This window comes from Somniosus microcephalus, unplaced genomic scaffold (genome assembly GCF_052327205.1).
Source record: "Somniosus microcephalus isolate GS21.2 unplaced genomic scaffold, FLI_Smic_1.0 scaffold308, whole genome shotgun sequence".
Classification (NCBI taxonomy): domain Eukaryota; kingdom Metazoa; phylum Chordata; class Chondrichthyes; order Squaliformes; family Somniosidae; genus Somniosus; species Somniosus microcephalus.
This window is the reverse complement of record NW_028225495.1, coordinates 191,604-263,289: the sequence shown is the minus strand read 5'-3', so window position 1 is coordinate 263,289 and position 71,686 is coordinate 191,604. Positions and strand designations below refer to the sequence as shown.

The 71,686-nt window shown below is 46.9% G+C and overlaps 2 protein-coding genes across 3 annotated transcripts; one reads left to right on the top strand and one right to left on the bottom strand.

The window, feature by feature from the left end:
* Positions 1–19,953: 19,953 nt before the first annotated feature.
* LOC147081899 (G protein-coupled receptor 68-like) lies at positions 19,954–21,067 on the top strand. The gene has a single exon (XM_085980595.1). It carries the CDS (start codon positions 20,057–20,059, stop codon positions 21,020–21,022), a length of 966 nt encoding a protein of 321 aa, XP_085836721.1. The 5' UTR covers positions 19,954–20,056; the 3' UTR covers positions 21,023–21,067.
* A 2,286-nt stretch (positions 21,068–23,353) lies between these two features.
* On the bottom strand, positions 23,354–70,096 carry LOC147081898 (D-glutamate cyclase, mitochondrial-like). 2 transcript variants are annotated; one of them, XM_085980600.1, is made up of 10 exons: positions 69,788–70,096; positions 59,355–59,505; positions 53,378–53,500; positions 52,764–52,970; positions 51,158–51,418; positions 49,415–49,514; positions 47,348–47,496; positions 43,972–44,091; positions 34,654–34,805; positions 23,354–23,760 (listed from the first exon to the last, which is right to left on the bottom strand). In XM_085980600.1, exons 1-10 carry the CDS (start codon positions 70,079–70,081, stop codon positions 23,602–23,604), a joined length of 1,716 nt encoding a protein of 571 aa, XP_085836726.1. In that variant the 5' UTR covers positions 70,082–70,096; the 3' UTR covers positions 23,354–23,601. The 2 variants fall into 2 exon arrangements, with proteins under 2 accessions (XP_085836726.1, XP_085836727.1); XM_085980601.1 differs by lacking the exon at positions 34,654–34,805.
* Between the last annotated feature and the right edge of the window lie 1,590 nt (positions 70,097–71,686).

The following is a 71,686-nucleotide window of genomic DNA, read 5'->3' as shown; positions in this document are numbered from 1 at the left end:
CCACGCTACCCTGCTGTACAAAAGAAAAGCAGAGTAAGGAACTGAGACAGAGACTTCAACTGTTAAAGCTGAAACAGAAATCATACTATGACAAGTCATCCAAAACTCTAAAACCATTGACAAGGGATGATGTTGTCAGGATTGAGGATCCAGATGCATGGAACAGGAAAGCTACAGTTCTTGAGGAAGTACGACCAAGGTCATACACTGTTAGAACTGAGGAAGGACAGATTCTCAGGAGGAACCGCCGTTCCCTCCTAAAAACACAAGAAACTATCCAACAGCAAATCGATGACAATGCCGCAACTGAATCTTGTCATTCACCACCAGAACAATCTCATGAAAACACATCAGACTTACCTGTGTTAAGAAGATCCACACGTGAAGTAAAAAAGCCTGATAGACTTATTCTTTGAGTATAAAGTAAAGCTTTGAAAATGTTTATGTTTATAGAGCACTAGCAAAAGTGTTACTGATATCATCTTTATCGTTTTCCTTGAAAGTTAATTGAAGTTGATTGATATGATTTTGTTTAACCTCAAAGAAAGGGGGATGTAATGATCAATAACATGTCATTCTAGAATAGTACACTAGGTGGAGCTATAGAGCTGTAGAGATGTATACTGCTGTGTGTTTAGTTGAATGTGTTTAAGATTAGGCTACCCAGAAGGCAGTAGTCAAGATGGAACCCTGCACACGGAAGCACAGATGGCTGCCTCTACAGGATGCTGTACAAGTCCACATGGTATGAATAAATGTCTAGCTCTAAGCTAGCTGTTCATAATGCAAACGTCTAGTTATTAATGAACATAACACTCGGCAGAGAGATAATCACAGCAATCAAAGGTATGAATGGTGTCCGAACAGGTTAGTCAGGAAAACATTACATCAAAGAACAATGAGGTGGGGTCACAAGGGGTCAAATGTTGCAGATGCTGGGGTCTGTATGAAAAACAAAAAACAGACAAAAAAACATTTTTTTTTTTGGCTGGAAATCACAGCAGGTCCGGCCGCATCTGTGTAGAGAGAACAAGGATTATAACCTGGTGTTGTGTGACTTCTTACATTTGTCCACCCCAGTCCAACACCGGCATCTCCACACCATGTAAATTATGAGCATTAATTACATAAACTAGACTTTTAATCCTGGAATATTGAAGTTTAAGGGTTTATTTGATTGAGGTTTTTAGGATTTTGAAAGGAATTGATTGGGTGGATAGAGAATTTTTTCCCGCTGTCGGAAGGGTCTAGGACAAGGGGACATTATCTTAAAGTCAGAGCCAGGCCATTCATGAGAGAAGTTAGGAAACACTTCTTCACGCAACTGTAGTCCCAGTGCCAGTGGAGAAGAGGGTTAAGAGCCCCAGCATTAATTGACGGGGCGGGAGGCGGGGAAGTGCCAGTCTGATAGGGAATGTGAGATGGCGGGGGGGTTTTGGAAGAGTATCAGGTTGAACTTGGTTGGAAGGGGAGAAGAACGACAGGTTGAATTGAGGAGGAAAAGAAAGAGGAATAGCAGCATGAAGAGGGAGTGTTGGAGGAGGGGAGAGTCTCTGTGAAGAGGAGTTGGACATGCGACAGTGCACTGGATCCAGCCAGTGTAGGTTGTCCATGAACTGGGGCAGCGGGGGCTGGTTTTAGGAGCTACGTGTTGAGGTAATTTTTGGGGACGTGATGGCCTGTCTCGGTATTCTGTCTCTTTGACTGTGTCTCTGGGACTCTGTCTCTGTTGAAAATCCAAACACTACTTTAAAAAAAAAACAAAGTCTATTAATTGTGAAATATGAAAGTGCTTCAACTAAACTAATAGTGGGCTGTTGGTGGGGGGGAAGGAGTGGCGGGGGGTGGTGGTGTGTGGGGGTGACAGTGCTGGTAGCGAGGGAGGGGAAGAGTCAGGTTTTCCTTGAAGATGGATGGCCCCAGCTGGAGTATTGTGTCCAATATTCTGGGAACTACACTTTAGGAAAGACGTGAAGGCTTTGGAGAGGGTGCAGAAGAGATTTACAAGAATGGTTCCAGGGATGAGGGAAATACAGTTACGTGGATAGACTGGAGATGCTGGGGTTATTCTCCTTGGAGCAGAGGTGGTGAAGAGGAGAGGTGTTTAAAATCATGAAGGGTTTAGATAGAGTAGATAGAGAGAAACTGTTCCCAATGACTGAAGGGTCGATAACCAGAGGGCACAGATTTAAGGTGATTGGCAAAAGAACCTGAGGCGAAATGAGGAAAAACTTTTTTACGAGTGGTTAGGATTTGCCTGATAGGATGGTGGAGACAGATTCAATAGCAGCCTTCAAATGGGAATTGGATAAATACTTGAAGGAGAAAACATTTGACATGATGGGCCAAGTGGCCTCCTTCTGTGCTGTAACATATGACCTATGAGTCTGGGGGTCACCCTGGTCTAAAGGGCTGAATGCTTAAGTGTTAAGAGGAATTTCCATGTACTGGCACCACAAATGGAACTTCGGATCATGAAGATTGCAGAACACACACAGGATGCCTGTGTGGGTTTAGACGCAAATCTCTTTTAGCTTCTCTGATAAGATACAGATATCGATTGCTTTGAGTTTCATGTGGGTTTTCTAGTGATGCTGCTTATTTTCCATTAGCACTTTGAAATGCTTGTGATAACGATGCATTGCCAACCAGAGTGGATAGACCACACCCATGTAAAGCCAACTGCAACCTATAGAAAGCAGTTGGCAATCTTCAAGATGCACAATTCAATCGAGACGGACATTGTCCTGCGACTGTTCCAGCTGCCTGTAGGAAACAGACATACATTGGTGGGTATCTGTTTTATACATATTTATTTATATATTTTGAGAATCCAGGGTAAGAAATCAAGTGTAGGGCACAAAAGGACAGAGTGAAGACAAAGAAAGTGGATCATTAATGGCTGAGTGACTTTAAAAATGTTTTTCTGTAGAAGTTTGTAAACTATAAGGTGGCAATTTTAACCTAATGCCTCCCATCAGGAAACTGGCGTGATGGAGTGAAGCTCTGGTTTTACACTGTGCCCGAATTTACTTTTGATTGAAGTCAATAAAACTGGCAGGCACAGGGTTTTAGGGAAGGAATTCAAGAGTGTGGGGCTTAACAAATGAAGGCATGGCTACCAATGGTGTTGTGAGTGCTTAAGAGGTCAGAGTCGGAGGAACGGAGAGTTCTTGTGGGAGTTGGGGGGGGGGGGCTGAGTTGTAGGGTTGGAGGAAGATACTGAGATAGAGAGGGGTGAGACCAGGAAGAGATTTAAATACATTGTTCAGGAAAGGTTGTAAGGACAATCCTAGTAACTACAGGCCGGTCAGTTTAACATCAGTGGTGGGTAAAGTTTTAGAAACAATAATCAAGGAAAAAATTAGCAGGCACTTGGAGAGGTTTAAGCTAATTAAGGAGAGCCAACAGAGATTTGTAAAAGGCAGACCGTGTTTAAATAATCTAATTGAATTTTTTGATGAAGTAACAGAGAGGATTGATGAAGGGAATGCAATGGATGTTGTCTACATGGATTTTCGGAAGGCGTTTGACAAAGTACCACATAGAAGGTTGGTTAACAAAACTGAGGTTCATGGAATAGGTGGGTCAGTGGCTGATTGGGTAAGGAATTGGCTTAAGGACAGAAAACAGCGAGTTGTGGTAAATGGCTGTTTTTCGGACTGGAGGATGGTAGACAGTGGTGTTCCTCAAGGGTCAGTGCTGGAGCCACTGCTTTTTTTGATATATATAAATGACCTGGATATTGGAATACAGAGTAGAATTTCTAAATTTGCCGATGACACCAAACTTGGGGGTGTGGAAAACAGTGAGGATGATACCAATCAACTGCAACAGGATATAGAAAGGCTAGCAGAATGGGCAGACAAGTGGCAGATGGAATTTAATACAGAGAAGTGTGAGGTGATGCAATTTGGCAGAAGGAATAAAGAGAGGCAATATACACTTAATGGCACAGTTTTAAAGAGTGTGCAGGGACAGAGGGACCTGGGAGTTAATGTGCATAGGTCCCTGAAGGTGGCAGGACATATTGAGAGAGTGGTTAGCAAAGCATATGGGATCTTGGGCTTCATAAATAGAGGTACTGAGTACAAAAGTAGAGAAGTTAAGCTGAACCCTTATAAAGCGCTGGTTAGGCCACAACTGGAGTATTGTGTCCAGTTCTGGTCACCACACTTTAGGAAGGATGCGAAGGCCCTTGAGAGGGTGCAGAGGAGATTTACCAGAATGGTTCCGGGGATGGAGGATCTTAGCTACAAGGACAGGTTGGAGAAGCTGGATTTGTTTTCATTAGAGCAAAGGAGGTTGAGGGGTGATTTGATAGAGGCGTACAAGATTATGACGGGTTTGGATAGGCTGGATGGGGAAAGGCTACTCCCACTAGTTGATGGTACAAGGACTAGGGGACACAGATTTAAGGTTTTGGGCAAGAGATACGGGGGGAAAAGCTTTTTTACGCCGCGAGTGGTGAGGACCTGGAACTCGCTGACGACGGAAGTGGTGGAAGCGGAGACACTCAATGTTTTCAAGGGGAGACTGGATAGGCACTTGAGAGAAATAAACTTGCAGGGCTACGGGGATAGAGCGGGGGAATGGGACTGACTGGATTGCTCTACAGAGAGCCGGCACGGACTCGATGGGCCGAATGGCCTCCTTCTGTGCCGATATGACTCTATGGCCTAGAAATTCAGTATCGCCACGTTTGGGGCGTTACAGTCGAGCGTGCGCTAAATTTAGCACCCGGCACAGCTTAACGCCACCTTCACCGAAATTGAGTTGCATCGCCCCAAGAGGTTGCTGCTGCGCTAAAGCAGACGGTGCACAACTATCCTAAGGCGCTAAGCCGGCGAGCCGAGGCACTACCACCGAGGGCGGGCGCAGCGCAGGTGCGGCGAGTTAGCGATTGCAGGCAGACACGCTGGCGCCGGTCACCTCTTAAAGGGGGAGGGTCGATTTGGCTTGCAGCCACGCCCTGCACATTGGAGCCCTGATTCTAGGCCTGGACAGACCTGCTGCGACATCATAACGCCCACGACCATGGAGAAGGCCAGGGAGCGAGCACAGCGCTTCAGTGAGGGGACCCTGAAGGTTCTGGTTGGCGCAGTGGAGTGCCGGCGACCTATCCTCTTTCCTGACAGTGGCAGGAGGCCGCTGCCCAGCGAATATAGAAAAGCTTGGAGGGAAGGTGGCACACAGAGTGACCTCCAGCAGCATGGTCCCTAGGACACCAACGCAATGCAGGAAGAAGTTCAACGACCTCACTCGGGTTGTCAGGGTGAGTATCCTTTCCAGTATCCTCTTCATCCCTGCATGTGCACCTCACTTTATGGCCAAAGGGTCCTGAAAGCCCCAATGCCCAGCCCTCATCCAACACCTGTGGGACTCTCATGAAAATCACATGCACATTCACCACTTTACACACTGTCAGGGCTATTCGACCATGGGAGGCAGTGCAGGCAAGATCAAGGCTTGACACTGTCAGGGCTATTCCACCATGGGAGGCAGTGCAGGCAAGATCAGGGCTTGACACTGTCAGGGCTATTCCACCATGGGAGGCAGTGCAGGCAAGATCAGGGCTTGACACTGTCAGGGCTATTCGACCATGGGAGGCAGTGCAGGCACGATCAGGGCTTGACACTGTACTCAGAGCCCGTCCTTTCTCTTGCAGGGCAAGCTGGCCCACAATAGGAGACAGCAGCAACGGACCGGGGGAGGCCGTCCTGAACTTAAAGACCTCAGCGATATGGAGCAGCGAGTGGAGCGGATTATGGCAGGCCGGCTGATTGGCCCCATCGCCACTGGAGATGCTGACCCCGTTCTGGACAGCAATGGTAAGGTCATCACCTTTTCGACCTCTCTCTTTCCACTTGTGCCTCACACCAGCATCCTTTGCCACTATCGAACCAATGCAGTGCATTGCAGCACTCATGCCTCCCTCGCTGCCGCCCTGTCCTCACACTAAAGCAACTCTTGTACCTGCCTGCTTTCAGATGCTGATTCGCCAGGTGAGGAGGCGGGCCCTCAAGCTGGCACTGTGAGTGAATCGGAAGGCGAGGAGAAGGAAGAGGAAGCCGGAACATCAGTGCCACCCTCAGCCGAGGCAACCCATGGCCATGATGGGGACACGTCTTCCCTGGAGGGGAGCAGGGGGGAAGGGTCTGAGGAGGGTGAAGCTCTGGGGCCCAGCGGGCTGCAGCAACGCGGGGTGGGTAGGGAAGCTCGGCGGCCTTCTCCCCGGAGGGTGAGTGTGGCCTCCAGTCCTGCTACAGTGAGCGCAGAGGAGGTGCGGCTCCTTGGTGAAATGGGTGCCCAGGTGGAGCGCAGGCACACTGAGCTCATGGCTGCAGTGGCAAGGATGCCTGACTCCATAGAGTCACTGGCAAGGAGTGTACAGGATTTCAGGGCAGCAGAGGCCAGGAGTCTGCTGGACTTTGGTGCAGCACAGGCAAGGAGTCTGCAGGACTTCGGTGCAGCACAGGCGGCTTCCAGCCAAGTGCTTAGTCGTGCCATGCAGCCACTGGCTGGTCTGATGCAGACACAGATCAGGGCCACACGAGCACTAACTGCTGCCACCCTCGCTGGATCGGCCAGGGTTCGCCCGGGCCCTCGCCGCGCCGCAGCAGGCCAGCAGTCTGTGCTTCAGTAGATTGCTGCGCATGCTTCAGGGCTGGCCCGTGCGAGTGCCAGTGTGTCATCCGACCAGGGAGTGCCTGTGCTCTGTTAGATTGGCAGCATTCCTGCTGCCAACACTGTCACTCCTCCACTGCAGCTGCCACCACCCATAGGACAGACTCCTGCCGCCCAAGCAGAGCTGGAGCAGTCAGTAGCCGGGCCCTCCAGGCCCAGAGCTGGCCCAGGCTGTCCCCCAAGGGCATCTGCCGACTCACTATCTGACCCTCAGCAGCCTTCCCCCAGCCTTGCTGCAGCCACTGGGGTCCCATTGTGGAGGAGCTGCAGGGCGGGAAGGGGCCAATCTCGCAAGCGAGGCAGATCACCCTCGCAGGCCAAAAAGTAGGAGGTATGGCAAAATGTTTTTTTTTGTGAAGGCCGAGGATCATGGTCATTTTTGTTTAACTCTTTTGTTCATTGTCTCCAGGTTGTGAGAGCCAGTTATGTGTCTGACTGTTTTTTTGGGAGTTTCTCTGTATTTGTTTGTCACGTGGGAAGGGCACAGAGTTTGTTAAACAAATAATTGTCTTTATTCAGATTGTGCATGTCTGCACTTTGAACTATTTTTGTTGCCTTGATCGGCTCAGGGTTTGCAGAGCGGCTCCATTCATGTTCTTTCAATGGCACAAGCCATTCCCTGAGAGGGGGCCTAGAACCGACTTGCAATAAGCCGCTGACGGACGGCCCTTGCACTTTGTGCCTCCCTCCCATCGTGGTGCTCCTCCTCCTCCTCCTCCTCTGGTGGTCCTCCAATGTCTGCTGGCAGTGGCTGAGTCCTGAGGATAGCCAGGTTGTGCAGCATGCAACACACTACAACGAAATGGGAGACTCGCTCAGACGAGTACTGTAGGGCTCCCCCGGAATGGTCCAGACAGCGGAACCGTTGCTTTAGCACACCGATCGTGTGCTCAATGATGTTCCTGGTCACTTGATGGCTGTCATTGTATCGCTCTTCAGCTGGGGTGGTGGGCGCACGGAGCGGGGTCATCAGCCAGGTGCACAAAGGATAGCCCTTGTCCCCGAGAAGCCAGCCTCCTGGGTGAGTCGGGGCTTCGAAAATGTCTGCCACAGAAGTCTGGCGCAGGATGAAGGTATCGTGGCTGCTGCCTGGAAAGCGGGCATTGACAGCTAGTATGAGCTGCCTGTGGTCACACACCTGCAATGATCAATAACATGTCATTCTATAGTGGACACTAGGTGGAGCCATAGAGCTGTGTAGCGCTGTATATAAGACTACACTACCCAGCTGTATATATATTAAGACTACATTACCCATGAGGCACTAGGCTAACCACAAGGCAGCAGTCAAGATGGAAGCCTCTACAGGTACTGTACCTAGTCCATATGTGCTCAATAAAGTAACTAGCAAAAGCTAGCTGTGTTCATAATAAGAATGTCTATTTATTAATGAACATAAGATGGTACCAGGATGGTGAAGATCTGCAGAAAATTGTGAAAAGCGACATGGAGAATTTGAAGCCACCAGAGCGTTTGAAACTCACAGGAAACATCGAATACAATTGGCAGACTCTTAAACAACAATTCGAACTCTACATTGCAGCCATCGGATTCGGTACGAAGCCAAACGCAAGGAAGAAAGCGTTGCTGCTTACGGTTGCAGGTCCACAGGCGATAGAGGTATTTAATACATTTGTATTTAATCCAGAGGAGAACAGAGAAAAATTAGAAGACGTGCTAAAAAAATTTGATGCACATTGCTCTCCCAAAAAGAATGAGACCTATGAAAGATACATGTTCTGTTCAAGGACACAGCAGCAAAATGAGACATTTGATAGCTTTATAACGGATCTGAAACTGAAAGCACAGACATGTAATTTCTCTGAGCTGAAATCATCCATGATTCGTGTCCAGATTGTGTTTGGTATTCATGATAAAAAAGTCAGGGAACGTCTGTTGAGAGAAACTGAACTAAATTTGGAAAATGCGGTGAAAATATGCCAAGCCAGCGAGCTAGCTCGAAAGCACGTGAAGACTTTCAGTGAAATCAATAATGATGCGATTGTAATGAGTGATAATGCTGCTGTCGGTGCTGTGTCCTGCAAGGGGAAGAAACGTGGGCAGAACAGAAATGAAAAGCAATCGGAGGATGAAATTTTTAATTGTAAACGCTGTGGTTACAAACACCAGTTAAGACAATGCCCAGCATTTGGAAAAATGTGCACAAAGTGTAATGGAAAGAATCACTTTGCCAAACAATGCTTTTCAAAAGTAAAAACTAAGAAAGGGCAATGAGTTAATGTAATTGGGGACACTGATTTAAGTGAGACATTCTTTGTAGGAATGGTGTCATGTGACAATATCAAAAAGGATACAGAAAATGTGCAGCCATCAGAAATGGACAATGCTGAACATAAAGTTAATGCAGTAAAAGAGGACAAATGGATGATCCCACTGCAGGTAAATGGAGCATGAGTTACCTTGAAACTAGACACTGGGGCAAAAGCAAACTTAATCAGTATGAGTGACATTAACAATATGAAAGAAAAGCCCAAAATACAGAAAAAGTCAGTACTACTGAAGGACTATAATGGACAGAAAATAGATAGCTTAGGTGTATGCAGACTTAAAGTGACAGTCAAAGACAAAGTGCATCATCTCATGTTTTCTGTTGTGGCTGAAAGACTTGATTCACTACTGGGTGACAAAGCTTGTGAAGACTTCGAACTGGTCAAGAGAGTCTACCGTATAAACTGTGCCATAAGCAGACCAGATGGCTCAGTGGATTCTGTAGTGAATAATTTCCAGGATGTGTTCAAAGGATTTGGAGTTCTACCATTCACTTACAAGATCCAGCTAAAGGAGGATGCTCAGCCAGTGGTACATGCTCCACGAAGAGTTCCAGCACCCCTGCATGACCGGCTCAAGAATGAACTGGACAGAATGACCACACTAGGAGTCATCAGGAAAGTCGAAGAGCCAACAGACTGGGTTAACTCCATGGTATGTGTAAAGAAAAAGAACAATGATCTAAGAATATGCATGGATCCAAAGGACTTAAATGCAAACATAAAACGGGAACACTACCAGATTCCCAAGCGAGAAGAAATCACCAGTGAAATGTCAGGTGCCAGATACTTTACAAAGCTCGATGCCTCACAAGGATTTTGGCTACTAAAACTGGATGAAGAGAGCACCAAATACTGTACCTTCAACACACCATTTGGCAGGTATTGTTTCCTCAGAATGCCTTTCGGGATAATATCTGCATCTGAAATCTTTCATAGAGCGATGGAACACATAATTGAAGGTCTGGAAGGAGTTCGGGTCTATGTTGAAGACATCATCATCTGGGGCTCCACACTGAAAGAACACAATGAGAGACTGACTAAAGTGCTACAGAGCATACGCCGGAATGGACTGAAGCTCAACAAAGCCAAGTGTCAGTTTGGCGTCCAGGAAGTCACTTTCCTAGGAGATAATCTATCTGGTAAAGGAATAGAGCCAGATATGGAAAAAGTAAACGCCATACTCAAAATGCCCCGACCCACTGACAAAAAAGGTGTGCTACGCATCATGGGGATGATAAACTTCATTGGAAAGTTCATTCCTAACTTGTCAGCCAAGACAGCCTGTCTGCGAGACCTGCTACATAAAACAAATGAGTTCGCATGGACAGAAAGACATGAACAAGAGTGGCATTTGATAAGGTGCCACACAAAAGATTATTGCTTAAGATAAAAAATCACGGGATTGGGGGTAATATTCTGGCAAGGATAGAGGATTGGCTATCTAACAGACGGCAGAGAGTTGGGATAAATGGTTCATTCTCAGACTGGCAATCAGTAACTAGTGGTGTTCCGCAGGGGTCAGTGCTGGGTCCCCAACTCTTTACAATCTATATTAACGATTTGGAGGAGGGGACCGAGTGTAACATATCAAAGTTTGCAGATGATACTAAGATGGGAGGGAAAGTAGTGAGTGAGGAGGACATAAAAAACCTGCAAGGGGACATAGACAGGCTAAGTAAGTGGGCAGAGATTTGGCAGATGGAATACAATACTGGAAAGTGTGAGGTTATGCACTTTGGCAGGAAAAATCGTAGAGCAAGTTATTATCTTAATGGCAAGAAACTGGAAAGTACTGAAGTACAAAGGGATCTGGGGGTCCTGGTGCACGAAACTCAAAAGGTTAGTATGCAGGTGCAGCAACTGATTAAGAAGGCCAATGGAATGTTGGCTTTCATTGCTAGGGGGATAGAATAAAAAATAGGGAGGTATTGCTTCAGTTGTACAAGGTATTGGTGAGACCGCACCTGGAATACTGCGTACAGTTTTGGTGTCCATACTTAAGAAAGGGCATACTTGCTCTCGAGTCAGTACAAAGAAGGTTCACTCGGTTAATCCCGGGGATGAGGGGATGGACATATGAGGAGAGGTTGAGTAGATTGGGACTCTACTCATTGGAGTTCAGAAGAATGAGAGGCGATCTTATTGAAACATATAAGATTGTGAAGGGGTTGGATCGGGTGGATGCGGGGAAGATGTTCCCGATGATGGGTGAAACTAGAACTAGGGGGCATAGTCTTAGAATAAGGGGCTGCTCTTTCAAAACTGAGATGAGGAGGAGCTACTTCACTCAGAGGGTGGTAGGTCCATGGAATATGCTGCCCCAAAAAGCTGTAGAAGCTACATCATTACATACTTTTAAAACAGAAATAGACAGTTTCCTAGAAGTAAAGGGAATTAAGGGTTACGGGGAGCGGGCAGGAATTTGGACATGAGTCTAGGTTCGGATCGGTCATGGCCCTGTGGGCAGCGGAGCGGGCCCAGGGGCCGTGTAGCCTGATCCTGCTCCTATTTCGTGTGTCTAATTCTGTTAGATTCAGGAGATGGTTCTGTGATAGTGGATTGGCGGTTAGGATCAGATCAGCCATGATCTTATTGAATGGCGGAGCAGGCTCGAGGGGCCGATTGGCCTACTCCTGCTCCTATTTCTTATGTTCTTATGTAAACATCAAAACAGTGCTGATAACCACACCTGTACTCACCTTCTTTGACCCAACAAAAAGAATCAAAGTGTCAACGGATGCATCAAAAGATGGCCTAGGTGTGGTCTTGCTACAAGCAGAGGGTGAAGATTGGAAGCCTGTTGCCTATGCCTCCAGGTCTATGACTGATACTGAGTGTCGATACGCCCAGATTGAAAAGGAATGTCTAGGCTTGGTAGTTGGACTAGAAAAGTTTCATGGCTACATATATGGACTTCCCACCTTCACAGTTGAGACAGACCACAGCCCTCTGGTTGCCACCATAAAAAAAAACCTGAATGAGATATCTCCAAGGATTCAAAGACTCATGATGAAGCTGCAAAGATATGACTTTGAACTGATCTACACACCAGGCAAATACATAGTGTTAGCAGATGCACTATCCCGAGCACCCACAATGAGTCATGTGAGCTCTACTGAGGAAGACGTGGATGTTCATGTGAGTATGGTCACTGCTGCGCTGCCTGTGTCAGACACAAAATCAAAGCAAATAACAGAAGAAACAGTAAAAGATACAGTATTACAAACAGTAATAGAGAACATTCATCATGGTTGGCCAAAAGGTTCCTGTCCAAAATACTTTCACATAAGGTCAGAATTGAGTGTCGCAAGTGGACTATTACTAAAACAGAACAGAATAGTCATTCCACAGGCTCTACGTCAAGACATGCTCAAAAGGATTCATGAGGGACACCTCGGAATTGAAAAATGCAAAAGGAGAGCAAGAGACACTGTTTATTGGCCTGGCATAAATAAGGACATTGAGAACATGATAGGCAAATGTGAGACATGTCAGAAACACCAAAACAAACAAGCAAAGGAACCAATGATAGTAGCTGACATACCAACAGCACCATGGCAAAAGGTTGGTATGGACCCTTTTCATTTAAATAGTAAAGATTATCTAATAGTGATTGACTACTATTCTAACTATCCTGAGATGGCGCTGCTCTCAAGCACCACAGCAAGCAGTATCATAATGCATGTGAAACCATCTTCGCCAGACATGGAATTCACAGGATTGCCGTTAGCGACAATGGTCCGTGCTTCAACTGTAAGGAGTGGCAACAGTTTGCAGCACAGTATGACTTTCAGCACATCACATCCAGTCCTTTGTATGCTCAGTCAAATGGTAAGGCAGAGAAAGGTGTTCAAGTTCTCAAGCAGCTACTGAAGAAAGCGACAGAAAGCAAGTCTGATCCTTATCTCGCCCTGCTGAGCTATCGAGCCTCACCTTTAGACTGTGGTTCTTCACCTGCTGAACTACTAATGGGTCGCAAGTTGCGCACCATGCTACCCTGCTGTGCAAAAGAACAGCAAAGTGAGGAACTGAGACAGAGACTTCAACTGTTAAAGCTGAAACAGAAATCATACTATGACAAGTCATCCAAAACTCTAAAACCATTGACAAGGGATGATGTTGTCAGGATTGAGGATCCAGATGCATGGAACAGGAAAGCTACAGTTCTTGAGGAAGTAGGACCAAGGTCATACACTGTTAGAACTGAGGAAGGACAGATTCTCAGGAGGAACCACCGTTCCCTCCTAAAAACACAGGAGACTATTCAAGGCCAGGTTGATGACAATGCCGCAACTGCATCTTGTCATTCACCGCCAGAACAATCTCATGAAGACACATCAGACTTACCCGTGTTGAGAAGATCCACACGTGAAGTAAAAAAGCCGGATAGACTTAATCTTTGAGTACAATGTAAAGCTTTGAAAATGTGTTGACTGTTTTGAAAATGTTTATGTTTATAGAGCACTAACAAAAGTGTTACTGATATTATCTTTATTGTTTTCTTGAAAGTTGATTGATATTGATTTTGTTAAACCTCAAAGAAAGGGGGATGTAATGATCAATAACATGTCATTCTATAGTGGACACTAGGTGGAGCCGTAGAGCTGTGTAGAGCTGTATATAAGACTACACTACCCAGCTGTATATATATTAAGACTACATTACCCATGAGGCACTAGGCTACCCACAAGGCAGCAGTCAAGATGGAAGCCTCTACAGATACTGTACCTAGTCCACATGTGCTCAATAAAGTAACTGGCAAAAGCTAGCTGTGTTCATAATAAGAATGTCTATTAATTAATGAACATAAGAACACCAACTGCACGTTCAACGAATGGTACCCCTTCCAGTTGCGGTAATCATCGGCATTCTCTAGAGGCGCCTGCAAAGCCACATGCGTGCAGTCAATGGCGCCCTGGACCATGGGGAAGCCCGCTATTCTTGCAAATCCCATTGCATGCTCTTGCTGCTTCTCCAGGGTCATGGGGAAGGAAATGTACTGACGTCTCCTTTTGAAGAGGGCATTCGTGACCTGGCAGATGCAGCAATGCACCGCGAACTGGGAGACATTGGCAATGTCCCCAGTAGTGGATTGGAAGGAGCCGGTGTCATATAAGTTCAGAGCCACTGTCACCTTCACTGCCACCGACAGAGACGTCCTGCTCCTCAGCTGAGGCTGCAGATCTCTCTGAAGCAGGTGGCAGATCTCAGTGACCACCTCCCTTCTGAATCGAAGCCTCCGAATGCACTGCTCCTCAGACATGTTGAGGTAGGAGAAGTGCTGGCGGTATAACCTGGGAGGGTAAGGCCTCCTTTGCTGACGCCTGTTGGCCCTCCTCCGCCTGGCCATGATTGGCACTCTCTCTCAGCGTCTCTGAGCCCTTTCAATGCAATGGAGAAACCCAACGTTTCCACCCATTGCAGCCTCATTATAAGTGGCCACTCAAGGCTATGGCACTGAAAAATCAATCCAACTGCAAAGCTCTGGGCTGAAGCCAGAAGTACCTGTGCGAGCGCTGAGTCAAAGCAGAAAGCTCTCTCCCATTGTCTCTCTGCAAATCTCTCTCTCTCACACACACAGGAGTGGTCCAAAATGGCTACCACAAAGAATGCAGGAAGAGTCCCCTTTAAATAGCGCCCCCCCAGCCCCACAGCGACTGGGAACCGTTCCACTCAACCAGTCGCTGTGAGCGCCAGGCAGAAAGAAGGGGGGCGCCACTGAAGTTCCGGTTCGGGGCGCACCAAGGGCGTTGCACCATGAAATGACATCAGGATCTCGTGCGCAGCTGAGCGGGCGTTGCGGTTTTGCGCCGCCGTTAATTCTTCACTCAAGTTCCCGAGAGGCGCAGATCGCGCCGCACCCGGGCGCTAGCCGTTTCGCGCCCCACTTATCGCCCTCTTAAGGCGCTAGCGGCTGGCGCTACCAACTGAATTTCTAGGCCTATGACTATAAGGATGAGAATTTTAAATTGGAGATATTGGGGAACCGGCTGGGGAGGGCAACGTAGCTTGGCAAGGACAGGGGTGATGGGTGGATGGGGCGCGGTGCGGGAGAGGGTACAGGCAGCAGGGCTTTGGATGAGCTGAAGCTGTAACAACACACCAGAAGTACGGCACTATGCAGAACAAAGCAGTTCGCTTCATCTGGCACCTCCTCCACTAGCCTATACATCCACAACTGGCGAACCGTGGCTGCAGTATGTACTATCTACAAGATGCACTGCAGCAACTCACCAAGGCTTCTTCGACAGCACCTCCCAAACCCGTGATCTCTACCACCTAGAAGGAAAAGGGCAGCAGGTGCATGGGAACACCACCACCTCCAAGTTCCCCTCCAAGTCACACACCATCCTGACTTGGAAGTATATCACCGTTCCTTCATCATCGCTGGGTCAAAATCCTGGATCTCCCTCCCTAACAGCACTGTGGGAGTACCTTCACCACACGGACTGCAGCGGTTCAAGGCGGCGACTCACCACCACCTTCTCAAGGGCAATTAGTGATGGGCAATAAATGTTGGCCCTGCCAGCGACGCCCACATCCCGCGAATGAATATAAAAAAAGAAACCAAGACTCGTCGCTCCATCACCTGAACCTCAAATCTGGATCTCCTCATAGAAATATAGAAGATACATAGAAACATAGAAGATAGGAGCAGGAGTAGGCCATTCGGCCCCTCGAGCCTGCTCCGCCATTCAATGAGATCATGGCTGATCATCCAAATTGAGTACCCTGTCCCTGCTTTCTCGCCATATCCCTTGATCCCTTTAGCCTTAAGAAATATATCTAACTCCTTCTTGAATATATTTAATGAATTGGCCTCAACTGACTTGTGTGGTAGAGAATTCCACAGGTTCACCACTCTCTGGGTGAAGAAATTCCTCCTCATCTCAGTCCTAAATGGCTTACCCCTTATCCTTAGACTGTGACCCCTGGTTCTGGACTCCCCCGCCATCGGGAACATCCTTCCTGCATCTAGTCTGTCTAGTCCTGTTAGAATTTTATAAGTTTCAATGAGATCCCCTCTCATTCTTCTAAACTCCAGTGAATATAAGCCCAATCGACCCAATCTCTCCTCATACGTCATTCCTGCCATCCCAGGTATCAGCCTGGTGAATCTTCGCTGCACTCTCTCCATGGCAAAAACATCCTTCCTCAGATAAGGTGATCAGAACTGCACACAATACTCAAGGTGTGGTCTCAGCAAAGCCCTGTACAACTGCAGCAAGACATCCTTGCTCCTGTACGCGAATCCTCTCGCTATTAAGGCTAACATACCATTTGCCTTCTTAATCGCCTGCTGCACCTGCATGCTTACCTTCAGCGACTGGTGCACAAGGACACCCAGGTCTTGTTGCACTTCCCCTTTTCCCAATCTATTGCCGTTCAGATAATAATCTGTCTTCCTGTTTTTGCCACCGAAGTGGATAACCTCGCATTTATCCACATTATACTGCATTTGCCATGCATCTGCCCAATCACCCAACCTGTCCAAATCATACTGGAGTTTCTCTGCATCCTCCTCACAGCACACATGCCCACCCAGCTTTGTGTTGTCTGCAATCTTGGAGATATTACATCTAGTTCCCTCGTCTAGATCATTTATGTTTCTGCTTCCCTCAGCCATCCCCTCTCCTATAGTTTACAAACTTCTTAAAAAAACATGTCCTGAATTCACTCAACCATTAATTTTTCACTTACATTGTCTTCTCTCTGCCCAGTTGTGGCCTAAACTACGGACTTCGATTGTTTACCCTGGCTGGTGAGACCACACCTGGACTGCAGCGGTTCAAGAAGGCGGCTCACCGCTGTTATGTTCATTTTATAAATAGACATTCTTATTATGAACACAGCTAGCTTTTGCTAGACACTTTTATTGAGCACATGTGGACTTGTACAGCATCTTGTAGAGACTTCCATCTTGACTGCTGCCTTGTGGGTAGCCTAGCCTCATGGGTAATGTAGTCTTAATATATATACAGCTGGGTAGTGTAGTCTAATACATACAGCTATATACAGCTCTACGGCTCCACCTAGTGTCCACTATAGAATGACATGCTATTGATCACTACATCCCCCTTTCTTTGAGGTTTAACAAAATCAATATCAATCAACTTTCAAGAAAACAATAAAGATAATATCAGTAACACTTTTGTTAGTGCTCTATAAACATAAACATTTTCAAAACAGTCAACACATTTTCAAAGCTTTACATTGTACTCAAAGATTAAGTCTATCAGGCTTTTTTACTTCACGTGTGGATCTTCTCAACACGGGTAAGTCTGATGTGTCTTCATGAGATTGTTCTGGCGGTGAATGACAAGATGCAGTTGCGGCATTGTCATCAATCTGCTCTTGTATAGATCGAGGTCTCCTTGCGATCTTTGCTTGGAGAGGGTTTCAGTGTTTCCTTCACTCTTCATGCCATAACTCTCAATGTAGTCAATGCACTCTCGAAAAACTGCTGGCAGCTGGATCCCATCATACAGCATAGTCCTCTCAGCAGCCTCGGCTAATGGGACACCAAAGATTGGCCTGAGGGAAGAAGGAGTATCCACCGGAACTGCTTTCTGCTCTGGTGCAGGCTTCTTCTTTTTCTTTTTCTCTTTCCACTGCTTAACAATATCTGCTGCGGTTATATCTTTGGACTTTTTCTCCTTGTGTTTTTTCTCTTTGTGCTTTTCTTCCTTTGGCTTCTCTTTGACCTTAAAGTCTTTTACTTTCTTCTTGGAGAAACTAGGCTTTTTGAAGACATGGATACCCTTTGGCCTTTTCATCCTTGATGGGCTCTCTGCTTCATCACCTGAGTCATCTGGTCTGCCTATGGCACAGTTTATACGGTAGACTCTCTTGACCAGTTCTAAGTCTTCACAAGCTTTGTCACCTAGTATCGAATCAAGTCTTTCAGCCACAACAGAAAACATGAGATGATGCACTTTGTCTTTGACTGTCACTTTAAGTCTGCATACACCTAAGCTATCTATTTTCTGTCCATTATAGCTCTTCAGTAGTACTGACTTATTCTGTATTTTGGGCTTTTCTTTCATATTTTTTATGTCACTCATACTGATTAAGTTTGCTTTTGCCCCAGTGTCCAGTTTCAATGTAACTAATGCTCCATTTATCTGCAGTGGGATCATCCATTTGTCCACTTTTACTGCATTGACTTTATGTTCAGCATTGTCCATTTCTGAGGGCTGCACATTTTCTGTATCTTTTTTGATATCGTCACATGACACCATTCCTACAAAAAATGTCTCACTTAAATCAGTGTCCTCAATCACATTAACTTGTTGCCCTTTCGTTGTTTTTACTTTTGAAAAGCATTGTTTGGCAAAGTGATTCTTTCCATTACACTTTGTGCACATTTTTCCAAACGCTGGGCATTGTCTTAACTGGTGTTTGTAACCACAGAGTTTACAATTAAAAATTTCATCCTCCGATTGCTTTTCATTTCTGTTCTGCCCATGTTTCTTCCCCTTATAGGACACAGCACCGACAGCAGCATTATCACTCGTTACAATCACATCATTATTGATTTCACTGAAAGTCTTTGCGTGCTTTCGAGCTAGCTCGCTGGCTTGGCATATTTTCACCGCATTTTCCAAATTTAGTTCGGTTTCTCTCAACAGACGTTCCCTGACTTTTTTATCATGAATACCAAATACAATCTGGTCACGAATCATGGATGCTTTGAGCTCAGAGAAATTACATGTCTGTGCTTTCAGTTTCAGATCAGTTATAAAGCTATCAAAAGTCTCATTTTGCTGCTGTGTCCGAGAACAGAAGATGTATCTTTCATAGGTCTCATTCTTTTTGGGAGAGCAATGTGCATCAAATTTTTTTAGCACATCTTCTAATTTTTCTCTGTTCTCCACTGGATTAAATACAAATGTATTAAATACCTCTATCGCCTGTGGGCCTGCAACCGTAAGCAGCAATGCTATCTTCCTTGCGTCTGGCTTCATACCGAATCCGGTGGCTGCAATGTAGAGTTCGAATTGTTGTTTAAAAATCCGCCAATTGTATCACAGATTCACAGAAGCCCCACAGTGCAGATAGAGGCCATTTCGGCCCATCGAGCCTGCACCGACACATATCCCACCCGATCCCCGTAACCCCTACACATATCCCACCCTATCCCTGTAACCCCACGTATTTAATCCCCCTAACACTAAGGGTCAATTTATCATAGCCAATCAACCTAACCTGCACATCTTTGGACTGTGGGAGGAAACCGGAGCACCCGGAGAAAACCCACGCAAACACGGGGAGAATGTGCAAACTCCACACAGACAGTCGTAGTCGATATTTCCCTCGAGATTCAAACGCTCTGGTGGCTTCAAATTCTCCATGTTGCTTTTCACAATTTTCAGCAGATCTTCACCACCCTGGTACCGTGTTATGTTCATTTATAAATAGATATTCTTATTATGAACACAGCTAGCTTTTGCTAGACACTTTTATTGAGCACATGTGGACTTGTACAGCATCTTGTAGAGGCTTCCATCTTGACTGCTGCCTTGTGGGTAGCCTAGCCTCATGGGTAATGTAGTCCTAATATAATATATAGCTGGGTAGTGTAGTCTTATACATACAGCTATATACAGCTCTACGGCTCCACCTAGTGTCCACTATAGAATGACATGCTATTGATCACTACAACCGCCACCTTCTCGAGGGCAATTAGGGATGGGCAATAAATGCTGGCCTTGCCAGCGACGCCCACATTTGAGAATGAATATTGAAAAAAATCACCATAGCTGGAGAGGTTAGGAGAATTTTTAGCACAGAAGGTTGTTTTTAAATGCCTTAGCAGAAACATAAATATTTGAAAAAGAAATATTGAAATGGTATGAGGAAAGGGCAGGCGAATAGGACAGATTGGATGGATCATTCAGTGGGCTTTCAGTGGCACGATGGGCCAAATGGCCTCCTTCTGTGCTGTAATGTTCGATAATTATATTGTTTCATAACTTCTCTGTTTTTCCTCTAGAGAGACATGTTTCAGTGAAGAAGAATTAAACAGAAAAGTATCATAAAATTTATTAGACGAGAAAGTCCCAGTATTGTGTTGAATGATGACCAACTGTTCTATCGACCACGGTATCCACCAGACCCTGTTTCCCACGGTCTACATCTTGGTCTTCATCGTCGGCCTCCCGACTAATCTCCTGTCCCTGTATCACAGCTACCTGCAGATCAGGCAGGGGAACGAGCTGGGAGTCTACCTCTGCAACCTGACCATCTCAGACCTATTGTACCTCATCTCCTTGCCCTTGTGGGTTCAGTATATGCTGCAACACGATGACTGGATCTTATCCCGGGGACTCTGCAAGTTCAGCGGCCTGCTCCTCTACCAGAATATCTACATCAGCATCGGCTTCCTCTGCTTTATCTCCATCAATCGCTTCCTCGCCGTGGCCTACCCTGTGAACTTTAAATCCCTGCACACCATGAAGACTGCAGTGCTCATCAGTGTTATCATCTGGCTCAAGGAGGCAGTCATCTGCACTTTCTTCATAGGCTCCAAGGTTCTCAGTAAAGACAAGGAGAATGACACCTTGTGTTTCGAACATTATCCTCTGCGCCCATTAGACAGGGATTTAAATATTTACAGGCTCTCTGTTGGGTTCTTCCTCCCGTTTATATTATTAGTCTTCTCTTACTACAAAGTGTTGACGGTTGTCCACAAGGTCCGTGGGCTTAACGAAAATCAGAAATTAAGAGTAAAAAAATTGGTGTCTGGGACAATCATCATTTTGCTGGTTTGCTTCGCACCCTATCACATTTTCCTGATGATTCGGACCATATTCGAGCACAGCTGTGAGTTCGCTCAAGATATTTTTGACGTTTACCATTTTGGGCTTCTGCTAACGAGTTTAAACTGCGTGGCCGACCCCATCTTGTACTGCTTTATATCTCAGAGTTCACAGAGCTGGCTAGCCAGATTCCTGGATCCTGTTAGAAATCTCTTTCACTGCCAGAAGAGACGAGAAATTGAGACCGTGGAGATGAAGACCAAATCACCAGTTATGATTTAAAGTAACCTTACATGTTGAGGACACCGCAAAAGCTTTGAAAACAATGATGGCCTCATCTTACAGTGTGTTGTAAACAAGCAAGTGCTCCTTTTATTTTTAGGTATAGAATAGAGCTCTGAATTAGAGCTTTGGGTAAGAGCTAGCATTTTCAGTAAGATTTATAATTGGATTTCGGGTAAGAAGTAAAATTGCTGTAGTTTTCTGGTAAATATTGTGATTGGATTACAACTATCAGTAAGAAATGGACTTAGATTAGGGATTCTGGTGAAGACTGGGATTGGATTAGACCTCCAAAGAAAGACTTGCATTTATATAGCACCTTTCACGACCACGGGACATCCCAAAGCACTTTACAGCCAATGAAGTACTTTCTGAAGTGTAGTCAGTGTTGTAATGTAGAAAACATGGCAGTCAATTTGCACACAACAAGCTCCCACAAACAGCAATGTGATAATCTGTTTTAGTGATTTTGGGATAAATATTGGCCACAACACCAGGGTTAACGCCCTTCCTCTTCTTCGAAATAGCAGCCATGGGATCTTTTACGTCCACCCGAGAGAACAGACGGGACCTCGGTTTTAACATCTCATCCGAAAGACGGCGCCTCCGACAGTGCAGCGCTCCCTCAGTACTGCACTGGGAGTGCCAGCCTAGATTATGGGCTCAAGTCTCTGGTGTGGGGCTTGAACCCACAACCTTCTGATTCAGAGACGAGAGTGCTGCCACCAACTGAGCCACAGCTGACACGCAAGGAAGAATTGAGGTTGGATTATAATTTTTGGTATAGATTTGGGTTGGATTTGAGTTTCAGGATGAGAACTGGGATTGGATTAGAGCTTTTGGTAAAGTTTTGGGATTGGATTAGAGTTTTTGGTAAAGATTGATTGATACAGATTAGAATTTTTGATGAGAACTTGAATTGGATTACAGCTTCAGATAAGAATTGAGGCTAGATAAGAATATGGTTGTATTAGAGCATCTGGTTTCTAATTGTAACACTTTTACATTATAGATCTTTTAATTTAAATTGGCTAGGTCATTGAATCATAGAATGGTTACAGCACAGAAGGAAGCCATTCGGCCTGTCGAGCCCATGCCGGCTCTCTACAAGAGCACTTCATCTAGTCCCACTCCCCCGCCCTTTCCCCGTAGCCCTGCAAATTTTTTTCCTTCAGGTACTTATCCAATTCCCTTTTGAAAGCCACGATTGAATCTGCCTCCACCACCCTCTCAGGCAGTGCATTCCAGATCCTAACCACTCACTGCGTAAAAAAGTATTCCTCATGTCGCCTTTGGTTCTTCTGCCAATCACCTTAAATCTGTGTTCTCGGCCCTTCCGCCAGAGTTTTTTTTACATGTAAATCACAGCTGGTGTCTCTTAGATGTTCTTTGTCTTTTTTCTTTGTGTGTGTGTGTGTAGGTGGGAAGTAGAGTCAACCCATACTTCTCTCCGAATTCTCTACGTAGTTAAATGCAAAAGAAATTCTTTCCTCGCTATGAACTTTGGATACTCCAGCAGCTTCTGATCTAAAGTCAACCAAATTACAAATGCTCTGAAGGTCATTTCTTATTTTTTTTATTCATTCTCAGGATTTGGGTGTCACTGGCAAGGTCCAGCATTTATTGCCCATCCCTAGTTGCCCCTTGAGAAGGTGGTGGTGAGCCGCCTTCTTGAACCGCTGCAGTCCGTGTGGTGAAGGTACTCCTACAGTGCTGTTAGGGAGGGAGTTCCAGGATTTTGACCCAGTGACGATGAAGGAACGGCCGATATATTTCCAAGTCGGGATGGTGTGTGACTTGGAGGGGAACTTGGAGGTGATGGTGTTCCCATGGACTTGTGGGTTCCCATCAGACAAGTATCAAACAATGCAAGCTTGTAGATGTAGTTGTTAAACCTAACAGTGGAGCCATCAAGAAAACAACTTTGGCCGAGAATTTCCTCGGAGGTGCTCCTGTTCCACTTTGTAACTTCACAGGAAGAGTGGAGGAAACCTCACTTTCGTGTGTAAACGGGATTTCCACCACATGTCCATGGAAGTTATGGCAGTAGAACGGGAGCAGTGCCAAGGAAATTCACAGCCTTTGTTTGATAAAACTTGCCTAGGTGCATATGGTTTCAGCACTAGGAGCTCCCTAAATCAACATCTCCCACTATTGTATCCAAGTCCTAAAATATTCTAGTCACAACAATATTTCCTAGGCTTTTCCTTTATCTATCCAATCTTCTTCTTTAAATTTGTCAGACTTCTGAGGCAAAATGAAACCCTGAACAGTACTGGGCACAATTATCTAAAGAACAGTTTCGAAATGACTGACACAAACACTGGAATAAACTGTTTTGTGGGGAAGAAAAAAACATTTGTTGTATTAATTCTTGAAGTGAAACAGAAGCACAACACAGCCATAAAAAATTACATAAATCAAAAATAAATGCAACACTGCATTATAACATACCTGTCGTGCAAATATCATTACATTGATTAGTTAGTGTAAACCTAACGAGAACTTTCTCAGTTAAAAGGTTGGCAAGAATGATTGTAATTCTATATTAAAGGTTCCCTTATTGCTCACATTGTGACCTAGTTCGATAGGGCCTGTCCTAGGGTGATCTCCAACAGCTGTTTGATCATAGTTGAGTGCGTGTCATGAAACAGCAAGCCGTCCACTTCCATTCCCAGATTCCCGGTTTTTCCGCTTCGTATTCCATGTTCCACCAGCAACTCCAGCAGCTTTTCTTCCTAAGGACAGATGAAAAGATTGACTACAGAACTGAGAGGTTATAAGCATCAGGAAAGATTGAACAGGCTGGGGCTCTTTTATCTGGAAAAGAGAAGACTGAGAGGTGAGCTGATAGAAGTCTTTAAGATTATGAAGGGATTTGATAGGGTAGAGGCAGAGAAGGTGTTTCCACTTGTGGGGGAGACCAGAACTAGAGGCCATAAATATATGCCAGACACTAATAAATCCAATAGGGAATTCAGGAGAAACTTCTTTACCCAGAGAGTGGTGAGAACGTGAAACTCGCTCCCACAAGGAGGAGTTGAGCCAAATAGTATAGATGCATTTAAGGAAATGGTAGATAAGCACATGAGAGAGAAAGGAATAGAAAGTTATGCTGATGAAGAGGGGTGGGAGGAGGGTCGTGTGGCGCACAAACGCCAGCATAGACCAGTTGGGCTGAATGGACGGTTTCTGTGCTGTAAACTCGATTTAACTCGGTGTAACATTCAGTGTAACAAAAGGATGGAGCATTGAGTTAGCAAGAATGTATTCCTATGTCACGTGTGCTGCTGGGTCTGTGCAACACGGTGGTAGGACGTGGCTTCACCCCTACAATTAAACAAAAGATGTCTTCCTGATATTACCCAGAGCAACTGAGGAGAAACTACTTCATTGAGGGAAGAGATGAATAAAAGAAATCAAAAGGGTCAGTTAACCTATACTGTTCCTCCTAACACCAAAAGCTAGTGGACAGGTACAAAAAATACCAAGGGGGCTGGAATACAAAAAGTAAAAGTTACGTTACAGTTATACAAAGCTCTGGTTAGCCCCCATCTGGAGTAACTGCGTTCAGTTCCGGGCACCGCTCCTCAGGAAGGATATATTGGCCTTGGGGGAGGTGCAGCTCAGATTCACCAGAATGATACCTGGGCTACAAGGGTCAAATTATGAGGGCAGCTTGCACAGACTGGGCTTGTATTCCCTCGAGTATAGAAGGCTAAGGGGTGATCTAACTGAGGTGGTTAAAATGATTAAAGGTGCTGATAGGTTAGATGGAGAGAAATTATTTCCTCTGGTGGGGGGAGTCCAGAACAAGGGGGCATAAACCTTAAAATTAGAGCCAGGCCGTTCAGGGGCGATGTCAGGAAACACTTCTTCACACAAAGGGGTAGTAGTAATCTGGAGCTCTCTACCCTAAAAAGCTGTTGAGGCTAGGGGGTCAATTGAAAATTTCAAAACTAAGATTGATAGATTTTTGTTAGGCAAGGGTATTAAGGGATACGGAACCAAGGCGGGGAAATGGAGTTAAGATACAGATCAGCCGTGATCTAATTGAATGGCGGTGCAGGCTCGAGGGGCTGAATGGCCTCCTCCTGTTCCTATGTTCTATGTGTTCTTTGAGCCAGTTGCCTACCCAACAACAGCTACTGCACTTCAAACTAATTTATTGGACGTAAAGCACTTTGGGACACTTCTGAGAGACAGGATAAGGCGCTAAGTAAATGCAAGTCTTTCCTTCTTGACGAGAGATAGTGAAACAGGCCAATTACAGCGACAACTTGCATTTATATAGCGCCTTTAATGTAGGAAAACGTCCCAAGGTGCGTTGCGGAAACGCAATCAGACAAAAAAATTGACACCAAGTCAAAGGAGGAGATATTAGGGCAGGTGACCAAAAGATGGGTCAAAGGAGTAAGCTTTACCCACCTTGCTGGAGAGCAGGGCGTGATGTAGGAAACCTAATGTCGAGGAGGAAACAAAATGCACAGGAAACGACTGACACGATTCGTCCATTTCCAAAACAAAGTGAGTTTTTTTTAAGGGCTAAAAGGCTAGCACTGCAGCCTAGGACATCATCGAGGTGGTAATAGATTAGAAAACACAACCAATCAAGAAGTATTGGTTTGAAAGAAAAAGAAAAAGAGACTGTGGCGACATGCCACCATTGGACATAATCCGCTCACGGCGGCACGGACAGTTTACGCAGGCGCACTGCCGGCAGCAGCCGCCCCCAGCCGTGTGCCCTTTCCTCCGGCAGCTTGTTTCCCATAGGGACAGGCTGCCGGGAGCACTTCCTGTCTGGGGAGTATTTAAGTGGTTGCGCGGGCTTTTTAAGCACTTGTTTTTGCCATGATGTAAATTAAAGCAGTTGTGTTCCATCAACTCTGGTCTCGACTCCCATGTTTGCCGCGGTATCTCAACACTGGTGACCCCGACGCTCAGGACGAATCCTAAGCTAGCATGGCGGATACAAACGCAGTCACGGTTAAACTACCGGACTTTTGGGAGAACCTGGCCGAGGCCTGGTTCATTCAAGCCGAGTCCAGATTCCGGCTGAGAAGCATTACAGTCGATGCCACGAAGTACGACTACCTCGTCGCCTCTCTCACCTGCGCCACAGTCCCTAAGGTTCGGGCAGCGCTGCAGGATCCACCAGAGGAAGGCAAGTACGAACATCTGAAGGCTGCGCTCCTTAAAAAATTTCAGGCGTCCTCCTACCAGCGCAACTGCCAACTCCTCGACCTTCCAGGCCTTGGTGACGCTTCACCATCAGACCTGCTTTCCCACATGCTGTCCCTCTCGGACGACAAAAAACCCGGCGCCCTCTTTCGCACGCTTTTCATTTGGCAGCTCCCCGCCAGCATCCACCCGCTCATTGTGGAGTCTGGCTCCATGGACCTGAATGAGATAGCTGAAAAGGCCGACCGGCTGCTCTCCGCGCAGACCGCCCGCGACGTCGCGCCCGACCTCACGGCAACGACCACGCGGTCCCCCCGGCTCACTAGGCCCGACCGCCCTTCCACTCCGGGTCACTGCTACTACCACACCCGTTTTGGCACTAGGGCCCAACGCTGCACGCCACCGTGCACTTTCAAACCCCTCCCCGCACCGGCCCCCACGATGGCCGCGGGGCAAAAGGGGCCCCTACTGTACGTCATCGACGACAGCACCAACCGCCGATTCCTGTGCGACACAGGAGCCCAGCACAGCATCACCCCCGCCTCCGCCCTCGAAATCCAACGCGGTGCACGGGGTGTTACGCTGGCTGCAGCCAATGGCTCTGACATCCGCACATACGGCACCCGCATGGTCACGCTCGACCTCGCAGGCCGCCGCTACCACTGGGAGTTCCTCACAGCCAAGGTCCTCTGTCCACTCATCGGTGCCGACTTCCTACGCGCCCACGGCCTCCTTGTCGACATTCCGAGGCACCGCCTCGTCGACATCAACACTATGGCCCCCATACCTGGCGCAGTCACCCCGGCCCGTTCGGCCGGCCTGACGACCTACTGCCTCGCCAGAGCCACGGACGACTACTCGGCACTACTAGTCGAGTTTCCCGCCCTCACTAACCCGACCTTTTCGGCCAAAGCCGCCAAACACGGTGTGGAGCACTATATCCCCACCACCGGCCCCCCCGGTCGCTGCCCACGCCCGCAGACTCGACCCGGCCAAGCTGGAAATCGCGCGGGCCGAGTTCACCACCATGGAGCAACTCGGCATCATCCGCCGCTCCAGCAGCCCTTGGGCCTTGCCCCTCCACATCGCCCCCAATCCCGGCGGAGGCTGGCGCCCCTGCGGGGACTACCGCCGCCTCAACGATGCCACCACCCCCAACCGATACCCGGTGCCGCACATCCAGGACTTCTCGGCCCGATTGGCCGGACGAACCGTCTTCTCCAAGGTCGACCTGGTGCGCGGTTACCACCAAGTCCCCGTACACCCCGCGGACATCCCCAAAACGGCCGTCATCACCCCATTCGGCCTGTTCGAGTACCTGAGGAAGCCCTTCGGCCTCAAGAATGCAGCCCAGGCTTTTCAGCACCTTATGGACTCAGTCCTCCGGGACCTGAACTTTCTATTCGTCTATCTAGACGACATTCTCGTGGCCAGCTCCTCCAAACAGGAACACCTCGAACACCTTTGCATCCTGTTCGGGCGCTTAGCCCAACACGGGCTTATCCTCAGCCCGGCGAAGTGCCAATTCGGCCTAGCCGAGATCGATTTTCTCGGCCACCACATCACTCCTGTTGGGGCCGTCCCCCTGCCCAACAAGGTGCAGGCCGTCCAGCAATTCCCCCGCCCTAAAACCATCAAGGGCCTCCAGGAGTTCCTCGGGATGGTGAACTTTTACAACAGGTTCATCCCCAGAGCTGCAGCCCTCATGAAGCCCCTATACGATTCCCTCCAAGGTAAATCCGGCAAGATGGCCGTAGCCTGGACCGCTGACACGTCAGGCGCCTCCGACGCCACCAAAAACGCGCTCGCCGACGCCACCTTGCTCGCGCACCCGAGGGCTGATGCCCGGGTCGCGCTCACCACCGACGCCTCCGACCATGCGGTCGGAGCCGTGTTCGAGCAGTGGGTCTATGGCGTGTGGCAGCCACTTGCCTTCTACAGCCGCCAACTGCGCCCCCCGGAGGTCAAATACTCTACTTTCGACCGCAAGCTCCTCGCGCTCCACCTGTCGGTCCGCCATTTCAGGTTCCTGCTGGAGGGCCGCCCCTTTACCGCGTACGTGGACCACAAGCCGCTCACATACGCGATGGCTAAGAACACCGACCCCTGGTCCGCTAGGCAGCAACGCCAGCTCGCGGCCGTGTCCGAGTTTACCACGGACATCCAGCACGTCTCCGGTAGAGACAACGTTGTCGCCGACTGCCTTTCCCGTCCTGCCGTCTGCACGAATCACCTAGCGGCCGACTGCGCGCAACTAGCAGCGGCCCAGCTCACGGACCCAGACCTCCTCTCGGCGGCTACCAGCCTGCCAGGGCTACGCCTAGCCAAGGTCGTGCACGGGCCCGAAGCCACGGCAGTCACTTGCGACGTCTCACTCGGCCAACCCAGGCCGGTCGTCCCTGCAACCTGGCGCCGCCGCATCTTCGACGCGCTCCATAGGCTCTCCCATCCGGGTTCCCGCGCATCCGTTAAACTCCTCTCCCAGCGCTTCGTCTGGCGCGGCCTTAGCAAAGATGTTCGGACTTGGGCCAACTCCTGCCTCGCCTGCCAACGGGCTACGGTGCAGCTGCACACAAAAGCACCCCTGGGAGACTTCGAGGTACCCAGCCGCCGCTTCGACCACGTACACGTCGACATCGTCGGTCCTCTGCCGCCATCGCAAGGCCAAACTTATCTTCTCACGATGGTCGACCGCTACACACGCTGGCCTGAGGCAGTGCCGCTGACCTCCACCACCACAGCCGACATCGCCAGGGCGTTCATTAACACCTGGGTCGCGAGATTCGGTGTACCGGCCGACATAACCTCCGACAGAGGCACCCAGTTCACCTCCGAACTCTGGACGGCCACAGCACGCAACCTCGGGGTGACGCTCCACCGAACCACGGCGTACCACCCACAGGCCAATGGGCTGTGTGAACGCTTCCACAGGTCACTCAAGGCCTCACTTCGCACCAGCCTGCAGGACAGTACCTGGACTGACCGCCTACCGTGGGTGCTGCTAGGCCTACGTACCGTGGTCAAGGAAGACCTCCAGTCCTCAGCAGCGGAGTTAGTCTATGGACAACCGCTGCGCGTACCAGGCGAATTCCTTCCGGAGGCTACCACGCCTTGGTCGGCCGAACAGCAGCAGCTCAACTCTTTCTCTTCCGCTCAACAGTTCGCCCCACTTCCAGTCAACCGACACGGCGAACTCGCACCTTACGTCCCGCCAAACTTACAGCAGGCACGTTTCGTCTTCGTGCGACACGACGCACACCGCAGACCCCTGCGACCCCTGTACGACGGACCGTACGAGGTACTACAAACCAGGGACAAGGTCTTCAAGCTGCGACTCGGCGACAGGGTTGAAACGGTCTCCATCGACCGACTCAAACCAGCACACACAGAACCAGGGGAACAGGTCCCCGTGGCCCGACCTCCAACTAGAGGCCGTCCCGCCAGCAAGCTAGCACAGCCGGCGGCGAACCGCCCGGCCTCACCAACTAGACCGGCGGCCACTCAGAGCCGCTCCGGCAGAACCATTAGACCACCGTCACGACTCGTCTACTCCTCCTAAGCGGATTCTGGGGGGAGCTCTGTGGCGACATGCCACCATTGGACATAATCCGCTCACGGCGGCACAGACAGTTTACGCAGGCGCACTGCCGGCAGCAGCCGCCCCCAGCCGTGGGCCCTTTCCTCCGGCAGCTTGTTTCCCGTAGGGATAGGCTGCCGGGAGCACTTCTTGTCTGGGGAGTATTTAAGTGGTTGCGCGGGCTTTTTAAGCACTTGTTTTTGCCATGATGTAAATTAAAGCAGTTGTGTTCCATCAACTCTGGTCTCGACTCCCACGTTTGCCGTGGTATCTCAACAGACTTGTATTTCTACAGTGCCATTCACAACCTCAGAAAGTCCCAAAGCACTTTACAGCCACTGAAGTACTTTTTGAAGTGTAGTCACTGTTGTAATGTAGGAAACACGTCAGCCAATTTAGAATCATAGAACGGTTACAGCACAGGAGGCCATTTGGCCCCTCGAGCCCGTGCTGCCTCTCTGTAAGAGCACTTCAGCTAGTCCCACTCCCCGGCCCATTCCCCGTAGCCCCACAAATTTTTTCCTTCAGGTACTTATCCAATTCCCTTTTGAAAGCCACGATTGAATCTGCCTCCACCACCCTTTCAGGCAGTGAATTCCAGATCCTAACCACTCGCTGCGTAAAAAAGACTTTCCTCACACCGTCTTTGGTTCTTCTGCCAATCACCTTGAATCTGTGCCCTCTGCTTCTCGACCCTTCCGCCAATAGGAACAGTTTCTCTCTATCTACTCTGTCCAGACCCCTCATGATTTTGAACACGTCTATCAAATCTCCTCTCAACCCTCTGCTCTAAGGAGAACAGCCCCAGCTTCTCCAGTCTGTCCACGTAACTGATGTGCCTCAACCCTGGAACCATTCTTGTAAATCTTTTCTGTACCCTCTCTAAGACCTTCACATCGTTCCTAAAGTGTGGTGCCCAGAATTGGACACAATACTCCAGTTGAGGCCGAACCAGTGTTTTATAAAGGTTCATCATAACTTCCTTGCTTTTGTACTCTATGCCTCTATTTATGAAGTCCAGAATACCGTATGCTTTTTTAACAGCTTTCTCAACCTGCCCTGCCACCTTTAATGATTATTGCACATGTACCCCCAGGTCTCTCTGTTCATGCACCTGCTTTAGAATTGTACCATTTAGTTTATATTGCCTCTCCTCATTCTTCCTACCAAAATGTATCACTTCACACTTTTCTGCGCTAAATTTCATCTGCCATGTGTCCGCCCATTTCACCAGCCTGTCTATGTCTTCTTGAAGTCTATCACTATCCTTCTCACTGTTCACTACACTTCCAAGTTTTGTGTCATCTGCAAATTTTGAAATTGTGCCCTGTACTCGCAAGTCATAAATATAAATCAAGAAAAGCAGTGGTCCTAGTACTGACCCCTGGGGAACACCACTGTATACCTTCCTCCATTCCGAAAAACAACCGTTCACCACTGCTCTCTGTTTCCTGTCACTTAGCCAATTTCGTATCCATGTTGCCACTGTCCCTTTTATTCCATGGGCTTCAACTTTGCCGGCAAGCCTATTATGTTCACCACATCAACTGCATTGCCCTCATCAACCCTCTCTGTTACCTCATCAAGAAACTCGATCAAGTTAGTTGAACACGATTTTCCTTTAACAAATCCGTGCTGGCTTTAATCCACACTTTATCCCTGATTATCATTTCCAAATGCTTTCCCACTACCGAGGTTAAACTGACTGGCCTGTAGTTGCTGGGTTTATCTTTACACCCTTTTTTGAACAAGGGTGTAACATTTTCAATTCTCTAGTCCTCTGGCACCACCCCCGTATCTAAGGAGGATTGGAAGATTATGGCGAGTACCTCCACGATTTCCTCCTTAACCTCCCTCAGCATCCTAGGATGCATCCCATCCGGTCCTGGTGACTTATCAACTTTAAGTTCAGACAGCCTTTCTAGTAGCTCCTCTTTATCAATTCTTATCTCATCCAGTATCTCCACTACCTCCTCTTTTACTATGACTTTGACAGCATCTTCTTCCTTGGTGAAGACAGATGCAAAGTACTCATTTAGTACCTCAGCCATGCCCTCTGCCTCCATGCGTACGTCTCCTTTTTGGTCCCTAATCGGCCCCACCCCTCCTCTTACTATCCGTTTATTATTTAATATGCCTATAGAAGACTTTTGAATTCCCTTTTATGTTAGCTGCCAATCTATTCTCATGCTCTCTCTCTGCCCCTCTTATTTTCTTTTTCAGTTCTTCTCTAAACTTTCTATATTTAGCCTGATTCTCAGATGTATTCTCAACCTGACATCTGTCATATGCCCCCTTTTTCTGCTTCATCTTATGCTTTATCTCTTCCATCATCCAGGGAGCTCTGGCTTTAGTTGCCCTACCTTTCCCCCTCGTGGGAATGTACCTCGACTGTACCCGAACCATCTCCTCTTGAAAGGCAGCCCATTGTTCGATTACAGTTTTGTCTGCCAATCTTTGATTCCAATTTACCCGGGCCAGATCCGTTCTCAACCCACAAAAATTTGCCTTCCTCCAATTAAGTATTTTTACTCTAGATTGCTCCCTGTCCTTTTCCATAGCTAATCCAAACCTTATGATACTGTGATTACTGTTCCCTAGATGTTCCCCTACTGACATTTGCTCCACTTGACCCACCTCATTCCCCAGAACCAGATCCAGCAATGCCTCCTCCCTCGTTGGGCCGGAAACATACTGATCAAGAAAGTTCTCCTGAACACACTTCAGAAATTCGTCCCCATCTCTGCCTTTTACACTATTACTATCCCAGTCTATATTAGGACAGTTGAAGTCGCCCATTATCACAACTCTATAGTTCTTGCACCTCTCTGTAATTTCCCTGCAAATTTGCTCCTCTATATCTTTCCCACTAGTTGGTGGCCTATAGAATACACCTAGTAGTGTAATGGCACTTCTATTATTTCTTAACTATAACCAAATAGATTCTGTCCTTGACCCCTCCAGGACATCCTCTCTCTCCAGCACTGTAGCATTCTCCTTAACCAATACTACCACCCCACCTCCTTTCTTTCCTTCCCTATCTTTCCTGAACACCTTCGGCTGAAAATTCAGTAGCCTTAGCGCCTCATTTGAGGCGCTAGAGGGCCTTGCGCCGGAGTTATGGCCAGTAGTGAAATTCCCTGGGGCCCTAAATCGGCGTTGCTCCAGTAACGCTGCGCCGGCACCGATGACGTCATCGGTGTGCGCAGCGTCCCGGTTGCCGTGGTAACCCGCCCGAACTCCGAAATTGAGTTGCGGCCGCCTCGCCCGTGGCAGCCGCAACCAGCGTTTTGTCAGAGGTGCCTTACTGCAGTTAGCGCCGGCGCATTAAAGGCCCCGCGGCGGCCGGCCGCTTTCCCGCCGGCCGCCTGCCCACAGCTCCCTCCCCGGACTTCTCTCCACCCACCCCCCCCGGAACAGATGCAAGCCCGGCACTTGTCCGAGGTGCCGGGCTCATTTTTAAGCAGATTTGCGCGGGCCGCGGCCGGGTGCAGGCAGCTCCTTCTTAACGGAAGGAGGAGGCCTGCACTTCCCCAGCCTGCCGCACCGCATCGGGTGCCGCAGCGCCGGAATTGTGGCGCGAAACGGCAGTTAGCGCCCTTTTCCAGGCGCTAAGACCCTTCAGTGGCGCCGGCAGCCGTTTGGGCGCGGCGCCACTGAATTTTTGGCGCGCGCAGGGGACTTAGCGCCGGCACTAATTTCCGGCGCTAAAGCCCTGGCTAAGCCAAAACCCAATTTCTAGGCCCTTATATCCAGGAATATTTAAAACCCAATCCTGCCCTTTTTTGAGCTAGGTCTCCGTTATCGCCACAACATCATATTCCCATGTGGCTAATTGTGCCTACAGCTCATCAACCTTATTTACCACACTTCGTGCATTCACACACGCGCACTGTAAACCTAAACAAAGGGCAATGTGATAATGACCAGATAATTTTTTTTTAGTGATGCTGGTTGAGAAATATTGGTCCAGGATTGAACTCCCCATCTCTTCTTTGAAAGCTTTTGGGTCTAGGAGGAGGGTGATATATAAGGAAGGATATACTCCTTAGAGGCGGTGCAACGAAGGTTCACTAGATTGGTTCCTTGGATGAGAGGGTTGTCCTATGTGTAGAGATTGAGTAGATTGGGCCTGTACTCTCTGGAGTTTAGAAGAATGAGAGATGATCTCATTGAAACATATAAGATTCTGAGGGAGATTGACAGGGTAGATGCCAAAAGGCTGTTTCCCCTGGATGGGGAGTCCAGAACTAGGGGTCACAGTCTCAGTATAAGGGGTCAGCCATTTAGGACTGAGATGAGGAGAAATTTCTTCGCTCAGAGGGTTGTGAGTCTTTGGAATTCTCTACCCCAGAGGGCTGTGGATGCTGAGTCGTTGAGTATATTCAAGGCTGAGATCGATAGATTTTTGGACTCTAGGGGAATCAAGGGATGTGGGGATGGGGCGGGAAAGTGGAGTTGAGGTCGAAGATCAGCCATGATCTTATTGAATGGTGGAGCAGGCTCAAAATGCTGTATGGCCTACTCCTGCTCCTAATTCTAATGTTCTTAAAATGAACAGAGGGTAGGAGTTCCATAATTTTGAGATCATGAGAAGGAACAAGCCAGAAGAGATGGTGTGATGAGTCTTGATTTCAAAACAGTGAAAATGCAGGGAAGAGGAAGGTGGAGAGCTGAAGGAACAAGAGAGTAAAACTCAGGAGCATTGAGCTTAGTAGTATTGATAAAATAAGAGACAAGAAAAGGCTGCGATGGGAAGAGAGAGAGAGGCGATAGGAGCAAGAGGCTAGAAAAGGATCACATGCAACTCCACTGGAGGAAGGAGATAGAGAGAAATGGTCCTCTATCCTGGTGAGAAAATACTGTTACCTACCTTACGGACACTAGGTAGTGCCGAGATACATCCATCCATTTCAGACGTCTTAGGAAACCCAACCGCTTTGCGTAGGTAGCGTTCGTGGATTGTACAGGTGTTGAGAATGTACAGAGCACAGGCTACAGCATAGCCTCCCCAGTTTGACACACCTAATAAAACACATTGCCATTTAAGATTGCTTCTTCTACTGTTTACAGACTGGAAGAGCTCTGTTTTGATTTAGCCAAATCTCAAGGTGTCATCAATCGGCCCATCAATCCCACTAATTCCAGAGCCTGCAACTGTTCTATGACAGACATCTATTCCACACCACCTGTTGGTCTCCTACATGGAACACTCATTTCTTTCCCTCAGAAAAATAACTTGCCTAGAATTTATTGAGAGGAACTAATTACGGGTACCCCAAGCCCGCCCCCACCCCAACCCGCCTCCGTGCCATCTTCCCAGGAGGCGGGTAGACGACCCGTGCCGGGTCCCGTCTCCTGGAGGCGGGAAGGGGATTACAGCCACTTAACTGCCTGTTAACAGGTAGTTAACAGACGGTTAAGAGGATTATCCCCATTTTTCCAGCAGAGGCTGTAGAGAGGGCTTTAAACTAACTAGTCGGGGGGAGCTTCCTAGAGAACAAATAATAAAAATGACAACAGAGAAGGTCATAGACTTAGGTAGCAGTGGGGAAATTAAAAACCAGAGCGTGTCAGGAAGGGGCAGAAGGTATGGAGTAAAAGGTAAAGTAATAAAAAGGGCAAAAGCAGGAAATAAGTGTCACAAAACACATTTGAAAGTTCTCTATCTGAATGCACGTAGCATTCGTAACAAAATAGACGAGTTAAAGGCACAAATAGCTACATATGGGTATGATCTTGTGGCCATTACAGAAACATGGCTGCAGGGTGACAATGCCTGGGAATTAAACATACCAGGTTATTTAACAATCAGGAAGGACAGGCAGGAAGGAAGGGGAGGTGGGGTGGCTATGTTAATAAAGGAAGGAATCACTGTAATACAGAGAAATGATATTGGGTCAAAAGATCAGGACAATGAAACAGTTTGGGTGGAGATAAGGAATAATAAGGGGAAAAAAACACTAGTGGGCGTAGTCTATAGGCCTCCGAACAGTCGCAACTCGGTTGGACGGAGTATCAATCAGGAAATAGTTGAGGCTTGTAATAAGGGAACATCTATAATTATGGGGGATTTTAACTATCATATTAATTGGACAAATCAAATTGGGCAGGGCTGCCTTGAGGATGAGTTCATTGAGTGTATTAGGGATGGGTTTCTTGAGCAGTATGTAACTGAACCGACCAGGGGGCAAGCAACCTTAGATCTGGTCCTGTGTAACGAGACAGGATTAATTAAAAATGTCCTAGTAAAGGATCCCCTTGGAATGAGTGACCATAACATGGTTGAATTCCATATTCAATTAGAGGGTGAGGAGGTTGTATCTCAAACAAGCGTGCTAAGCTTGAATAAAGGAGACTATGAAGGTATGAGAGCGGAATTGAGTAAAGTGGATTGAGAAAATAGATTAAAGGGTAAGACGATACATGATCAGTGGTGTACATTTAAGGAGTTATTTTACAACTTCCAAAAAAAGTATATTCCACTGAGAAAAAAAGGGTGTAAAAGAAAAGACAGCCATCCGTGGCTAAGTAAAGAAATTAAGGATAGTATTCGACTAAAAACAAGGGCATATAAGGTAGCCAAATCTAGTGGGAGGATAGAGGATTGGGAAAACTTTAAAAGACAGCAAAAAATAACAAAAAGATTGATTAAGAAAGGGAAGATAGATTATGAAAGTAAATTAGCAAAAAATATAAAGACAGATAGTAAGAGTTTTTATAGTTATATAAAAAGAAAAAGGGTGGCTAAAGTAAATGTTGGTCCCTTAGAGGATGAGACCGGGAAATTAATGGTGGGAAATATGGAGATGGCAAAAACACTGAATGAATATTTTGTATCAGTCTTTACAGTAGAGGACACCAAGAATATCCCAACACTGGACAAGCAGGGGGCTATAGGGGGGGAGGAGATAAACACGATCAAAATCACTAAGGAAGTGGTACTCGGTAAAATAATGGGACTCAAGGCGGATAAATCACCTGGACCTGATGGCTTACATCCTAGGGTCTTGAGGGAAGTGGCGGTAGGGATTGTGGATGCATTGGTAATAATCTTCCAAAACTCCCTGGACTCAGCAAAGGTCCCAGCAGACTGGAAAACTGCTAATGTAACACCCTTATTTAAAAAGGGCAGTAGACAGAAGGCTGGAAACTATAGACCGGTTAGCCTAACATCTGTGGTAGGTAAAATTTTGGAGTCCATTATTAAGGAGACAGTAACAGGACATTTGGATAATCATAATTTAATAAGACAAAGTCAGCATGGTTTTATGAAGGGGAAGTCATGTTTGACAAATTTGCTGGAGTTCTTTGAGGAAGTAACATATAGGGTGGATAAAGGTGAACCAGTGGACGTAGTGTATTTAGACTTCCAAAAGGCATTTGACAAGGTGCCACACAAAAGATTATTGCTTAAGATAAAAAATCACGGGATTGGAGGTAATATTCTGGCATGGATAGAGGATTGGCTATCTAACAGAAGGCAGAGAGTTGGAATAAATGGTTCATTCTCAGACTGGCAATCAGTAACCAGTGGTGTTCCGTAGGGGTCAGTGCTGGGTCCCCAACTCTTTACAATCTATATTAACGATTTGGAGGAGGGGACCGAGTGTAACACATCAAAGTTTGCAGATGATACTAAGATGGGAGGGAAAGTAGTGAGTGAGGAGGACATAAAAAATCTGCAAGGGGACATAGACAGGCTAAGTAAGTGGGCAGAGATTTGGCAGATGGAATACAATACAGGAAAGTGTGAGGTTATGCACTTTGGCAGGAAAAATCGTAGAGCAAGTTATTATCTTAATGGCAAGAAACTGGAAAGTACTGAAGTACAAAGGGATCTGGGGGTCCTGGTGCACGAAACTCAAAAGGTTAGTATGCAGGTGCAGCAAGTGATTAAGAAGGCCAATGGAATGTTGGCTTTCATTGCTAGGGGGATAGAATATAAAAATAGGGAGGTATTGCTTCAGTTGTACAAGGTATTGGTGAGACCGCACCTGGAATACTGCATACAGTTTTGGTGTCCATACTTAAGAAAGGACATACTTGCTCTCGAGTCAGTACAAAGAAGGTTCACTCGGTTAATCCCGGGGATGAGGGGATGGACATATGAGGAGAGGTTGAGTAGATTGGGACTCTACTCATTGGAGTTCAGAAGAATGAGAGGCGATCTTATTGAAACATATAAGATTATGAAGGGGTTGGATCAGGTGGATGCAGGGAGGATGTTCCAGATGATGGGTGAAACTAGAACTAGGGGGCATAGTCTTAGAATAAGGGGCTGCCCTTTCAAAACTGAGATGAGGAGGAACTACTTCACTCAGAGGGTGGTAGGTCCATGGAATATGCTGCCCCAAAAAGCTGTCGAAGCTACATCATTACATAAATTTAAAACAGAAATAGACAGTTTCCTAGAAGAAAAGGGAATTAAGGGTTACGGGTGTTAAGTCTGTGAATTATTTAGTTAATTAAGACACAGACTAATGAGTAACAATAAAAACAGGTCTTTACTGGTTGGAGGTAGGGACTATACTGAATACAAGATTACTGCACAGTGCTTATATACCGGTGTGTTCACCCCCGGTATTACGTCTACAGCAGCCTGAGAAAGTAGTACATCTCTTAAGGTGGAACAGGCTTAAGCTCTCTTAAGGTGGAACAGGTTACATACACAACACTCCTCCCTTCTTAGCTTTATAGTCATCCCCCCATTTAACATAACGTAATAACATATATACATATATAACTTCATGTTTAACGTAACATATCACAGATTCAGTCTCTGCGGAAAACAGTTCACTGATTCAATCTCTGTGGTGTAGTCGGTTCACGTTACTCATTCAATAGTCCTTTCATGGATTTAACAGCTTGAACTTCCGAACTGATTTGGCTCCGTTCGGAGGGACCACGTGTGTGATCTGGTAGAGGTGATAATGGTTCAGATGGGTCATCTTCTGTTTTTACTTTTCCTTTTCTGCTTCTTGGAGACTCTCTGGGCTCCATTGTCAGCTGCCACAGCTGCCAGCTGCATGCGCAGTTCCTCCTTCTCTTCCTCCTGTTTCCGTCGTAGAGCCAGCTTCTCCCGATGTTCCGTAGACTTTTGGTGCTCCTCCATGATTTCTGCACTTTGGGAGTCGAAGTTACAAGCTGGGCAGGACAGGACATCGTAATATTCGGTGTCGTCCACCAGGTCATGGTAATATTCGGTGTCGTCCTGAGCTAGACCAGTGAGAGGGTCGTCTATTTCCTTCATACCCAGCTGGACGTTAGCCAGCTCTTGTTCCAAATCCAGACATCTTTCCTGAAGAGACTTCTTCATGTGTACCTCTGCATCCAGCTTTTTCTGGGCTTTCAGCAAGTCGTTTACTAGTGACCTCATTTGTGATTTTAATACTTCAACTTCCTTTGGAGATTGATTGATCGGACTATGCAATCCCTCTACCGGAGCAGCTGTTTCAGCGGTCTGTTGTTCTACATTGACGTGAGTCAGCGTACTTTTGGCATCCAATGGCTGCTCTGTTGCAGTCGTTTCAGTCTGTGTCGTCACATCAGCCATCTCAATGACTTTTGAGAGCTCCGAACCCTTTTCCTTTGAAGATCGCAGCTCGTGTTCAAGTTTTTCCCATTTCAGAGTCTTGTCCCTCAGCATATGAAGGAGTTGGCTGACCGTTAACTCTTCTGACACCAGATTATGGCACGCACCTTCAGAACCTGAATCAGCTTTGATTCGTTCGGCCTCCTCGCGCAGATGGTTGGTGTGCTCCTGCTCCATTTTCTCCATCAGTTGCTTCTGTTGCCTTTCCAGATTCTCCCACTCTGTAACAAAGAACTTTTTTATTTCATTCATCTCTTGCTCAAAACGGCGAATCATTTGTTCTAATTGCTGTTGTAGTTTGAAATGGAGTTGAGTTCGAGCCCAGTGTCCCTCAAAAATGTGCATATCGGTAGACTTGACAGACTCAGAATTCTCTGTTAAACTATGTTGTTGTTGCTCAGTGGAATTCTGTGCTGAAACTTTGTCTTTTGCACATGGGTTGGTCTTACCATCATCAGTTCTAGAGTCTGGGCTGATTATCTGCACCGAGTTCTCACTCTTTATGGCTTTTAGCGAATGCCAGTCCATATTTATGTTTCTAAACCACTCCCGGCCTAGTAGTGGTGGACCTCCCTCCGGTAGCACATATAAGTCCATTATTTGACTTCCTTCGCCCCTGTTGGCCACTGCAACCTTTATTGTCCCGATGGGGTACACTCTCTGCCCCGTGTAGGTTGTCAATATAATCTCCGTATCCTGTAGGGGAATATGTTGGAATAACCTTCTGTAATCTTTCTTATTCATGACCGACAATGCCGATCCAGTGTCCAATTCCATTTTTACTTGGACTCCTTCTATCTGAAGAGTAACCCAAATTGTCTGGAGGTCTGCACCCTTACCAACGTTGAGTACCCTTAAGCTAGCCAGTTCAATACTGCTTAAGCCAGCCAGTTCATTACTGCTAGCGTCTGAATCGGACTCCTGTTCGGCCACCTTGTGTACCTTTGCGTATTTCCCTTGCAGTGACTTCTTGTTGCTGGTCTTCTTCCCTGACCTGCATACTCTAGCTATATGTCCAAGCCTACCACATGTTCTGCATTCTTGGTTTTTAAACCAACACTGGTTCTGATCATGCGTTGTCTTTCCACAATGATAACATTTAACAGAACTCACACCCAATTTGTGTGCACTGAGCTCCGGTGACCGTAGCTGCATTACTGCCGTGCCTCTCGCTGCGGCTTCGTGTGCTGCTGCCATAGTGACCGCCTTCTCAAGCGTCAGCTCATTCTCCTCGAGCAGTCGCTTTTGTGTATCTTGTTTAAATAAACCACACACAAATTTGTCTCGTAGTGCATCTGTCAGTCCCGTTCCAAACTGACAATATTTCACTAATTTACGCAATTCCAGCAAATATTCAGCATTGCTTTCATTCTGTAGTTGCCTTCTGTCGTAAAATTTAAATCGTTCCGCTAGCATCAGCGGCGTGGGGTTTAGATGATCTTTCAGGACAGTAACAATCTCATCGAACGTCTTATCCGCCGGTTCATCTGGTGATAACAGGTGTTTCAATTGCCCGTATGTCTTCGCACCCATTAAATTTAATAATGTTAGTGCTTTATCTTGCTCACGAATTTTATTGGCCTTACAATAATTTTTTACTCGTTCTACATATATGGCCCAATCCTCGATGTCACTATCAAAGGTGCCAATATTCCCGTGTTTAGGCATTGTTACAATTTTGTTGGAATTTTATGTTACACAAGATGGCGGCTTCCCGCTCTTTGTCGTCGTCCTCCACTCCCAAGATGGCGGTTTTCCCGCGTTTGGCGGTCTTCACCCGTCCCCCGACGCTGTCTGTAAGCCCGAGTGCGGCCCTTATCTTTTATGCGATCGCTGATCGCGAAGCGGCTCCCGACCGAAGCGGCTCTCGGCCCTTATCTGGAGTGCGATCGCTGGCTTGAAACGCCTCCCGCTCGAAGCGGCTCTCGCGCCCTTATCGCAGATGCGATCGATTTGAAAGCGGCCCGGCCCTTATCTGCCGATCGCTATCGCCCTGTACCTCTGTCTTCCCCAGCCCTGTCTTCTACTCCAGTTCACAAGATGATGGAGGCTTCAGGGTCCTAATGCCTGTCGCTTCCAGTGGGGTGGTGAGGTTTGAAACCTCTCTTCAACCGCCGTGGAATAACTGCCGCAGGGTAAGAACCTGACTCGTCGCCAGTGTTAAGTCTGTGAATTATTTAGTTAATTAAGACACAGACTAATGAGTAACAATAAAAACAGGTCTTTACTGGTTGGAGGTAGGGACTATACTGAATACAAGATTACTGCACAGTGCTTATATACCGGTGTGTTCACCCCCGGTATTACGTCTACAGCAGCCTGAGAAAGTAGTACATCTCTTAAGGTGGAACAGGCTTAAGCTCTCTTAAGGTGGAACAGGTTACATACACAACAACGGGGAGCGGGCAGGAATTTGGACATGAGTCTAGGTTCGGATCGGTCATGGCCCTGTGGGTAGCGGAGTGGGCCCAGGGGCCGTGTAGCCTGATCCTGCTCCTGTTTCGTGTGTCTAATTCTGTTAGATTCAGGAGATAGTCCTGTCATAGTGGATTGGCGGGTAGGATCAGATCAGCCATTATCTTATTGAATGGCGGAGCAGGCTCGCGGGGCCAATTGGCCTACTCCTGCTCCTATTTCTTATGTTCTTATGTTCTTATGTTCCCGATATCGGGAAACCCCACCAGGGTCACCGAGGCGAGCAGTGGGTCTGCGGGGTCGGAGGGGTGCAAAAGTGCACTGTGGAGGTGAGTGATGGGTGCAAGTGTGGAGGGGTAAGTATGTGAGGTGAGTGAAAAGTGATAGAACATGTTTACTTACCTTTGTTTCTTCCTGCAGGCTTCAACAGTTGGTAAACCAGAGAGTCTCGCATCTCATCGGCAGAGATGACAGAATGGCTGCTGCATTCTCCGATGCAACAACCATCTAATTTCTGCTCAGGAAAGAGGTTTGATGAGTCTTGAACACAAGGACTCACCAAACACAGAGCTGTCAAACGGTGACAATTCATCTGTCAATGAAACGTCATACGCTGACGTTCTCTGTAACCGGCTTCCCCTTAATTAGCCTGCTGAGCCCGCTGGACGGGCTTAACAAGGTCAATCAAGGGAAAATAGCGTGGGGTGGCCACAAGTCGATGGAGGCGGGACTAAAACCTGACAAGCAGCAGTCCCGCCTCCAACGCGCCCCCATTGGCAAAATCACCCCCATAGTTGGATTTAAAAACTTGTAAGTTAAAGAAATCTGTAAAAGTTTTAAAAATGCAGTACCCAACATTTTCTTTGCTCTGAAACTCACCACGTACAACATTGGATTCTTCACACCACTTCTGCAGCTGTCATCATTCCACAAACAGCAGACTCACAACACGCCGCACTGACCTGGTGCGGTGTCTGGACGTCGGGAAACCCGAGCCAGAAGCGGCAAAATCCAAAAACAGGCTGAAAACTACTGGCAAGTACCTGTTAATAGGCAGGCCTTTAATCCGCTTCCCACCGCTAGGTGTCGGGTCCATTCGCAAATCGGGGACCCGACACGTGGGAAAGCTGTTTGGAAGCGGGTTGACAGTGGGATTGGAACCCGCCGTCAATCAAATCGAATTTAACCTCTGACCTGCCTCCAAACCCGCACTCTAAGCGCCGGCAAAATCGCAGCCATAGTGTCCTTGAGTACTGTGTGCAGTTTTGGTCGCCTTACCTGAGGAAGGACGTTCTTGCCATGGAAGGAGTGCAGCGAAGATTCACCAGGCTGATACCTGGGATGGCAGGAATGACGTATGAGGAGAGATTGTGTCGATTGGGCTTATACTCACTGGAGTTTAGAAGATTGAGAGGGGATCTCATCGAAACTTATAAAATTCTGTCAGGCCTGGACAGACTAGATGCAGGAAGGATGTTTATGATGGCCGGGGAGTCCAGAACCAGGGGTCATAGTCTAAGGATAAGGGGTAAGCCATTTAGGACTGAAATGAGGAGGAATTTCTTCACCCAGAGAGTGGTGAACCTGTGGAATTCTCTGCCACAGAGGGCGGTGGAGGCCAGTTCATTAAATATATTCAAAAAAGAGTTGGATATATTTCTTAAGGCTAAAGGGATCAAGGGATATGGGGAGAAGGCAGGGACAGGGTACTGAATTTGGATGATCAGCCATGATCTCATTGAATGGCGGAGCAGGCTCGAAGGGCCGAATGGCCTACTCCTGCTCCTATCTTCTATGTTTCTATGTTTCTATGTCTAAACATATGAAGCCTTGGTACTCTCCAGAAACTGAACGATTTGATCACCTCCACCTAGCACAGCCAGGAGATACCACAGCCTAGACTTAGCATGGCTCAGATCAGTAAATCCAACAGTGTGCGAATTAAAACTTGCATCCTCCCTCTCCCCGGGACTTAACAACAGTTTCCTAATGATCAGCACCACCACTTTGTTTCCAGAATATCACAGATTAAATAACTGTCCAAAGTTGACCCTGAATTTATTTAATTATTTAAAAGCTTTGAATTCCACCAATTAGCGATCCTATGCTCAGTACCTACTACATATTCAGGACCAACCTTTGGACTGTCCAATGTATTGGTACAAAGTCCAGTAAACCCACCTGCGATGACCGTAAAATCTGCTTCGACGTCACAAGCTATCAGGTCCCCATTGTGCACATGTTTTTTGACGGCCTCTTTCACCTTTCCCATTCCCAGTTCGTTCCCTCCATCACCAATACCTGGAGAACAAAGAGACACAACTTTGTTTTAAATTTGTTCCTGGGATGCGGGCGTCGCTGGCAAGGCCGGCATTTAGTGCCCATCCCTAGTTGCCCTTCAGAAGGTGGTAGTGAGCCGCCTTCTTGAACCGCTGCAGTCCGTGTGGTGAAGGTGCTCCCAAAGTGCTGTTAGGGAGGGAGTTCCAGCATTTTGACCCGGCGACGATGAAGGAACGGCCGATATATTTACCAGTTAGGATGGTGTGTGACTTGGAGGGGAACTTGGAGGTGGTGGTGTTCCCATATGCCTGCTGCCCTTGCCCTTCTAGGTGGTAGAGGTCGCGGGTTTGGGAGGTGCTGCCGAAGAAGCCTTGGCGAGTTGCTGCAGTGCATCTTGTAGATGGTACACACTGCAGCCACGGTGCACCGGTGGTGGAGGGAGTGAATGTTTAAGGTGGTGGATGGGGTGCCAATCAAGCGGGCTGCTTTGTCTTGGATGATGTCGAGCTCCTTGAGTGTTGTTGGAACTGCACTCACCCAGGCAAGTGGAGAGTATTCCATCACACTCCTTACTTGTGCCTTGTAGATGGTGGAAAGGCTTTGGGGAGTCAGGAGGTGAGACACTCGCCGCAGAATATCCAACCTCTGACCTGCTCTTGTAGCCACAGTATTTATGTGGCTGGTACAGTTAAGTTTCTGGTCAATGGTGACCCCTAGGATGTTGATGGTGGGGGATTTGGCGATGGTAATGCCGTTGAATGTCAAGGGGCGGTGATTAGATTCTCACTTGTTGGAGATGGTCATTACCTGGCACTTATCTGGCGTGAATGTTACTTGCCATTTATCAGCCCAAGCGTGAATGTCATCCAGGACTTGCTGCATTCGGGCATGGACTGCTTCATTATCTGAGGAGTTGCGAATGGAACTGAACATGGTGCAATCATCAGCGAACATTCCCATTTTTGAGCCTGATGGAGGGAAGGTCATTGATGAAGCAGCTGAAGATGGTTGACCTTGGGGCAAGCTAGGTTGCATCCATGATCAGAATGCAATACCTGGCCGACTTGGTTCAGGTGCACACATCAGGGCAAGGACTCAAGCTCAGAAGAGGGAAGGTGAAGGCAGAGTTTGACTTTAATTACTTTACACAAAGGATGATGAATGTACGGAACAGACCAATGGGCAGGTAGTGAAGGTGGACAGTCTTGGCCAATTCAGGAGGGAACTGGGCAGGTATTTGGCAGAGAAAGGGATTGAGGGGTAAGAGAGCGAGAGTAGTATATGGTAAACCAAATACAGTAGTCACTTCTAATCCTGTATATTTCTCTGCTCCTATCTTTGTTCACTTGCTTCCCCACAATCTTACAGATGCATATTTGGGATGTAGTCCTAAGAAGGTTGACATAGAAAGAATTTACAGTACAAAAAGTAACATTTGCTGAAATTTTAGGCTGAACACTTATGATCACCATCGTCAAGGAGACCTTCTACAAAACAAATCACCTCCAGGAATTATCATTAACTTTTGAAATAAAGGCAGGAAATGATCAGCATCTGAAGAGAATGATAGGGTAATGTTATGGGTGGATTGTTTTGCCAAAACTCGTACAGACCCTTTTATGGGACTAACCCAGACATATTTAAGAAGGGGGAGAGGAGAGGAACAGATGGAGATCAAGATTTTAAATCCACTAACAGCTTTCATAGAGGCCATTTGTGATGGGTGAGCCTGAAGAGTGAGTGGCATCTCAGGGGTGGAATCTCAGCCAAATCCTCACCAATCATTTACAACAACTTGCATTTATATAGCACCGCTAACATAGTAAAACATCCCAAGCCGCTTCACAGGAGCGTAATCAGAACAATAGCGTCTGACACCGAACCACATAAAGAGATATTAGGACAGGTGACCAAAGGCTTGGTCAAAGAAGTAGGTTTTAAGCAGAGTCTTAAAGCAGGAGAGAAAGGTAGAGAGGTTTAGGGAGGGAATTCCAGAGCTTAGGGCTTCGGCAGCTGAAGGCACGGCCCCCAGTGATGGAGCGATTAAAATGAATACACAAGAGGTTAGATTTGGAGGAGAGCAGAGCTCTAGGAGGGTTGTGGGGCTGGAGGAGGTTACAGAGATAGGGAGGGTGAGGCCATGGAGGGATTTGAACACAAGGATGAGAATTTTAAAATTAAGACGTTGCCAGATCGGGAGTCAATGAAGGTCAGCGAGCACAGGGGTGCTGGGTGAACGGGACTTGGTGCGGGTTAGGAAACGGGCTGCCGGCGCGCAACGCTTCCTGTGGGGATTGCTGGATAGCAATCTGGAGAGAGAACCCTGGCTAATTTCTTCCCCCATTCCTAGTTCTGGAGACCAACCGTTGAACTTGGGCTGGATGTCAGGATTTGGGCCGAGAGCCGATGAAGGAACGGCGATAAATATCCAAGTCAGGAGATTGTGTGACTTGCAGGTGATGGTGTTCCCAAGACACTGCCGCTCTTCTCCCTCTGGGAGAAACAGGTCTCAGGGGAGGGAGGAGCTGTTGAAATAACCTCGGTGAGTTGCCGCACTGCATCCTGTAGCTTTTTAAAAAATTTGTTTATGGGATGTGGGCGTCGCTGGCAAGGCCAGCATTTATTGCCCAACCCTAATTGCCCTTGAGAAGGTGGTGGTGAGCCGCCTTCTTGAACCGCTGCAGTCCGTGTGGTGAAGGTACTCCCACACTGCTGTTAGGGAGGGAATTCCAGGATTTTGACCCAGCGACGATGAAGGAACGGCCGATATATTTCTAAGTCAGGATGGTGTGTGACTTGGAGGGGAACTTGGAGGTGGTGGTGTTCCCATGCGCCTGCTGCCCTTGGCCTTCTAGGTGGATGATCACGGGTTTGGGAGGTGCTGCCGAAGAAGCCTTGGCGAGTTGCTGCAATGCATCTTATAGATGGTACACACTGCAGCCACGGTACGCCGGTGGTGGAGGGAGTGAATGTTTAAGGTGGTGGATGGGGTGCCAATCAAGCGGGCTGCTTTGTCCTGGATGGTGTCGAGCTTCTTGAGTGTTGTACTTATTACAGCCATAGTGGACCAATGGGGGAAGGTGTGGATAGCGAGTCCAGTGGCAGCAACACCGATCAAGCAAACTGCTCTGTCCTGGATGGTGTCGAGCTCCTTGAGTGTAGTTCTGGCTTCAACCATCCAGGCAAGTGGCGAGTGTTCCATCACACTCGTGACGTACAATCCTTTTTCTCAAAGTACGTGGGACAGTTTCCAACCCAACGTTAAGTTTGTACTTACCAGTTGTGACGATTCCGGGGATGTCCTCTGCTGTTAGGAACAGTTTGTCAATGGGATCCACCAAATGTTTAATGTTCACTCTCCATGCATTGTAGTAATTGCCATCTGCAGCCATTCCAGCACGTTCTATCGCTACGAGATGGTCGAACCTGTCCATATTCAAAAGTCATGCAAAATTACTCAATAACTTGTTAATGGCTGAACCCACACGTAAGTTACTGGTTACTGCAAGATGTCCATAAGAACATAAGAACATAAGAAATAGGAGCAGGAGTAGGCCATTCGGCCCCTCGAGCCTGCTCCGCCATTCAATAAGATCGTGGCTGATCTGATCTTGGCCTCAACTCCCCTGTCCCGCCCGCTCCCCATAACCCTCGACTCCCCTGTTTTTCAAAAATCTGTCTATCTCCGCCTTGAATATATTCACTGACTCCGCTTCCACAGCTCTCTGGGGTAGAGAATTCCAAAGATTCATGACCCTCTGAGAGAAGAAATTCCTCCTCATCATTTTAAATGGGCGACCCTTTATTCTGAAACTATGCCCCCAGTTCTAGATACCCCCACGAGTTGAAACATCCTCCCTGCATCTATCCTGTTAAGCCCCCTCAGAATCTTATATGTTTCAATAAGATCCCCTCTCATTCTTCTAAACTCCAATGAGTATAGGCCCAACCTGCTCAATCTTTCCTCATAAGACAACCCCTTCAACTCAGGAATCAACCTCGTGAACCTTCTCTGAACTGCCTCCAATGCAAGTATATCCTTCCTTAAATAAGGAGACCAAAACTGTATACAGTACTCCAGGTGTGGTCTCACCAACGCCCAGTACAATTGTAGCAAGACTTCCCTACTTTTTATACTCCATCCCCCTTGCAATAAAGGCCAATATTCCATTTGCCTTTCTAATTACTTGCTGTACCTGCATGCTAACTTTTTGTGTTTCATGTACAAGGACCCCCAGATCCCTCTGTACCGCAGCATTATGTAGTCTCTCTCCATTTAAATAATATTTAGCTTTTTTATTCTTCCTACCAAAGTGGATAACTTCACATTTTCCCACATTATACTCCACCTGCCAAATTTTTGCCCACTCAGTTAACCTATCTGTACGATAGCAAAATACTGCAGATGTTGGAAATCCGAAATAACAACAGAAAATGCTGGAAAAACTCAGCAAGTCAGGCAACATCCGTGGAGAGAAATTTGAGTTGACGTTTCGGGTTTGACCCTTCTTCAAAACTGGAGAGAAAAGGAACTAGATCTTTGCAGACTCTGTGTCCTCACAACTTGCTTTCCCATCTATCTTTGTATCGTCAGCAATTTTTGCCAAGTCATTAATATAGATTGTAAATAGTTGAGGCTCCAGCACTGATCCCTGTGACACCCCACTAGTTACAGTTTGCCAACCTGAAAATGACCCATTTATCCCGACTCTCTGTTTTCTGTTAGTTAGCCAATCCTCTATCCATGCTAATATATTACCCCTAACCCCGTGAGTTCTTATCTTGTGCAGTAACCTTTTATGTGGCACCTTATCGAATGCCTTCTGGAAATCCAAATACACCACATCCACTGGTTCCCCTTTATCCACCCTGCTCGTTACATCCTCAAAGAACTCTAGTAAATTTGTCAAACACGATTTCCCTTTCCACAACTTATGATCCACAGAACTACCATTTTTATTTATTTAGGTTTCTGCCCTTAATTCAAGCTCGGTGACTTCAGCGCACAATCCAGGCTGGCACCTCAGTGCAGTACTGAGGGAGTGACCCCTAGTTTTACTGATGGACGATGTCCCAATGTAGAATGACCCTTAGTTTTACTGATGACCCATTGTAGAATGACCCCTCATTTTACTGACGATGTCCCAATGTAGAGTGACCCTTAGTTTTTCTGATGATGTCCCATTGTAGAGTGACCCCTAATTTTACTGGTGGCGAATGTTCCATTGTAGAATGACCCCTAGTTTTAGTGGTGGACAATGAACCATTGTAGAGTGACTCCTAGTTTTATTGATGGACAATGTCCCACTGTCTCTCCAACCCATGCTTTACAGTTAAGGTTTACCTTGGAAACTGGGGCTTCCCATCATGACACAGGAACATCAGGGATGAAGCCTCACCATCATCCTGGAAGCTAACAACAGGGACAGGGGTTTTCATCACTCCTATGGACAAATAAAGGAGAGAGTCTTGAAGTAAAGAGAAGTTGCAAATATTGAAAATGCGCAGGTGGCCAATCAGGATCTGCAAGAGAAAGAGATACATTAATCATAACTGATGAACTGTTCCATTCCAGATATTCTAGATGTTGCCACTGTCCCCTGTGCATTTCTAGCATGTTCTGTCTTGGCATGCTTTCAATGTTCAGTGCCATCAATGATAAAAGGATTTTATCATGATGGTGACAATTCTGTTGGAGTTGGACCTATCTTTCTCTTGCGGATGCTAACTGGCTGTGCATTTCTAGGAATTGAGGCGAATTAATTAAGCATGACCTGTTAATCCTGGATGAGTGCAGCTCCAAAACACTCAAGAAGCTCGACACCATCCAGGACAAAGCAGCCCGCTTGATTGGCACCCCATCCACCACCTTAAACATTCACTCCCTCCACCACCGGCGTACTGTGGCTGCCGTGTGTACCATCTACAAGATGCACTGCAGCAACTTGCCAAGGCTTCTTCGGCAGCACCTCCCAAACCCACGACCTCTAGCACCTAGAAGGACAAGGGCAGCAGGTGCATGGGAACATCACCACCTCCAAGTTCCCCTCCAAGTTACACACCATCCTGACTTGAAAATATATATCGCCGTTCCTTCATCGTCGCTGGGTCAAAATCCTGGAACTCCCTCCCTAACAGCACTGTGGGAGTACCTTCAACACACGGACTGCAGCGGTTCAAGAAGGCGGCTCACCACCACCTTCTCAAGAGCAACTAAGGGTTGGGCGATAAATGCTGGCCTTGCCAGCGACACCCACATCCCATGAATGAATAAAAAAAATCAGTTCTTCCAGTTAACAGTAATGGAAAACCATCTCATTTTCTGGAGGGGGTGGGTTGGGGGGGGGATGGATGGGGAAATTGGGAATCAAACAGTTCAAGGAGGTCATGATTTCAAGCCTCAAGGCTGTCTACCACTCAAACCTCACATCCATTGGGCAACTTTGGTTGGTTATTACGCATCGGGCTTGATAAGGGCGCCTGTGTACATAGCCACAAAAGCCAAGAAAGTCCCAGGCTTCTTCCCTGCACCCCCCAACTCCAACTATGCTGAGTTGAGTTAGACTATCTCAGCTGCACGGTGGGTGCTACATCTGTCCCCAGTACTCAGGCTGGGATCCTTCCCTCACCTTATTACTGTCCAGTCAGCTCTGCTACTAAGTGTGTGGATGTCCCATGATGGGGACGGTCTACAACGTCCCTCATAGATTGACTGGCCTGCCACTATTCTCGGTCACAGGCTTGTGCATGAAGAACGGGTAAAGCATCGGAGGTTCCACATGCTCTCTGTGGAGCTGTACCCTGCCATAACTCAGTATCTTTAGGAGAGATGGTGGGAGAAAGCTGGTCGGTGGGGTGTGGGGGGGGGGGGCGGGGGTGTGGAGCACAGTCACTAGCTGAGACCATTCGGTGCATTTGCCAGTATGGCTTCTTTACAGTTAGATGAGCTGGGCCCAATGGAGGGATTAATAAAGAAAAGGAAACTTTCATTCAAAAGGAATTGGTTGTGGTAAAACCCACGGCGAACCATTAATCTTCACTTGCTGCCAGATCAAGCCGCATTTTTTAAATGAAAAAAAACCCCCACCTTGCTCAACAGCTTCTTCAATAATCTTCTTGTACATCTCTAAGGCTCTTTGATCTGTTACTATGACGACCCTTTTCTTCAGGGCCTGCAACATAGCTGCCATGGCAATAGCTCCTGGAGGACCATCCGTCTCCTCTGGGGGCTGGTGATTGAAGTGGGTTGGAAATCCAGTGGTTATGAGCACAGATTTTGCGTGTGACAGCGAGAGGGAGGCTTTCAGCAGCTGCTCTTCGGTCAACAAATGCTTGATACCTCGGTCGCCTGTCCGGGACAGAAACACGTTTCATTAAGACTTAATTCCAACCGGTTCAATTGCGTTCTAAGACGTTCAGTCCAATTGTACAAGTTCTGAATAAAATAGCAATCGGAACAAGACCCAATTGCTATTGCAGGTTGATAATGGGCGAGCACCATACAGGTTGTTCACAGTAATGGGGTTTATTTTGGGTCCCGGTTTGGGGGACAATGGAAACCACACACAAACCATTCAGCGTTACTAACAGTAGGATAAGGAGTCATCTTGGTCTCACTTATGGTAAATTAGTTGCAGACAAGAATCTTGTGTCACAGGCACTTCTTGTGGCGATAGGCTTTCTATTAAAGACTCTCTGCCAAGCCCCCCTGTTGACCCAGCGGGGAAAGCCACAGCCTACCTCTGCAACCTCCTCCGGCCCTACAACGCTCCGAGAGCTCTGCGCTCCTCCAATTCTGGCCTCTTCAGCATCCCCGATTTTCATCGCTCCACCATTGGTGGCCGTGCTTTCAGCTGCCTGGGCCCCAAGCTCTGGAATTCCCTCCCTAAACCTCTCCGCCTCTCTACCCTCCTCCTTTAAGGCGCTCTTTAAAACCTGCCTCTTTGACCAAACTTTTGGTCACCTGTCCTAATATCTCTTAATGTGGCTCGGTATTAAATTTAGTTTGATAATGCTCCTTCGAACGTTTTATTATGTTAAAGGTGCTATATAAGTGCAAGTTGTTGTTGTTGTATGGATTAGGAAGGTCCTGGTTTCAGCCCGATTGCGTTAGCCCATCTCAGCCAGGACTGTTGTGAAGTGCAAATGTCCTCAGCAAGTCTAGGGAAGGGGGGCAGGTGCGGAATCATAAGAACATAAGAGCATAAGAAATAGGAGCAGGAGTAGGCCATTCGATCCTTTGAGTCGAACTCGAGATTGCGCCATCTTGGCAGGCAGGGGACCGAGCTGGGAACTGGGGAATTACTTGGTCCAAAGGCCAAGCCGGGAAACTGCACAGACTCACCAGGCCAAACCTGGGGACCGAAGGCGGGTGACAGAGGTTCCTGGGACTGCAGTAAAGGTGGTCCTCCAACGGCAAGTTGGCCAATCTAAAAATGATTGAGGAGAGGGGGAAGGGGTCATGACCTCTCTGACCCACACTGCCATTAAAATAATGGGGAGTGGGGGGGGGTTGGAATCTATCAATGAAGCCAGATAGCTACAGAAATCGGAAGGCGGAAATTCCTGCCCCCCTCATCGCCCAGCCCCCACGCTAATTCCACACCATTTCCTGTTACTTAAGTGTTACTTAAGTGCATTTTAACTCTGAACCCCACTATCGTTTAGTGTTGTGATTCGCATTCTTTTCTTACCTGGATCTTGCTGAATCAGAGTATCCAGCGCCTTGATTTTCTCAACTGCGGTGACCGAGGCAACGCTATAGTGGGGCGGGTTCTGAGAAATGCAGAAAACACGTGGGGTTTCTGCATCCGCAGTGCAGTCACTGGTCACCTCCCGCTCACTCCTCAGGTCAGTAATGAACATGCAGCCAGGAGCGTGGGTGAAAGCCAGAGGGGATTCTGAAAGTAAGAGGAATTGGACCAGTTAAGAGCTATTTAATTTAATAATTTAAAAGGGAAGGGTGGAATCAATTTCATATTGATATTTACAAAATATGTGTATGTTACTGCTCCATCGATGAGGGTCCCTGATGTATTACGTACGATCTCTTGCATGTAAGCACGTAATCTATCAAGCCCTCCACTGAGGGACATTAAAATCATCTGCGTCAGGCTCCCCCATTCTCTTTATAAATTTGGCGAAAAAAGGGTAAAAATTTAAATTAAAATGAACAGAGAAAATAGAAGAAAGAAAAGTCCAATAAGTGAGCATCGATCAAGTGTTACATTTTTTAAGTAAAATTAGAACTTTAGTAGTTTAGGATTACTTTACACAACTGCTCGAGTCTGCTATCACTGTATCTTACTGCAACTGCGAACAGCCTCTGCTCCAGTGACTCCGCATGCCCAGAAGACTGGGGTGTCACCAGGATGTGCTTCAACTGCGTCCCCGAAATCTGGGTTGGACAAGTCTTCAATTCCGATTGATCCTGAGGGTGGCAAAAGTGAACTTGTTTTAATTCCTACGCTGGTGGCTTATTGGAAAAACATTTAAAATCCGCCAAAACAACAATGCCCAGGAGGAATACAAATATTGGTTCTTCCCCCTTCATGGACCTTGCTTAGTTTTTACCTTCTCACTCTGCGACTGGTAGGACAACCTCAAAATGTGATCTATTGCGGGGACTCTGCAAACCCTTTCCTCAGGAGATACTGTAAAGTCTGTGTGTTGTATAGCGAATTAATACACAGACTACAAGAGTAAACTTTAACAGGACTTTACTATTCGAAGGTCAGGGCGAATCTGCCCAATCACTCATTACACAGCACTTATATACCGGTGTGGTCACCACCGGTATTACAGTATACAGCAGCCAAAATAAAGTAGTGCAACACCTAAAATAGTTCTCTTAAAGGTGGACGGTTACATACAATAGTTCTCTTAAAGGTAGAACGGTTACATACACAACAATCCTCCCTTTTTAGCTTACAACATACTTATTCCCCATTAAACATAACATATATCCAACTTCATGTAAAACAGTTCACAGATGTAGTCTCTGCGGAAAACAGTTCACAGATTCAGTCTCTGCGGGAAAACAGTTCACAGATTCAGTCTCTGCGGAAACAGTTCACAGATTCAGTCTCTGTGGAGGCGTCTCCTGTGCTTCCTGACTCGGTCCGGACAACGCCTCGGTGTTGTAACAGTTCCCTGTGGTGTAGTCGGTTCACGTTGCTGGAGTGACTCATCCAATAGTCCTTCAATGGACTTAACAGCTTGAACTTCCGTCACTTCTGAACCAGCATTGCTGACTTCTAAAAGCTTGAGTACCTTGGAAAGTTTTTCTACTTCCGAACTGATTTGGCTCCGTTCGGAGGGACCACGTGTGTGATCTGGCAGGTGATAATGGTTCAGATGGTCATCTTCTGCTTCGACTTTTCCTTTTCTGCTTCTTGAAGACTCTCTGGGCTCCACTGTCAGCTGCCAGCTGCATGCACATTTCCTCCTTCTCTTCCTCCTTTTTCCGTAGTAGCGCCACCATCTCCCGGTGTTCCTTAGACTTTTTGTGATTCTTCATGGTTTCTGCACTTTGGGAGTTTTCATCACAAGCTGGGCAGAACAGGTCATCGTAATATTCGGTGTCGTCCAACAGGTCATGGTAATATTCGGTGTCGTCCTGAGCTAGGCCAGCGAGAGGGTCTTCTATTTCCTCCATACCCAGCTGGACGTTAGCCAGCTTTTGTTCCAAATCCAGACATTTTTCCTGAAGAGACTTCTTCATGTGTTCAGCTTCATCCAGCTTTTTCTGGGCTTTCTGCAAGTCTTTTACTAATGACCTCATTTGTGATTTCAATACTTCAACTTCATTCGGAGATTGATTGATCGGACTATTCAATCCCTCTACTGGAGCAGCTGTTTCAGCCTTCTGTTGTTCTACATTGACGTGAGTCAGCGTACTTTTGGCATCCACGGGCTGCTCTGCTGCAGTCTTCTCAGTCTGTGTTGTCACCTCAGCTATTTCAATAACTTTTGAGAGCTCCGAAACCCTTTCCTTTGAAGATTGAAGCTCGTGTTCAAGTTTTTCCCATTTCAGAGTCTTGTCCCTCAGCATATGAAGGAGTTGACTGACCGTTAACCCTTCTGACATCAGACGTTTCCCAGTATCGTCATCCTGTGTTTTTGACGGATAGGCTACAGGGCTGTTGGTAACCTTGCACTGGGGTCCCTTTGCTGCTTCTAATTCTCCATCATCTGCAGCCTCCACCATTCGAATTTCAACAAATGAATCGTTCGGTGGTGCTGCACCCAACTTCAGTAGGAGCTCGGAATTCATGGCAACCAAATCAGCCTTTTCTGCCTGCAACCTGCTAACAAGCGCCTTCGGTTGCTGAACACCTTGCTCCACCAGATTAGGGCACGCCCCTTCAGAACCCGAATCAGCTTTGATTCGTTTGGCCTCCTCGCGCAGACGGTTTGTGTGCTCCTGCTCCATTTTCTCCATCAGCTGCTTCTGTTGTCTTTCCAGATTCTCCCACTCTGTATCAAAGAACTTTTTCGTTGCATTCATCTCTTGCTCAAGACGGTGAATCATTTGTTCTAATTGTTGTTGTAGTTTGAATTGGAGTTGAGTTCGAGCCCGGTGTCCCTCAGAAGTGTGCATGTCTGTAGGCTGGACAGACTCAGAATTCTCTGTCAAACTATGTTGTTGTTGCTCAGTGGAATTCTGTTCTGAAACTTTGTTCTCCTCTAAAGCATAAGCATTTATGCACTCCTTCGTTTTTCCAACATTAGTCTGCAAGTCCATTTTAGCCTTGTCTTTTGCACATGGGTTGGTCTTACCATCATCAGTTCCAGAGTCTGGGCTGATTATCTTCACCGAGTTCTCACTCTTTATGGTTTTTAGGAAGTGCCAGTCCATATTTATTTTCCTGATCCACTCCCGTCCCAGAAGTGGTGGACCCCCCTCAGGCAGTACATATAAGTCCATTCCTTGGTGTTCTTTGCCCTTGTCTCTCACCTTGACTTTTATCTTTCCGATGGGGTATACTCTTTGCCCCGTGTATGTCTGCAATACAATCTTGGTATCTCGCAAGGGAATATGTGAGAATAGCCTCTTGTAGTCCTTTCGGTTTATGACTGTTAGGGCTGATCCTGTGTCCAATTCCATTTTCACTTGGACTCCGGCTATTTTGAGTGTGACCCAGATAATTTGTAGGTCAACTTCCTTACTCGCATTGTGAATTCTCAGACTATCCAGTTCTTGGCTGTTGGAGTCTGAATCCGAATTCTGTTCATCTGAACTCTTCTCAGTCACCTTGTGTACCTTGCTGTGCTTTTCCTGCGGTGACTTTTTTTTGTTGCTGGTTTTCTTTCCTGACCGGCATACTTTAGCTATGTGACCAACCTTGCCACATTTTCTACATTCCTGGTTTTTAAACCAGCATTGGTTCTGGTCGTGTGTTGTCTTCCCACAACGATAACATTTCGTTGTACCCGAAGTCATTTGATCCACGCTGAGTACCGCTGCCTTCAGCTGCATTTCCGCCGTGCCTCTCGCTGCGGCTTCGTGCGATGCTGCAATAAGGACAGCCTTATCAAGTGTAAGATCGTTCTCTTCAAGCAGTCGCTTTTGTGTTCCTTCCTTCGACAACCCGCACATGAACTTGTCTCTCAATGCCTCTGTCAGATTTTCCCCAAACTGACAGTATTTCGCTAGTCTACGTAGTTCAACCAAATATTCCGCGTTGCTTTCCTCTTTCCGTTGCGTTCTCGCATAAAATTTGAATCGTTCCGCCAACATCAGTGGTGTGGGGTTCAAATGATCCTTCAGGACAGCAACAATATTAGCGAACGTCTGATCCGCCGGTTTAGCCGGTGATAGAAGATGCTTCAATAGCCCGTATGTCTTCGCCCCCATTGAGTTTAGTAAGGTTATAGCTTTATCATCATCTTCTATTTTATTGGCCTCACAATATATCTCGATGCGTTCTACATACGTGGCCCAATCTTCCACATCGGAATCGAAATCGTTGATGTTACCACGCTTAGGCATCTTCACAATCTTTCTAAGAAACAACAACGAAGTTTTCCTTTAACTTTTTTTTTTTCTAAAATGGCGGTTTCCCGCGCTGATCTTCTTCCCCGCCCACTTTCAAGATGGCGGTTTCGCGCTTGTCTTCTTCCCCGCCTAACTGGCGGCTTCCCGCGTTTCTTCCTCTGGTGGGAGGGGTAAGCTTTGCCCTCGGACGACGACCGCTGGTTTACGGGGTTTGCAGCCTGCGCGCCGGCTTCAGTTTATTCTGAAGCGCGCACGAGAACAGCCGATCGCGTTCCCTTTTTCGGCAGGGGCAACCGGCGCTGGGGACAACCAGTTGGCGTCGGACAGCTCCAGCTCCCGGTCCTTCACGGCAGCCGGTGTAAGCCGCTGGCCGGAACCTCGTTCGGCCCCGCTCCCCCCTCGCTCGGGCTCTGTCTCTCCCGCTCGCCGGCACGGTCTCGCTCGCTCTCTCTCTCGGGCTCCGTCTCTCCCGCTCGCTCGGCTCTCCCAGACCTCCCGCAGTCCGGTCCTTTCCTCCCCCGGCTGCGGCCGAGTCCCTCGCGGTTTATTTATTTATTTATTGCCTCCGCGCCTTATGATCCCGGTCACAGCGCCTCGCGGCCTCGGTAGATGCCCGGCCTTTTACCCGCTGCGTTCCCGCTTGTAGTCCGGTCTCTCACACCGGCTGCGTTCCCTGCACCGCGGCTGCCGTGCCCTACGCTGCCCCAGTCTCAGCGCCTCTGGCCCCGACTTCTGTCCGGCTCCTTTCCCCTGGCCGTGGTCGAGTTCACCGCCCTTATCCTCCGTTTCTTTTTTATTTTTCCCCCTACTCACAGTCAACGTGGCTGACTTGCTTCTCGTGGCTGATCGGCTCACTCACTACCGTGACAGAAGGGACGATCACTGCCTGTTGCTGATGGAAGGCCTCGTGTCAGAATTCTTCCTTCTTCCTTGCTCTGCAGACTCGAGTCTTCTCGCAGCAGAACGGCGAGGGCGGATGCCTCTTCTCGACGCTTGTTAACTGCTTCGGATGTATCGCTGCTGCAGGGTAAGATCGAACTCGTCGCCACTGTAAAGTCTGTGTGTTGTATAGCGAATTAATACACAGACTACAAGAGTAAACTTTAACAGGACTTTACTATTCGAAGGTCAGGGCGAATCTGCCCAATCACTCATTACACAGCACTTATATACCGGTGTGGTCACCACCGGTATTACAGTATACAGCAGCCAAAATAAAGTAGTGCAACACCTAAAATAGTTCTCTTAAAGGTGGACGGTTACATACAATAGTTCTCTTAAAGGTAGAACGGTTACATACACAACAGATACCGTGGGCGAGGTAGAATTCATGATCAAACAGAGGTCCCACAGAGGGGGGGAGGGCTCCTTTATGGGCGTGCCATTATCTCCACGCGATTTTACTCTATGGTTAGATCGCATCTGGAGTACCAAAGAGATTTAGGGATTTCATGTGCACAGATCACTAAAATGTGATGGTCAGGTACAAAAATGAACCTGTTTCTCTCTCTACAGATGCTGCCTGACCAGCTGAGTATGTCCAGCATTTTCTGTTTTTATGACAAAAATTAATCCAAAAGGCGAATGGAATGTTAGCCGTTACAACTAGAGGGCTAGAATATAAAGGGGAGGACGTTTCGCTACAGCTATACAAAGCCCTGGTTAGACCACATCTGGAGCACTGTGTACAGTTCTGGGCACCGCACCTTAGAAAGGGTATATTGGCCTTGGAGGGAGGGCAGCGTAGGTTCACCAGAATGTTACCAGGGCTCAAGGGGTTAGATTATGAGGAGCGATTACATAAACTAGGCTTGTATTCCCTGGAATATAGAAGGTGAAGGGGTGATTCGATTGCGGTTTTTAGGATTTTGAAAGGAATTGATAAGGTAGTTAGAGAGAAACTTTTTCTGCTGGTTGGGGACTCTAGGACAAGATGACATAATCTTAAAATCAGTGCCAGGCCATTCAGGAGAGAAGTTAGGAAACACTTCTTAACGCAAAGGGTGGTAGAAATGTGGAACTCTCTCCCACAAAAAGCAGCAGATGCTCGCTCAATTAATAATTTTAAATCTGAGATCTTTGATAGCCAAGAGTCTAAAAGAATATGGAGTCAAGTCAGGCAGATGGAGTTAAGATACAGAGCAGCCAGGATCTAACTGAATGGCGGAACAGGCTCAAGGGGCTGAATGGCCTCCTCCTGTTCCTATGTGCTGGTCCCAGAAGCAAGAACAGGAAAATCAACCCCCCTTGTGCATTCTTTATAAGAGCCTTAAGGTAAAGTTACCTGGATGACCAATGTGTACAGGTGCACCATGGGCATCCTCCATGCGATGGGTTATTTGAACAGTTGCATCAAGCTTGTCTATGGGGATGGGTCGCATAGTGACCACCATGTTACACTGGAAACTGCCAACCTCGATACATGGAATAGACGTCTGGGAGGAGGGGAAAGAAATGGAAAGAAGATAAGAAGATTTTGCCACAAAGCTGTCGATAAAAAAAAAAATCAGCATATGGTTTGCAGGCATTGTGCACACATTTAGACATAAAATTGGCTGGTCCACGTGGGTTTGCTCATGATGCCAGATAACAGGGGTACGGTAGCGTAGTGGTTTATGTTACTGGACCAATACTGGACTATAATTGAACCCAGGTGAGCAACGCCAAACTGACCTAGGTGCAACCGCTCTCCCGCATTCACACAGCCACCCAGCCCGGTCTCAGCGGCAGCTGAAATCAGAGGTCTACTATTCCTCTTGCCCGACTGGCCGAAGCCCAGTAATTTAATGCTGAGCCGGTCCGACGCATCGTGACGGGAAATGCGCTGGCGCACTGAGCAGAACACAGACAGCGGTTGCCGTGCCGATGGCCAAGCTCCAGGTCAACAAAAAAGTTGCAGTCGGCTACATGGAGGTGGGGGTGGTTCACACCCACGAGCGGAGTCATAAGAACATAAGAAATAGGAGCAGGAATAGGCCATATGGCCCCTCGAGCCTGCTTCGCCATTCAATAAGATCATGGCTGATCATCGACCTCAACTCCACTTTTCCGCCCGATCTCCATATCCCTTGATTCCCCTATAGTCCAAAAATCTACCTATCTCAGCTTTGAATATACTCAAAGACTCAGCATTCACAGCCCTCTGGGGCAGAGAATTCCAAAGATTCACAACCCTCTGAGTGAAGAAATTCCTCCTCATCTCAGTCTTAAATGGCCGACCCCTTATCCTGAGACTATGCCCCCAAGTTCTAGACACTCCAGCCAGGGGAAACAATCTCATCATCTACCCTGTCAATCCCCCTCAGAATCTTGTATGTTTCAATGAGATCAGCTCTCATCCTTCGAAGCTCCAGAGAGTATAGGCCTATTCTACACTATCTCTCATCATAGGACAGCTCTCTCATCCCAGGAATCAATCTAGTGAACCTTTGTAGCACTGCCTCCTTAGATAAGGAGACCAAAACTGTGCCCAGTACTCCAGGTGTGGTCTCACCAAGGCCCTGTATAATTGTAGCAAGACTTCCTCACTCTTATACTCCAACCCCCTTGCAATAAAGGCCAACATGCCAATTGCTTTCCTTATTGCTTGATGTACCTGCATGCTAGCTTTCTGTGTTTCTTGCACAAGGACACCCAAATCTCTCTGAACACCAACATTTAAAAGTTTCTCACCATTTAAAAAATATTTTGCTTTTCTATTCTTCCTACCAAAGTGAATAACCTCACATTTCCCTACATTATACTCCATCTGCCACCTTACTGCCCACTCACTCAGTCTATCTATATCACTTTGCAGACTCTGTGTTCTCCTCATAGCTTACTGTCCCACCTAGCTTTGTATCATCAGCAAACATGGATACATTACACTCGGTAAAATTTTCAAACACGATTTCCTTTTCATGAAACCATGTTGACTCTGCCTAGTCATGTTATAGAAACATAGAAGATAGGAGCAGGAGTAGGCCATTTGGCCCCTCGAGCCTGCTCCGCCATTCAATGCGATCATGGCTGATCATCCAAATTCAGTACCCTGTCCCTGCTTTCTCCCCATATCCCTTGATCCCTTTTGCCTTATGAAATATATCCAACTCCTTCTTGAATATATTTAATGAATTGGCCTCTACTGCCTTCTGTGGTAGAGAATTCCACAGGTTCACCACTCTCTGGGTGAAGAAATTCCTCCTCATCTCTGTCCTAAATGGCTTACCCCTTATCCTTAGACTGTGACCCCTGGTTCTGGACTCCCCGACCATCGGGAACATCCTTCCTGCATCTAGTCTGTCTAGTCCTGTTAGAATTTTATAAGTTTCAATGAGATCCCTTCTCATTCTTCTAAACTCCAGCGAGTACAAACCCAATCGACCCAATCTCTCCTCATACGTCATTCCTGCCATCCCAGGTATTAGCCTGGTGAATCTTCGCTGCACTCCCTCCATGTCAAGAACATCCTTCCGCAGATAAGGTGACCAAAACTGCACACAATACTCAAGGTGTGGTCTCACCAAGGCCCTGTACAACTGCAGCAAGACATCCTTGTTCCTGTACCCGAAACCTCTCACTACGAAGGCCAACATACCATTTGCCTTCTTAACCGCCTGCTGCACCCGCATGCTTACCTTCAGCGACTGGTGCACAAGGACGCCCAGGTGTCGTTGCACTTCTCCTTCTCCCAACCTATTGCCATTCAGATAATAATCTGCCTTCTTGTTTTTGACACCAAAGTGGATAACCTCGCATTTATCCACGTTATATTGCATCTGCCATGCTTCTGCCCAATCACCCAACCTGTCCAAATCATACTGGAGTTTCTCGGCATCCTCCTCACAGCACACACGCCCACCCAGCTTTGTGTCGTCTGCAAACTTGGAGATATTACATCTAGTTCCCTCGTCCAGATCATATATATATATTGTGAATAGCTGGGGTCCAAGGACCGATCCCTGCGGTACCCCACTAGTCACTGCCTGCCACTTGGAAAAAGAGTCGTTTATTCCAACTCTTTGCTTTCTGCCTGCCAACCAGTTTTCTATCCAAGTCAATACCTTGCCCCCAATCCCATGTGCCTTAACTTTACACGCTAATCTCTTATGCGGGACCTTATCGAAAGCCTTTTGAAAGTCCAAATACACCACATCCACTGGTTCTCCCTTATCTATTTTACCAGTTACATCCTCAAAAAATTCCAGTAGATTAGTCAACCACGATTTACCTTTTGTAAATCCATGTTGACTTTGTCCGATCCGGTCACTGTTTTCCAAGTGCTCTGCTATTACATCTTTTATAATGGACTGTAGCATTTTCCCCACTATCGATGTCAGGCTTACCGGTCTGTAATTCCCCATTTTCTCTCTACCACCTTTTTTGAACAGTGGGGTAACATTAGCTACCCTCCAATCCATGGGTACTGTTCCAGAGTCTATCGAATTTTGGAAGATGACCAGTAATGCATCTATTATTTCTAGGGCCACTTCCTTAAGTATCCTAGGATATAGATTATCAGGCCCTGGGGATTTATCGGCCTTCAATCCCGTCAATTTCTCTAACACCATTTCTCTACAAATACTGATTTCTATCAGTTCCTCCCTTTCATTAGACCCTATGTTTCCCGACATCACTGGGAGGTTATTTGTGTCCTCCTTTGTGAAGACAGAACCAAAGTATGTATTTAATTGGTCTGCCATTTCTTTGTTCCCCATTATAAATTCCCTGATTCTGACTGCAAGGGACCTACACTTGACTTCACCAATCTTTTTCTCTTCACATATCTATCAAAGCTTTTACAGTCAGTTTTTATGTTCCCTGAAATCTTACTCTCATACTCTATTTTCCCCCTCTTAATTATGATTTTCTAAGTGCCCTGATACTGTACCACTTCCTTAACAATGGATTCCAGCATTTTCCCGATGACTGATGTCAGGCTAACTGGCCTGTAATTCCCTGATTTCTCTCTCCCTTCTTTCTTGAATCGCGGTGTTACATTTGCTACCTTCCAATCTGCTGGGACCGTTCCAGAATCTAGGGAATTTTGGAAGATCAAAACCAATGCCTCCACTATCTCTGCAGCCACCTCTTTTAGAACCCTAGGATGTAGGCTGTCAGGTCCAGGGGATTTGTCGGCTTTTAGTCCCATTAGTTTCTCTAGTACAGTTTCTCTACTTATATTAATTACGTTAAGTTCCTCACCCTCATTAGACCCTTAGTTCCCCACCATTTTTGGTATGCTTTTTGTGTCTTCTACTGTGAAGACAGATACAATAGGGGGATAGAATATAAAAATAGGGAGGTATTGCTTCAGTTGTACAAGGTATTGGTGAGACCGCACCTGGAATACTGCGTACAGTTTTGGTGTCCATACTTAAGAAAAGACATACTTGCTCTCGAGTCAGTACAAAGAAGGTTCACTCGGTTAATCCCGGGGATGAGGGGATGGACATATGAGGAGAGGTTGAGTAGATTGGGACTCTACTCGTTGGAGTTCAGAAGAATGAGAGGCGATCTTATTGAAACATATAAGATTGTGAAGGGGTTGGATCGGGTGGATGCAGGGAAGATGTTCCCGATGATGGGTGAAACTAGAACTAGGGGGCATAGTCTTAGAATAAGGGGCTGCTCTTTCAAAACTGAGATGAGGAGGAACTACTTCACTCAGAGGGTGGTAGGTCCATGGAATATGCTGCCCCAAAAAACTGTAGAAGCTACATCATTACATAAATTTAAAACAGAAATAGACAGTTTCCTAGAAGTAAAGGGAATTAAGGGTTACGGGGAGCGGGCAGGAATTTGGACATGAGTCTAGGTTCAGATCGGTCATGGCCCTGTGGGTAGCGGAGCGGGCCCAGGGGCCGTGTAGCCTGATCCTGCTCCTATTTCGTGTGTCTAATTCTGTTAGATGCAGGAGATGGTTCTGTGATAGTGGATTGGCAGTTAGGATCAGATCAGCCATGATCTTATTGAATGGTGGAGCAGGCTCGAGGGGCCGATTGGCCTACTCCTGCTCCTATTTCTTATGTTCTTATGTTCTTATGTTCTTATGTAAAATATTTGTTTAACGCTTCTGCCATTTCCTTATTCCCCATAATAATTTCTCCTGTCTCAGCCTCTAAGGGACCAACATTTACTTTTGCTACCCTTTTCCTTTTGACATATTTGTAGAAACTCTTACAATCTGTTTTTATATGTCTTGCTAGTATCCTCTCATATTCTATTTTTTCCCTTTTTATCAATTTTTTGGTCATCCTTTGCTGTTTTCTGAAACTCTCCCAATCCTCAGGCTTACTACTATTCTTTGCAACATTATAAACTTCTTCTTTCAATTTAATGCTATCCTTAACTTCTTTAGTTAGCCATGGCTGGATCACGTTTCCCGTAGAGGATCCTTCCCCTCCTACTCCAAGTTCTTCTCCAGCCTCAAGGAGATATCCTTAACCTTGGCAGGCAACTCAACCTTCGGAACTCGCTTTCGAGGCTGCAGAGAACAGTATCTATCCCCCTGACTATACTGTCCCCTACCACTATCACATTCCTTCCTCCCCCCCCATTTGGATGGCCCCCTGTACCATGGTGCCGTGGTCAGTTTGCCCATTCTCCCTGCAGTCCTTTTCTTCATCCATACAGGTAGCAAGTGCCTCGTACCTGTTAGACAAGGTCAGGGGCTGAGGCTCCTCCATCACTACATCCTGGGTCCCCTGAGTCGATGGAGCGAGACCTGCTTGCCTCCAGTCGGCATCGCTTCAGCATGTGTCTTTATTTAGTGGTGGACACTGTGCGGCCGTTTGATACAACCCACTTCAGAGGACAGTTAAGAGACAAGTGTGGACATCAGTTGAGGAGATTGGCTGTGACTGCTTTCTTTTCTTCATTCTCGAGATAGACAGAGCTTTAAACTAATGAAAGTGGGGTGGGAGGAATCAGGAAAGAGTCAATTTAAAAGCAGCGAGAAAAATATCAAGGCTCAAGAGCAGAGTAGAGATTTGGGTAAAAATAAGCAGAGTGGGTCAGGAAGGGACAGAGAGAGTAACAAAGGTAATAAGGCATCAGGGAAAAATAGAAATAAGTCAAAGCTAAAGACACTATATCTGAATGCGCAAAGCATTCGCAACAAAATAGATGAATTAATAGCGCGGATAGAAATTAACAGGTTTGATCTAATAGCCATAACGGAGACGTGGTTGCAAAGTGGCCAAAGTTGGAACTAAATATTCCAGGATACTTAACTTTTAGAAGAGATAGGCAAAATGGCAAAGGAGGGGGGGGGGTAGCCCTGATAATAAAGGATGGGATAAAGACAGTAGAGAGAAAGGATCTTAGCTCTGAAAATCAAGAAGTAGAATCAGTTTGGATGGAGCTAAGAAACAGCAAGGGGCAGAAATCATTGGTGGGAGTTGTTTATAGGCCCCCAAACAGTAGTTGTAATGTAGAGCAGAGTATAAATCAGGAAATTAGAGGTGCATGTAACAAGGGTAATACAGTAATCATAGGGGACTTTAATCTACATATAGACTGGGCAAACCAAATTTGCAGTAATAGTGTGGAGGACGAATTCATGGAATGTATGCAAGATAGTTTTCTAGATCAGTATGTTGAGGAACCAACTAGGGAATAGGCTATTTTAGATCTAGTATTGTGCAATGAGAAAGGATTAATTCATAACCTTGTAGTAAAGGGACCTTTAGGGAAGAGTGATCATAATATGATAGAATTTTATATTGAGTTTGAAAGTGATTTAGTTAAATCCGAAACTATGGTCTTAAATCTAAACAAATCAAACTATGTAGATATGAGGGGTGAGTTGGCTAAGGTAGATTGGGAAACTACATTAAAAGGTATGATGGTAGACAAGCAATGGCTAGCATTTAAAGAATTAATACATAATTTACAACAAATATACATTCCTTTAAGGCACAAAGCCTCCACAGTAAAAGTGGTCCAACCGTGGCTAACAAGAGAAGTTAAAGATAGTATCAGATCAAAGGAAGAGGCTTATAATGTTGTCAAAAAGAATAGTAAGCCTGAGGTAACAACAGAAAGTGCTGGAAACACTCAGCAAGTCAGGCAGCATCGAGGAGAGAGAAACAGAGTCAATGTTTCGGGTCGAACCCTTTGTCAGAACTGGAAAAGGTTAGGGAGGAGAGGAGCAAAGATCAAAAGGAAGATCTGTGATAGGATGGAAGGCAGGAGAGATGGAATGACGAAAGGGATGATGGTGCAAGGCAAAAGGAGAGGTAATGGGACAAGTTAAGAAACAAAAGATGGTTCTAGATGATGTGTGAATGACGATGGCAGCAACATTAACAGCTACCATGTGAGGAAACAAGAGAGAGAAAAATAAATAAAGAAATACAGGGGCCAATTTATCGTCTGAAATTGTTGAACTCGATGTTAAGTCCAGAAGACTGTAAAGTGCCTAATTGAAAGATGAGGTGCTGTTCCTCAAGCTTACGTTGAGCTTCATTGGAACAGTGTAAGAGGCCGAGGATGGAGAGATCAGAGTGGGAGTGGAGTGGTGAATTAAAGTGACAGGTGACCGGAAGCTCGGGGTCACGCTTGTGGACTGAACGGAGGCGTTCCACAAAGCGGTCACCCAATCTGTGTTTGGTCTCCCCAATGTAGAGGAGACCGTATCGTGAGCAGCAAATACAGTGTATTAAATTGTAAGAAGTACAAGTAAATCGCTGTTTCACCCGGAAGGAGTGTTTGGGGCCCTGGATGGTGGGAAGGGAGGAGGTAAAAGGGCAGGTGTTGCACCTCCTGCACTTGCATGGGAAGGTGCCGGGCAAAGGGGAAGGGGTGTTAGGGGTGATAGAGGAGTGGACCAGGGTGTTGCGGTGGTAGCGGTCCCTCGGAATGCTGAAAGGGGGGGGTGGGATCACACTGGAGGTGGCGGAAAAGGCACAGTAAGCCTGAGGATTGGGAGGATTTTAGAATTCAGCAAAGGAGGGACAAGAAATTGATAAAGCAAAGGAAAATAGAATATGAGAGTAAACTAGCTAAAGACGTAAAACAGACTGTAAAAGCTTCGATAGGTATGTAAAAAGGAAAAGATTAGCAAAAGTAAATGTGGGTCCCTTACAGGCTGAGACAGGAGAAATTATAATGGGGAATAAGGAAATGGCAGAGAAATTAAACAAATACTTTGTATCTGTCTTCACGGAAGAAGATGCAAAAAACTTCTCGGAAATAGCGGAGAACAAGGGTCTCAAGCGAGAATGAGGAACTGAAAGAAATTAGTATTAGTAAAAAAATAGTACTGGAGAAATTAATGGGACTGAACGCCGATAAATCCCCTGGACCTGATGGCCTACAACCTAGGGTTTTAAAAGAGGTGGCTATAGAGATAGTGGATGCATTGGTTGTCATTTTCCAAAATGCCACAGATTCTTGAATGGTTCCCACGGATTGGAAGGTAGCAAATGTAACCCCGCTAATTAAGAAAGGAGGGAAAAGAGAAAATGGGGAACTACAGACCAGTTAGCCTGACATCAGTAGTAGGGATTATTAAGGACATGGTAACAGGGCACTTAGAAAATAATAATAGGATTGGGCAGTGTCAACACGGATTTATGAAAGGGAAATTGTGTTTTACGAATCTGTTAGAGATTTTTGAGGTTGTAACTAGCAGAATCGATAAGGGGGAACCAGTGGACGTGGTGTATTTGGATTTTCAGAAGGCATTCGATAAGGTGCCACACAAGAGGTTATTAAACAAAATTAGGGCTCATGGGATTGGGGGTAATATACTAGCATGGATTGAGGATTGGTTAACGGACAGAAAACAGAGCATAGGAATAAACGGGTAATTTTTGAGTTGGCAAGCTGTAACTAGTGGGGTACCACAAGGATCAGTGCTTGGGCCTCAGCTATTCACAATCTACATCAATGATTTGGAAAGGGGACCAAATGTAATATATCCAAGTTTGCTGATGATACAAAGCTGGGTGGGAATGTAAAGAGGCTTCAAGGGGATATAGATAGGCTAAGTAAGTGGGCAAGAACATGACAAATGGATTATAATGTGGAGAAATGTGAAGTTATCCACTTTGGTAGGAAAAATAGAAAAGCAGAGTATTTTTTAAATGGTGAGAGATTGGGAAATGTTGGTGTTCAGGGGGACCTGGGTGTCCTTGTACACGAATCATTGAAAGTTAACATGCAGGTATAGCAAGCAATTAGGAAAGCAAATGGTATGTTGGCCTTTATTACAAGAGGATTTGAGTATAAGAGTAAAGACATCTTACTGCAATTATATAGGGATATTATATATTATGAGACCACACCTGGAGTATTGTGTATAGTTTTGGTCTCCTTACCTAAGGAAGCATATACTTGCCATAGAGGGAGTGCAACGAAGGTTCACCAGACTGATTCCTGGGATGGGGGGATTGTCCTATGAGGAGAGATTGAGTAGTCTAGGCCTATATTCTCCAGAGTTTAGAAGAATGAGAGGTGATCTCATTGAAACATACAAAATTCTTACAGGGCTTAACAGGGTAGATGCAGGGAGGATGTTTCCCCTGGCTGGAGAGTCTAGAACCAGGGGTCACAGTCTCAGAATAAGGGGTTGGCCATTTGGGACTGAGATGAGGAGAAATTTCTTCACTCAGAGGGCGGTGAATCTTTGGAATTCTCTACCCCAGAGGGCTGTGGAGGCTCAGTCGTTGAGTATATTCAAGACAGAGATTGATAGATTTTTTTTAATATTAAGGGAATCAAGGGAAATGGGGATAGTGCAAGAAAGTGGAGTTGAGGTAGAAGATCAGCCATGATCTTATTGAATGGCGGAGCAGGCTCGAAGGGCCAAATGGCCGACTCCTGCTCCTATTTCTTATGTTCTTATGGGCGTCGCTGGCAAGGCCGGCTTTTATTGCCCTCTAACTACCTACTTGCCGAGAAGGTGGTGGTGGGCCTGCTTCTTCACCCACTGCAGTGTGTGGTGGTTTTATACAATTGAGTGTATTGCTAGGTCACTTCAGTGGGGAGTTAAGAATCAACAATGTTGATGTGGGAACTGGAGTCACATATAGGCCAGACCGGGTAAGGACGGCAGGTTTCCTTCCCTAAAGGACATTAGTGAACCAGCTGGGTTTTTAACGACAATCCAACAGATTCAAGGTCACATTTACTGATACTGTGGCGGAGCCACCAAAGGACTCAGATCGTTTGTATATAATTCCTTTAACAACATGTTAGCTACAGCCTGAGTCTGTATCTTTATTTATGCTGTTTAACTGTACAGAGTGTGGTTACTTTAACAGCGCGGCTAAAACGTGATGACGTCACGCCGTTCATCACGTGATTCCCCACTGGCGGGAGAACGTGATGACGTGATGACGTCAGCCACGGGACTGCAAGGGCAGTCCTCGTGGAGCCGAGAGAGAGAGAGAGAGAGAGAGAGAGAGAGCAGACCTACATTCGATGTTATCCTGCAGTTTCTTGTTAAAGCCTGTTTGTTTCATTAAAGTTCGGTTTGTTTGATCGCCTGAGTAGAACTCAGTCTTTTAGTTAGGAACCCACGTTCCTACAATACCAGGTTTTGATTTGAAAGTGAATTCAAAGTCTCAAACTGTCATGGTGGGATCTCAACTCACGATCGACTGGAATATTAGACCAGTAACATAAACCACTACATACCCCTGTTACCTGGCATCATGAGCAATGGCACAAGGACCAGCTAATTTTATGTCTAAATGCATGAAAGTGTACGTGCAACCTTTAACCTACCTTGTACATGCTGACATTACACCCTTGTTCAACATTTCTTATCGGAACACCAGCCTCGAGGACTGCACTCTCAAAGGAAAAGCTGCATCCCAGGTAAAACGTAACCATCTCCTTTAACTGCTCGGTGTATTCCTTGAGGTTGCTCAAATTGCTGGTGAAGTTTCCTCCCTCATACTTCCTGTACTGTGGGCAATCGGTCCTAAAGCCAAATTGCAGTGTTAGATTTTGTGTTAAGGAGTTATTGTTAAAAAAATCCAGAACAATTAGTCCCGTTAAACTAGTTAAATTAGTCATAAATAAAAACAGAAAATGCTGGAAATACTCAGCAGGCCAGGCAGCATCTGTGGAGAGAGAAACAGAGTTAACGTTTCAGGTCGAGGACCTTTCGTCAGAACTGGAAAAAGTTAGAGATGTAACAGATTTTAAGGAAGTACAGAGGAAGGGACAGGGGGGAGGGGAGGAAAGAACAAAGGAGAAGGTCTGTGATAGGGTGGAAGGTAGGAGAGATTAAATTACAAAAGGTATGATTGTACAAGGCAAAAGGTAAGATTGTAAAAGGCATCCCTAAGTTAAGGGATCTTTTACGTGCGTTAGTCAAAGAAGAGCAGGGGAGTTATCCCCAGTGTCCTGGCCAATATTAATGTCTCAACCAACATCACTAAAACAGATTATCACATTGCTGTTTGTGGGAGCTTGCTGTGTGAAAATTCATCGTCGCTGGGTCAAAATCCTAGAACTCCCTCCCTACTAACACTGTGAGAGTACCATCACCACACAGACTGCAGTGGTGTGTGTGTGTGTGGGGTATCTGTGTGTGTGTGGGGGGGGTATCTGTGTGTGTGTGCGGGTATCTGTGTGTGTGTGTGGGGGGTATCTGTGTGTGTGTGTGGGGTATCTGTGTGTGTGGGGGGGGGGTATCTGTGTGTGTGTGCGGGTATCTGTGTGTGTGTGTGGGGGGTATCTGTGTGTGTGTGTGCGGGTATCTGTGTGTGTGTGGGGGGGGTATCTGTGTGTGTGTGTGCGGGTATCTGTGTGTGTGTGTGGGGGTATCTGTGTGTGTGTGTGGGGGTATCTGTGTGTGTGTGTGTGCTGGTATCTGTGTGTGTGTGTGTGGGGGTATCTGTGTGTGTGTGTGTGTGGGTATCTGTGTGTGTGTGTGGGGGTATCTGTGTGTGTGTGTGCTGGTATCTGTGTGTGTGTGTGTGTGTGGGTATCTGTGTGTGTGTGGGGGGGTATCTGTGTGTGTGTGGGGGGTTATCTGTGTGTGTGTGTGTGGGTATCTGTGTGCATGGGTGTGGAGGTATCTGTGTGTGTGTGTGGGTATCTGTGTGTGTGTGGGGGGTATCTGTGTGTGTGTGTGTGGGTATCTGTGTGTGTGTGGGGGGTATCTGTGTGTGTGTGTGTGGGTATCTGTGTGTGTGTGTGGGGGGGTATCTGTGTGTGTGTGGGGGTATCTGTGTGTGTGTGCGGGGGTATCTGTGTGTGTGTGCGTGGGTATCTGTGTGTGTGTGTGTGGGGGTATCTGTGTGTGTGTGTGTGTGTGGGTATCTGTGTGTGTGTGTGTGTGGGTATCTGTGTGTGTGTGTGGTTATCTGTGTGTGTGTGTGGGGGTATCTGTGTGTGTGTGGGGGGGTATCTGTGTGTGTGTGTGTGGGTATCTGTGTGTGTGTGTGTGGGGGGGTATCTGTGTGTGTGTGTGTGTGGGTATCTGTGTGTGTGTGTGTGTGTGTGTGGGTATCTGTGTGTGTGTGTGTGGGTATCTGTGTGTGTGTGTGTGGGTATCTGTGTGTGTGTGCGGGGGTATCTGTGTGTGTGTGTGGGTATCTGTGTGTGTGTGTGTGGGGGTATCTGTGTGTGTGTGTGTGTGTGTGTGGGTATCTGTGTGTGTGTGTGTGTGGG

Excerpts from the sequence above, each read along its gene's own strand:
- LOC147081899 (XM_085980595.1), top strand. The coding sequence starts at position 20,057 with ATGATGACCAACTGTTCTATCGACCACGGTATCCACCAGACCCTGTTT.
- LOC147081898 (XM_085980600.1), bottom strand. The coding sequence starts at position 70,081 with ATGACTAATTTAACTAGTTTAACGGGACTAATTGTTCTGGATTTTTTT. Across the intron at positions 44,092-47,347 it reads CCCCGGAATCGTCACAACTG|GTATTGGTGATGGAGGGAAC; the intron begins GTAAGTACAAAC and ends TTTGTTCTCCAG. Across the intron at positions 23,761-34,653 it reads CACTACCTAGTGTCCGTAAG|GAAGAAAAGCTGCTGGAGTT; the intron begins GTAGGTAACAGT and ends ATCTGTCCTTAG.